The 72,089-nt window shown below is 44.9% G+C and overlaps 1 long non-coding RNA gene across 1 annotated transcript; it reads right to left on the minus strand.

Moving 5' to 3' along the window:
• Positions 1 to 32,339: 32,339 nt before the first annotated feature.
• Positions 32,340 to 57,415, minus strand: LOC115471605. The gene is made up of 3 exons (XR_003942375.1): positions 57,404 to 57,415; positions 42,176 to 42,181; positions 32,340 to 32,443 (listed from the first exon to the last, which is right to left on the minus strand). It is a non-coding gene; the product is annotated as an uncharacterized LOC115471605 (long non-coding RNA).
• Positions 57,416 to 72,089: the final 14,674 nt, after the last annotated feature.

The raw sequence follows: 72,089 nt of genomic DNA on the forward strand, positions 1-72,089 counted from the left end.
TTTCCTTTAACGTTTCTGCATCCATCTGTTCATTCTGGCCAAGCGGACAGTAGTACACTTCTATCACTATCCTTTTCCCATTTACACAAGGAATTTCAATCCACAATGATTCCAAAAAGTGTTTTGTTTCCTGCAGAATTTTCTATCTATTTGGTTCAAGGCTCTCTTTAATATATAGTGCTACCACTCCACCAATTCGATCCACTCTATCACTACAATATAATTCGTACCCCGGTATGACAGTGTCCCACTGGTTATCCAGGTCTCAGAGATGCCTATTATATCTAATTTTTCATTTAGTGCAATATATTCTAACTCTCCCATCTTATTTCTTTGGCTCCTGGCATTCGCATGTAGACATTTCAAACTATGTTTGTTGTTCCTATTACATCATGCATAGTACTTGACAGTATTAATGTGTATTAACTTGTCTGATTTTTATTTTTATTTAAGGGCACCTGATCTACTACGGTCTCTTTTGCAACCTCACTATCAGGATACCCTATCTTCCCTGTTTTGGTGATATCTTTGAAAGATACCTTATCCCGAACTAAACTAGATCCTGCAGTGCCTGCTAGATTCTATCTGTTATTGCTGTGGTTCAAAGTTTTTAAAACTAAGTGGAAAAGACTATGGAGATTAGTTGATAAAATTTGCTTTTTATATTTTTATTTTGCCTAACACAAACCTACAATTCCTCCTTTAAACCCCAATCTTTAAGTTTCCAAAGCAAAATAGTGTTCACTTACCAGAGAAATGTTCTCTTCTCTCGGAACTTCTCAGAAAGGTCTATGGCACTCTGTGCATTTTCAGTTCTGACATTTTATATTTATTTTTTTATGTTTGAGAATTTGCTAGACTACCATTCGAAGTCCATCATGGCGGTGAACAAACAAATAAAGTTTGGTAACATGGAGGGGAATAATCGAACGGCGCCGAAGAAATACATGGCTGGCGATGTATTTTGTTGGTGCCGCAAACAGCTGGCCAGACCCGTATTTTCGAAAAAGATGGCCGGCCATCTTTTGTTTCGATAATGCGGTTCCAGCCAGCCAAATGCATTGGATTTGGCCGGGGTTTGAGATGGCCGGCTTCATTTTTTAGCGATAATGGAAAGTTATGACGGCCATCTCAAACCCCGGCCAAATTCAAGGCATTTGGCCATGGGAGGTGCCAGAATTTTTAATGCACTGGCCCCCCTGACATGCCAGGACACCAACCGAGCTCACTAGGGGTCACTGCGGTGGACTTCAGAAAAGCTCCCACGTGCATAGCTCCCTTACTTTTGGAGCTGAGCCCCCCAACCCCCCCCCCCCCAAACCCACTACCCACAAATGTACTGCACCCACTAAAACTGCTCCAGGGACCTGCATACAGCCTCTAGGACTTATTGCTGCTGTATAACTTTGGCACACCAGTTGACACCTGAAGACTAATCTCTCTGGAAACGTCCTTTCTTGAAATAACCACCTTTACTCACACTTAACTGCAGATCAGAGGTTGTGCCCCACTGGCAAAGAGTCCCCTGGTACTAAGATTAGCAGTAGGTCAGAGCTGGCACAATGGTGTACAATGCCCTCTTTCAGCACCATTCAAGGTAAGAACTACGTTCTCTGACGTGGGTAACACAGGAAAGTGATCTAACACTGTCTTACAAAAATGGCCACTACCGCATGGACTACAACAGGAAACAAAACAGGGCACACTCTGACCCAGTAAGCAGGGGGAAAAGCAGAGCCTACCAACTACTACTACTACTATTTGGACATTTCTAAAGCGCTACTAGGGTTACGCTGCGCTGTACAATATAACATAGAAGGACAGTCCCTGCTCTGAGAGCTTACAATCTAATGGACAAATGTACAGACAATCAAGTAGTGGCAGTCAAATTGGGGCAGTCTAGGTTCCTTGAGAGGTATCAGGTTAGGTGCCGAAGGCAACATTGAAGAGGTGGGCTTTGAGCAAGGATTTGAAGATGGGTAGGGAGGGGGCTTGGCGTAGGGCCTCAGGAAGTTGATTCCACGCGTAGGGTGAGGCGAGGCAGAATGGGCGGAGCCTGGAGTTGGCGGTGGTGGAGAAGGGTACTGAGAGGAGGGATTTGTCCTGTGAGCAGAGGTTTCGGGCAGGAACGTAAGGGGAGATGAGGGTGGAGAGGTAATGAGGGGCTGCAGACTGAGTGCATTTGTAGGTGAGAAGGAGAAGCTTGAACTGTATGCGGTATCTGCCAATACCTATACCCACCACAATGCATTGCTGATGTGACTCTGCAGTGCAAATAACAGAAAAGGTGTCACACTCACCCCAGAGCCACATCACAAGCAGGCAAAGGCTGTCGGAGGACAGAACACATTCTGCTGTCACGGAGGTGGGTACGGCATTTGAGGCTGGCATAGATGCTGGCAAAAAAGTATTTGTAACCTGTTTTTCATGCTGGGAGGGGGTTGATGACCACTGGGAGAGTATGGGGAGTTCATCCCCGATTCCTTCCGGTAGTCATGTGGTCAATTTGGCCGCCTTTTTGAAGCTTGGACCTGAAAAAAAAGGGACCAAGTAAAAGCGGCCAAATGCTCTTCATCGCCGGGTTTTTTTTCCATTATGGGCTAAAGCCGGCCATTTCGTAACCCCGCCCATGTCTCACCTTCGCGTTGCTGCCAACGCCCCCTTGAACTTTTGCCGGCTCTGCGACAGGAAAGCGGCGATGGTGTCAAAATATACCGATTATACCGATTTGGCCGCTTTTGTGAAATCGCCGGCCATCTCCCAATTTGTGTTGGAAGATGGCTGGTGATCACTTTCAAAAACGAGCTGGATAGTAACATAGTAGATGACGGCAGAAAAAGACCTGCACGGTCCATCCAGTCTGCCCAACAAGATAAACTCATATGTGCTACTTTTTGTGTATACCTTACCTTGATTTGTACTTTTTGTGTATACATTACCTTGATTTGTATCTGTCATTTTCAGGGCACAGACCGTATAAGTCTGCCCAGCACTATACCTCCTCATACGTCTTGTAACGCAAATCCCATACCATTCTCGTAGCTTTTTTTTGCACTGCTTCAATTCTTTTTACATCCTTAACAAGATACGGCCTACAAAACTGAACACAATACTCTAGGTGGGGCCTCACCAACGACTTATACAGGGGCATCAACTCCCTTTCTTCTGCTGGTCACACCTCTCTCTATACAGCCTAACAACCTTCTAGCTACGGCCACCGCCTTGTCACACTGTTTCGTCGCCTTCAAATCCTCAGATACTATCACCCCAAGATTCCTCTCTCCGCCCGTACCTATCAGACTCTCCCCGCCTAACACATACGTCTCCCGTGAATTTCTATTCCCTAAGTGCATCACTTTGCATTTCTTCGCATTGAATTTTAATTGCCAAACCTTAGACCATTCTTCTAGCTTCCTCAAATCCTTTTTCATGTTTTCCACTCCCTCCTGGGTGTCCACTCTGTTACAGATCTTAGTATCATCCGCAAATAGGCAAAATTTACCTTCTAACCCTTCGGCAATGTCACTCCCAAATATATTGAACAGAATCGGTCCCAGCACCGATCCCTGAGGCACTCCACTACTCACCTTTCCCTCCTCCGAGCGAATTCCATTCACCACCACCCTCTGGCGTCTGTCCGTCAACCAGTTTCTAATCCAGTTCACCACTTCAGGTCCTATCTTCAGCCCATCCAGTTTATTTAAGAGCCTCCTGTGGGGAACCGTGTCAAAAGCTTTGCTGAAATCTAAGTAGATTACGTCCATAGCTCGTCCCTGATTCATTTCTCCTGTCACCCAATCAAAGAACTCAATGAGATTCATTTGGCATGATTTCCCTTTGGTAAAACCATGTTGTCTCGGATCTTGCAACTTATTTGCTTCCAGGAAATTCACTATCTTTTCCTTCAGCATCGCTTCCATTACTTTTCCAATAACTGAAGTGAGGCTTACCGGCCTGTAGTTTCCAGCTTCTTCCCCCTAGACCCAACTCTCCTCTTCCCCCATTTTCTATTTCTGTGGATTACACTCTCATCCTCCCTGTCTCATCAGCTCGTAATCTAGGGGTCATCTTTGACTCCTCTCTCTCTTTCGCTCTACATATCCAACATTCTGAGTTTCTATGTTCCTCACATAAAACCTGTTATTTTATTTATTTATATATATATATATATACCATGTGCATACATAGATGGTAAAGAAGAATACATTATGGTATTGCAAGAAGGTTCCTGAGTAATAAATTGGGTTGTAACATACATTAGGTCATCGACTATAGAGAGACCCTATTCGACATAAGGTTTAAAGTGGTAGTGCTTGATCATTAATAGCAAAGAGGTTAAGCAGTCATGCAATAAAAGTTCAGTTTTGTATAGGTCGTGTATAATGTTATTATTTAGTATTTAAGATGGATGTTTATGGTATGCCTTCTTGAAAAGATCTGTTTTCAGTAGCCTTCGGAAGATGGTTAGGTCTTGCGTTGTTTTTATGGCCTTCAGTAGTGCATTCCATAGCTGCATGCAGATGTATGAGAAACTGGTCGCATATGTGGATTTGTATTTTAGCCCTTTACAGTTAGGATAGTGAAGATTGAGGAATGTGCGTGATGATCTTTTTGCGTTCCTAATAGGCAAGTCTATAAGGTCTGACATGTAGGTCGGGGCTTCCCCGTACACGATTTTGTGGACCAAGGTGCAAACTTTGAATGTAATTCGTTCTTTTAGTGGGAGCCAGTGTAGTTTTTCTCTTAGGGGTTTGGTGCTTTCGTATTTCGCTTTCCCAAATATGAGCCTGGCTGCTGTGTTTTGAGCGGTTTGACGATTCTTGATGATTTGTTCTTTGCATCCGGCATAAATGGCATTGCAGTAGTCTAGATGACTTAGCACCATTGATTGTACTAGGCTGCGGAATGCTTCCCTTGGGAAGAAAGGTTTGATTCTTTTAAGTTTCCACATTGAGTGGAACATTTTCTTTGCTGTATTTTTTGCATGATCTTCGAGTGTGAGATTTCTGTCAATTGTGACTCCCAGAATTTTCAGGCTGTCTGATACCGGACGTGTGTAGTCTGGAGTGTTTATGGTATTGGGTTTGTTTGTGTTGTATTGTGAGGACAGGATGAGACATTGTGTTTTTTCTGCGTTTAGCTTTAGTTGGAATGCGTCCACCCATGAATTCATTATTTGGAGGCTGTGTGTGATTTCATTTGTGATTTTGGTTATGTCTTGTTTGAACGGGATGTATATCGTGACATCGTCAGCATAGATTAAGCATAGGGTTAAGTCCTTGGTTGGATAGCGATTTGGCTAAAGGTGTCATCATTAAGTTGAAAAGGGTTGGTGAGAGCGGTGATCCTTGTGGTACACCACATTCAGGTTTCCATGGTGTTGACGTTTTTGAGTTTGAGATCACTTGATAAGATCTTGCTGTTAAGCCTTTAAACCATCTTAGTACGTTTCCTCCAATTCCGAAGTAGTCTAGGATGTTCGGGAGTATTTGGTGGCTGACCATGTCGAACGCGCTGGACATATCAAATTGTAGGAGCAGCACATTGTCTCCAGTTGCAATTAGTTGTTTAAATTTGGTTATGAGAGTGGTTAGCACTGTTTCAGTACTATGGTTGGATCGAATTCCTGACTGTGATTCATGTAGTATTATGAATTTGTTTAGGTAATTGGTGAGTTGTTTGGTTATCATACTTTCTATTAGTTTGACTATCAGGGGGATAGATGCTACTGGTCGATAGTTGGTTGTGTCATTTAATTTTTTCTTTAATTCTCCAAAGACAAGCAGGCTGATATTCTCACAAGTGGGTGACGCCACGTTGGCCCCGGAGGATTTTAAAGCAAAATCTCTTTACGGCATTCCGTCGCGCGAGCGATCGTACTGTGCATGTGCGCACACCTCTTCCCGCTCGCTGTGCGGACACGCCCCTCAGTTTTTCTTTTTCCGCGTCTGAGGAGACACGGAGTTCGTTAGTGCTTCGTGTTTTCTTCAGGTCCTCGGAGTAAAATCTCTTTTTTTTATTTTACCCTTTTGGGTGTTCTTTATTTTTTCATTTGTAACTCTTTCATGGCAGGCTCATTGTAGCTTATATATACAGGTACTTTTTGTACCTGGGGCAAGGAAAAGTTAAGTAATTGCCAGAGTCACAAGGGGCTGTGCCTGAAAGGAAGACAAAGCATATAAGCTTCTCTTTTTTCTTATAAAAGTGCTGGTATATTGTTATCTGTGGGCTCTCTCTCGCCAGCAAACTAAACAAGCCCACATTTTTAGGATCCATTTATTAAAACTTTACAAATGGCTCTCCAGAGCTGTGAGAGCCTGCTTCAGCACACCACTGTCCTTAAGTCCCACAAATGGTGAAGGTGTATGTCACAGGAAAAACACTATAAAAAAAAAAAAATGTCCGTACCGGCCAATCTGCATTCTCAATCTGGAATCAAACCCTCCACATTGTTCATTGGGAGCTTAATCCTTTAGCTTCCATCAACAGTGAGTACTTGCAGAGGAACTCTCTGCCTTTCTCAGTGCCAATGCAGTCGAGCCCGTTCCACCAGGGCAAGGAGGGTTGAGTTTCTATTCCAGGTCCTTCCTTGTGGGTTGCGTCCCTTCATAGACATAAGAGGCCTAAACAGATTTTCGTTCAGGATGTTTTCCCTGGGCATCCTTCTTCCCATACTTCAGGAAAACGATTGGTTATGCTCTCTGGACTTACAGGATACTTATACTCACTTTGCGTCCAGAGTATGTTTTTCCTAGTGCCTGGCTGTTCTGCAGCGTATCTTCATGGACTGGGAGTGCATGTGTTCCCTTAACACCCATGGCACTTTTGCACATGACATCCGCTCGGTGCATCCTAGCTTCCCAGTGGTATCAACTTTAGGGTATCTAGAGGATGTGACCCAACTGTTTGACAGTCTTCGGAATTCCCCTCAGAGGTGGTTACTTCTCTCCATTTTGATTCTGAGGCTTCCCGTCCACCTTACTCAGTCAAAAGCTGCTCACGAAGGTTGCATCCCTCCTGGCTATCCAACCAAATTATTTTAATTCAACCAAACAATCGGGTTGTGATGTACTCGATAACAAAGGAGTACTGGATCTTGTCCTCTGAGTCAGGATGCCATGCGGATGTAGCGGTGGGCCCGCCAACGCGGCATGTTTTCTCCAAGCCATTTATCTAATTGGCGTAAACAGCAGTCTGGCCGACAGGCTGAGCAGGAAAATGCTACAGTCATGGTTGTTGAGCATGGCTGTAGCTCGAAAGATCTTCTGGGAGTGAGATACCCCCTCAGTGGATCTTTTTACTACTTAGTCCAATCACAAAGTCCCTCAGTTCTGTTCCAGGCTGCAGGTTCACGGCAGACTACCATCGAATGCCTTTCTCCTTCTTTGGGGGACAGGTTTTCTGTATGCGTATCCTCCCATACATCTGGTGGAAAAGACTTTGCTGATTCTCAAGCAAGATTGTGGAGCCATGATTCTGATTGCTCCTTTCTAGCTACGTCAGATACGATTCCGTCTTCTTCTGGAATTGGAATGTTTTCCAGCTCTCATTACGCAGAACGAGGGGGCACTTCTACATCCCAACCTCCAATCTCTGGTTCACACGGTCTGGATGTTGAATGTGTAGGTTTCGTTGAGTTTTCCAGAAGAGTGTCTCCCGATTCTTGCCTGCTTCCAGAAAAGATTTCACAAAGAGGTGTTATTCTTTTCATGGAAGAGGTTTGCCGTCTGGTGTGACAGCAAGGCCCTAGATCCTGCCTCTTGTCTTATACAGACCTTGCTTGAGTTCTTTCTACACCTGTCTGAGTCTGGTCTCAAGACCAACTCTGTCAGTATTCATCTTCGTGCAATAAGAGCTTATCATCAACGTGTAAAAGGTCAGCCTTTAGCTGTCCACTTCATGAGAGGTTTATTTCTCCCCCAATATTGAGAAAATTCCTTGTATGTGTCTAGGGGGGATTATTTCTGTTGGGCTTAGCACAATAATTTTCACAGTTGGCTGTTATGCTTCGGTCAGAGCCCCTATCACTCCTTATTCAGTATCTTGGGGTCTCAATGTCGTTTTCATCCAGCTGCTGCAAGCTCAATTCGGGCCACTGGATTCCTGTCATCTGAAGTATTGGACCTGGAAGGTTGTTTTCCTTAGTGGCTGTTCCTTCAACTCGTAAGGTCGGTGAGCTTCAGACTCTAGTAGCTCAAGCGCCTTACCTTACTTCTCATCTTAACAGAGTAGTTCTCCGCATGCAGACAAAGTTCTTACTGGCGCTGCTATCAGAGTACCAGCTGATCCAGTCAATTGTCTTGCCAACATTCTTTCTCCCTCATCTTACAAGCCCTGGCGAAAGCAAGCTGCGCACTTTTTGCGTGGAGCAGACGAGCTCCCTCGGACGGTCCGCCCAGTTGTTTATTTCTTTTAATGCCAGTTGCTGTCGGAAACCGCATAATTTCTTCTTAGCTAGCAGATTGCATCTCCTTCATTTTTGTCCAAGCTGGACTGACTCTAGAGGGCCATGTCACGGCTCACAAAATTAGAGCCATGGCTGAGTCGGTGGCTCATCTAAGATCAGTCACTATTGAAGAGATCTGCAAAGCTGCGGCGTGGTCATCAGTCCACACATTCACATCTCACTACTGCCTTCAGCAGAATAGCCGACGCGTCAGTCGGTTTGGGCAGTCGGGGCTGCAGAACTTCTTTGGGCTTTAGAATCCAACTCCAACCCTCCTAAGCCCATGTTTGTTCTGTTCCAGGCTACACTCATTTAGATGTTTCTTCTTTTCAGGTCAATTTTTATTCTGGCCTCGCCGTTGCGAGACTCAATTGACCACTGTTTGTTGTGTAAGCCTGGAAGCTAGGGATACCCCACTTGTGAGAATATCAGCCTGCTTGTCTTTGGAGAAAGAGTAGTTACTTACCTGTAACAGGTGTTCTCCGAAGACAGCAGGCTGCATATTCTCACAAACCCTCCCACCTCCCCTTTTGGAGTTGTCTCCTCCATCTTTTAGATTTAACTGAGGGGCGTGTCCACACAGCGAGCGGGAAGAGGTGTGCGCACATGTGCAGTACGATCGCTCGCGCGACGGAACGCCGTAAAGAGATTTTGAGATTTTGCTTTAAAATCCTCCGGGGCCGACGTGGCGTCACCCACTTGTGAGAATATGCAGCCTGCTGTCTTCGGAGAACACCTGTTACAGGTAAGTAACTACTCTGTCTTTGGGTATGGGTGTAAGTAATATATTTCCTTTGTCCTTGGGGAAAAGTCCGTATTGTAGCATGTAGTTCAGGTGTGACGTAAGGTCTGTTATGAAGCATTTGGGGGCGAACCTTATTAGACTACTGGGGCAAATATCCAGTTTGGAATGGGTTTTGGAGAATTTGTTGTGTGCTTGAGTGATGGTTTCTTTGGTTAATAGATCGAAGTCATTCCAGGTTCGGTCTGCTGGGTATTCACCGGGAGTAGGGTCCAGGCAATCCATAAATTTTTCGTGATCAGTGGTATTGAGTGGTAGTGTGGATCGAAGTTTTATAATTTTCTCATTGAAGTATTTGGCAAGTTGGTCTGCCGATGGGGTGTCTGTGCTGGCTGTGGTAACCGGTGTGGTGTCTATTAGTTTATTCACGAGTTGGTAGAGTTTATGTGCGTCTTTGTAGTCTGGTCCTATTTTGGTGAGACAGCCTCATTGACAGACTTGGATAAAAGTGGATGAGAAGAGAAATGAAAGAGTGGTGGAGAGAGTGCAAGGATCAATAGTTTGTGGATTCCTAAATGTATTGGTGGGGATTGGATGAGACTGGGTGGTAGGGTAATTAGGTATGAAAGTTATGGAGGTGGTAGCAGGCTTCTTTTCATGTAGATTTCAACCTCTTCTTCCACCTCAGTGTCACTGCTTTTCTTCCTTTGAATTCCACTCCATCCTATTCACTCCACTACCTCCACTACCTTTCCAGTTAGCAGTCCCTTTCTTCCTTTTTCACTGACTCCAGACTTTCCTTCTTTCTCGAACGTTCATCTCCTTCCCTTATTCATAGGGATTTTAACATTCATGCTAATGACCCCTCTGATGCTTATGCCTCTAAATTTCTCATTTTAACATCCTCATTGAAGCTGTGCTGCACTACCCTTACTCACCAGAATGCTGCCTTGATCTTGTCTTTTCTCAAACTGCTCACGCCAATTTCTCTACCTCAGAACCTCCCCTCTGTGACCATCATCTGATAAATTTCACACTTAATCACCTTCTCCACCAGTCGTCCAATCTCCAGCAATACACGTAAAGTATGAATAGTATAATTTGAACTCCAAACAGAAATTTTATTTAAAAAGAGGAAGCATTTGATTACAATAAAAGATGCAAAGCACATTTAAAAGAAAATGTCATAAATCCTTCTAAAGTATTAAAGAAATGACTTTCCAATATGTTTTACCACCTCTTCTGACTACACCTCCCCCTCTTCAAAAAAAAGGTTAAACCAAGCTAGTCTGCAAGGTAGGGATTTGGGAGGGGTGTTATTCTTTTAAGATTTTTATGTTTTGTTTTGTTTAACGACATTGTATTGCTTCTGAATTGACCTTTCACAAAAGGGGTTTAGTGAATGGGGCCTGTGAGCTAACAAGGCAGGCTGGATTCCATGGGAAGCTGTTGCTGAGACCCAGAAGAATGCAGCATTCTTTCCCCGGGAGGGCAAGGTGTTAGGCAGGCTCCTTCTAACCCTGGGGTCACACTACAGACAGTCTTTGACCCAGAGAAGATTTTCCTTTTCTTGTGCTAACTTCCCTGTCAGCCCTGTATGGCTCTTGATCTCTGTGTGCAGTGGAAGGCGGGACAGAAAGGGCTGTACTATTAGCCAGAGAAATGCCCCCATGCCCTGCCTCTCAGGTTCTTGGCATTACGTCACTGAAGTGCATGTGAACCAGAGCCACAGCAAGGGATTGACTTAGTCATTGATTGGAAAAGGTCGTGACCTAGTGCTCATAGCACTCAGGACTATTACTGGTGTACAAAATACTGAGACCAAATGTTTTCTCTCTAATATCAAATTTGTAACAGGGAAGTAGCAATTTATACAATTCATATTTCCAAAGACATTGTCTTTTCATACAGCTAGTTTGTGATGACCCTAGAAAACCTATTTTAATTCTCCTTGTGTAGTGGGATCATCAAAAATGATTGGGGAGAATAATCATGTGCCCAAGGCCTCCCAGTGCTTGTTGGTCCCATCCTGAGCTGTATCTATCAGAGGTTGTGGCTTGAGTGAAGAGTGCACTGCCTCCCCTTTAGTAAAGAACCCCTGGTTAAGTTTTCTAGGTAAAGGACCTGATTTTGGGGCCCTTTTACAAAGGTGCAGGGAAAAGTGAGAAATCCATAAAGGCAGCTATTTTATAAAGGAACATAGGAACCAAGAATCAGCACCTATAGTACTTCAATGACGATGTGCTCTGAAGCAGGTGTATCTGTGTGCACTTGTGTATTTATAGAAGGCAGGGGTACACTGCAAGTTCACTCCTTCTCCTCTGCTCAACCCAAACTATGGCCTTATTCTGGCCTTCAGATTCCTCTGACACCAAAAATGAAGCCAGAGATTACCTGTCTTTCTGCCTTTTCTTAATTAGGATCTACATTTTGGAGTGACCTCCTGAATGGGTTATGAGCTGAAAATTCATAATTACATAAGCTCTGCCATTCTGGGACAGATCAAACATTCATGAAGCCCAATATCCTGCTTCCAGGAGTGGCCAATCCAGGTCCCCAAAGAGTATGATTTCATATGTAGATTATCAAATTGTAAAATAAATTTAATTACACTTCACTTAAAGTTAACAGCTGTGCAAATCTGGGACACCTGGGTGCAGCAGGGCAGGGTCTCCCTTGGGTGACTTTCTATCATAAAAATAATGTTACAATTATTTAGTTCTTTACAGCTTGAAATACGTTATTTAAAGTGTTTAGAATAATATACTAGAAGATTAAGGCTACTTGGTATGTAGAAGTGAATTAATTGTACATTAATCCAAAATCCAAATCAGCAGACATGACGAAATCCAATATGTAAACAATATGTGAGATATGTAAAGGTTCTGAAACTCGGAACTGGATCCCAAAGGCCAAGATATTTACCCCCTTATTCTATAACAGGTTGCCTAAATTTAAGCACCCTTTGCACACTTAAATTTATAACCCCCAATATTCAGCCAGCAGCAGTCAGCGTTTTTTTAAAATGCTGATCGTTGCCGGCTAAATTATGCCCCAATATTTAGTGCTGGGCCATATCCAGGGAGGCTGCTGGAGCTTATAAGGGCCCAGTCAATATTTAGCTGAGCCCACATAAGAAAGATGTGGACCCCAACTGAATATAGGGCTGGGACCCACATTTTAAGAAGTGTATTTTCTCCCTCCTGTGGTGGCATGGCACCTGACAACATTGCCCCCCCCCAGACAGCAATGCTGCATACCGCTGCCCCCCCCCCCCCGGGTAGGTCTGCCCGTCCACCCCACCCCCAATGAAAGCCCCATCCCACCCCCACCTCCCGGTCAGGATAGGCCCTCCCCCGGGGCCTACCTGACCTGCCTGGTGGTTCAGCGGGGCGTTGGGAGCAGAAGCTAAACCCCCTTGCTCCTAGCCCTAGTGGCAGGTTCCTGAAAATGGATGCCAAGATCTCTTGTGGCAGCTCTTGTGGCAGTCATTTTCAGGAAGCTGCCGCTAGGGGCAGGAATGAGGGGGTTTCGCAGGAAGCAATGATAGCAGGAGGCTTGAAGTATCAGGCGTCTGCAGTGTTTTGGGCAGTTTGTAATTTCTTTAAGCTTAAGTCTCTGCATCCAATGTATATTCCATTACAGTAGTCAATCTGGGATAGGATCAGTGATTGAACCAGGAGGCGAAATGTCATGATGGAGAAGCTTCTGATTCTTCTCAATTTCCACAGTGTTCTGAAAACATTGGATGCTACCTCAGATATTTATTGATCAAATGTGAGGTTATTTTATTTTATTTATACATTCTTGTATCCCACTATTATCCAAAAACAAATTTTGGTTCAAAATGGTCTATTATGATTCCTAATACCATAAAGCTTTTTTCTAGAGGATAGCTGGTTTAACCAATTGTGAAGTTGTTACTTGAGATTACTTGGTATGGGTCTGATATTATCAAAATTTTATTTTTTATTTTTTTTAGTTTCAATCTGAAGGTGAAGGCCCATGCTTCTGTTGCGTCTAGCCCAGACTAAATATTGGCAGTTATTCCACTGTTGTCTCCTGTGAAAGTGATATATATCATTACATCATCTGCATATATGTATGTTTTTAATCCTCCTTCCTAGAGGTGCCATCAGGGTGTTAAATAGTATGGGCGATAGTGGGGATCCTTGGTGTACTCCACATTCTGTGGCTCAGGGGGTTGATATGATGTTTGACATTTTAACTTGATATGATCCTGATCTGAGGAATCATCAGAACCAACTTATCACAGGTCTTCCTATCTTGATATTGTCCATCATAATCCACGACGTCAAATACGCCGAACATGTGAAACTGGAGAACTAGGACATTCCGTCTTACGATTATCTCTTCTTACATCGCTTAGGAATGATATTAGTACTGATTCTGTGCTGTGGTCTGAATCCTGATTGGGATTGGTGTAGGACAGAATGGTGAGACAGGTAGTCCATGAATTTTTGTGATGCAACCCCTTCCATGATCTTGAATAAGTAAAGGGATAGATGCCACCAGTCTGTAATTTTTTACATCATTTTTCTTGATCATGGCATTCTTTGTGATCAGTGTTAATATTATACTGCCTTTGTTTTCGGGGAAATGGCCTTCTTGCAAAAGGAGAGATATGTGTTCTGTTAATAGCACTATAAACCAATTTGGTGCTTCTCTCATTATGGAGTTGGGGCATTCGTCCAGTGTGCAATGTGATTTTGCATATTTTCATAACAGAGTTTGGATTTCTAGAGTTGATAGTAGAGTAAAAGAAGTCCAAGATCTAACTGCACATATTGGGTTGTTTTGCCTTTCCCCTGATTCTAGAAAGTATTCGATTTGTGTTCCTGGTTTTGGCAGGCTTGACCTAATGATGACTACTTTCTGTTCAAAATATGTAGCCAACTGCATTGCAGAGGGTAATTCCTCATTCATAGATACTACCAATTGGGTATCAAGCAGATTATTTACTAGTCCACATAATATTCGAATGGCTTGACCCTATGTAGGATTCATAGAATTTCATTTTCGCTTGTTTTGTGATATTTTTATAGGCCCTTGCCACTTTTTTTCCATAAGGGCTTATTTTCAGCTGTTTCTTTCTTACTCCATCTTCTCTCTGACTTTCTACATATCCTTTTTTCTGTTAAAACTTCTTGAGTTAGCTAAGGAGCTGATTTTTTGGACTTAATTATAAATTCCTTGGGTACTAAATTGTCAGTTTACTATGGTCTGACTAAGGTGTGAAAGTCCAGCTATTATCCAATATATAAAAATAACTTTGATCTATAATATTCAAAAAGATGCCCGCCGACTAAAGGTCATGAGAGTGACCAGCTCCAGGAACAAAAAATTCCCGGGGACCAATAAACAGGGATTCGATCCTTCGAGCCGACCGCTGGAATCAGAAGAGAACGAGGAGGCTAAACGGACCGCCAATGGACAGTTCCAACCAGAGGGAGAAGTGGAGAGCACCGGACCACCTCCCGAACATCCTGCCCAGACCAGGGATGGTGAGTCAACAACCGACTCCCCCCCCCCCCCAACAGCCTCCCTTCCAAACAGCTGCGCTACCCCGATCCGACTAAAGATCAGGGAAGCTATCGGCCCCGAGAACCCTGATCGCTCAACAAGACCGGCAAACCCAAGCGCTGCGTAGTTCAAGCCTCTGTAATAGATCTTCGGCCTCCCACGTGGGAACAAGAGCACCCACCAGTGCCCAGCTGCTGTGTTGACACGAGCCCGGCACCTTACCTCCGTCCGACCATGAGTGAACAGGAGCATCCACCATCCGTCCAGTGATCATTGCGAACTGCTAGGGTTGGCTAAACCCGGAATCGCCACGTTGTGACCTGCACTCTGCCAACAGTCTGGCGGCCCACTAACTCCTCAACGCTACCAAGGAGCGCAGGCTCTCACGTCCAACAATTCGGGCAGGATGGGAGGAGATGGAGACCGACCAGCGAGCCCACCAGTGCCCTTCCCAAAGGACAGACCAAGGCTGCCGTGAGCCGAGAGAGGCTCCCCTCCATCGCGGTGACAAAGTTGGCCTGCAGACATCGATAACCCGGCTGCACCTCTAGCTGAGCCGGCCGCCCGAACACCCAACCGGGGAGAGAGAGTGAACAGCAGAGAGGAGCCCGTAACTGCTGCACGAGCCGAACAGAGATAAAGGAGAAGTGATTCCCGGCTTACACACGGGAGATCCACGACGCGGAGACCAGCCCACACAGATCTGGACTATAAAAAGATGGTAGAGAGCCTCCTCACCAGGATCTGTAGACAGGACCTCATTACCCAACGCAGAGTGTTTATTTAAGCAAGGGACCGGAGTCTTTCCCACACAACCTTGCAGATAGATTTGATCAAGGGAGCCTGAGACCAGTAACGACTTGATTCAGAGGGACTTCCTAAATTCCTGACACAGAATCCTTGATAAATAAAGTCTACTAAGGGCCCTAGACTTACCCAACCAATAACCCGATGCCCAGCACTATAGACCCTTAGCGCCTTGGACATCACCCCTAGTCCCCTAACTATGAGTATTTACCTACCTCCAAACTGACACCAAAACGACAATATGAACACCGCCAAAATCCTCTTAATAATCTACTCTCTATTCTTAATTCACCACACACTAACCACCCCTTTCACGGATACTAACATTACACCCACAATACACATATTCTGCAGACTAAGCAGACACAATACACTTCACCAAAAGATTAACAACCAAAACAATGGAAAACTCACCACACGAGGACAAAACCAACACAATGGAAAGAAAGGACACAACAAACCCAGACCCCAAGAGAATAGACAACTAGTAAAAATTCACACAACTTCGAACCGAACCGATCCTTACCAAACAATTCAAGTGGGATATATAAATGCCAGATCAGTAGTCAACAAAACAACAACTATAGCAGACTGGATTACAACAGACAACCTCGACCTATTCATTAGCGAAATCTGGATACACGATCTCAAGGACCCCATCATTTTAGATCTGTGCCCCCCAGGATACAAAATCACTCATTGGACAAGGAAAGAAAAAAAGAGGAGGAGGCATAGCCTTAATCCACAGACCCTACTTCACCATAATGACAACAGCTGAATCCATAACCCCCCAACTTGAAATCGCCTCAGTTAGAATCAACCACACAAATTTGATCGACTACCTGAACGCTGTCCTGTTTTACAGACCACCAGGTAACTGGCATGAATGCCAACCACACTTCATGGATTTCATATCGAACACATGTGTATCTAACTCCAATCTACTAATAATAGGGGTCATAAACCTACACCTAGAAGACCCTAACTCAACTAATGCACGGGAATGTAAGGATTTCCTCCAACTATGGGACCTTAACTGGTCAAATATGCAAACAACCCATGTCAAAGGACACACACGACCTCATCACATACAAACTATCCTCAGACTACAAATTAAACCTATCCCTACAGTGGCGTAAAAAAGCCCCACACCATAATCAAGAATACTCAACCTATACCACAAGAGACCAAATTGGTGACCCTGTAATATTTTGGCAACAAATCTATAAGAACGAATGGTCAGCACACACAGACTCGATACACTACCTCCTAGATTGGGACAATAGTTGCAGAAGCATACTAGACAACATAGCACCACTACAAACTAGAAACTCATGAAGACATAACTCAATACCATGGTTCAACAAAGAACTAAAAAAAACTAAAAACACAAGTTAGGAGGCTTGAACGAGCATGGAATAAAACAAAAGACGATTCTACACTCAACGAATGGAAACAAATGCAAAGAAAATTCAAATATGCAATCAGATAAACCAAAAGATCTTACTACAAAACCAAAATAGGGCCAGACTACAAAGACACACACAAACGTTTCCAACTCATCAACAAATTAATAGATACCACACCGGTTACTACAACTAACACAGACACTCCATCAGCAGACAACCTTGCCAAATACTTTAATGAGAAAATTATAAAGTTACGACTCACGATATCACTCGATACCACTGATCATGAACAATTCATTGATTGGACCCAACCCCCGATGAATATCCAGCAGACCGAACCTGGACAAACTTCGCCACACTTACTGATGACACCATTTCCCAAGTGATCAACAGGTTCGCCAAATCCCACTGCAAACTGGACATATACCCCAATAACCTAATAAAATCCGCTCCTCAACGATTCATAACAGACCTCACGACGCACCTGAACTATATGTTACAACACGGACTCTTCCTAAAGGACAAAGGAAACATTCTACTTACCCCAATACCTAAAGACTCAAAGAAGAAAACGTGACATAACCAACTACCGCCCGATAGCATCTATCCCTCTGACAACCAAACTAACGGAAAGCATGGTAACTAAACAACTTACCGATTACATAAACAAATTCTCAATACTACACGAATCTCAATCAGGATTTCGATCCAACCACAGCACCGAAACAGTACTGATCACTCTTTTAACCAAATTCAAACAAGTAATTGCAACCGGCAACAGCGTACTTCTCCTACAATTCGACATGTCCAGCGCGTTCGACATGGTAAGCCATAAAATATTATTAAACATCCTAGAATACTTCAGAATTGGAGGAAGCGTTCACAACTGGTTCAAAGGCTTCCTAACCGCAAGAACATACCAAGTGATAACTAATTCGAATACATCAGCACCATGGATACCAGAATGTGGAGTACCCCAAGGATCACCGCTCTCACCGACCCTCTTCAACCTAATGATGATACCTCTGGCCAAATCATTATCCAATCAAGGCCTCAATCCATACATCTACGCAGATGATGTCACGATCTACATCCCGTTTAAAAAAGATCTAAAAGAAATCACCAATGAAATTAATCACAGCCTCCAAATCATGAACAATTGGTCAGATGCATTTCAATTAAAACTTAACGCAGAAAAAACACAATGCCTTAACCTCTCATCTCATCACAGCACTACACAAGCAAACCCACCACCATAAACACCCCAAAATACACCCTTCCTATTTCAGATAGCCTGAAAATACTCGGAGTTACAATTGACTGAAATCTCACATTAGAAAGCCATGCTAAAAATACAACAAAGAAAATGTTCCAAGCAATGTGGAAACTCAAAAGAGTAAAACCTTTCTTCCCAAGAGAAATATTTCACAGCTTGGTGCAAAGTCACCTAGATTCCTGCAACTCACTGTATGCCGGATGCAAAGAACAAATCATCAAGAAGCTCCAAACAGCCCAAAACACAGCAGCCAGACTCATATTTGGAAAAACAAAATATGAAAGTGTCAAACCCCTAAGAGAAAAATTACACTGGCTCCCACTAAAAGAACGTATTACGTTCAAAATCTGCACTCTGGTTCATAAAATCATCTATGGAGAGGCCCCGGTCTACATGTCAAACCTCATAGACCTACCACCCAGGAACACTAAAAGATCAGCACGCACATTCCTAAATTTCCACTACCCTAACTGCAAAGGTCTAAAATATAAATTAACATATGCATCCAGCTTCTCCTACATAAGCACACAACTATGGAATGCATTACCATTCTCCGTGAGAAAACTCTGAGACCTAACTAACTTCCAGAAATCACTGAAGACCAGCCTGTTCAAACATGCATACCACAACGATACATCCTAACTACTAGACAACAAAACTCAAGCTTGAACCAGATTAAACCTAACTCCCTATACTCGAATACCAAAGACTACCACGAATGAACTTTAACGCAATTACCACTCTATCTTTAATTCTGAATATGAACTCTTTATATCTGACTGTTTAACCTAAAATGTCTTTTATTCTGACTATAAACTCCTTGCATCTGATTGCTTAACCTAGAATTCAATCATAATCTCTAATGCAATACCACTTGTATCTTTCACTCCAGAAATGGCGATCGCCATGACGGAACAATGTAAGCTATATTGAGCCTGCAAATAGGTGGGAAAATGTGGGATACAAATACAACAAATAAATAAATTCTGTGTGCAAAAAGATCTAATAGGTGACCATTACAGTGGGATGATGTGTAAGGTCTTTCAAAATTCCAGGATGCCAAAAGATTTGATACGTCCTTGGAATTTTGATGATCTTGGTTATCTAGATGAATATTAATATTGCCCAATATGATCACATTGGAATGTAATGTACATATGTTGGAAATAAAGTCCATGAAGTCAGCCTCAGCTCTGTGCCAGCTCCCAGGAGGACAACAGAACAATACACAGCATAGGTGCTCCTGAAGTGTTGTGTTATGAATAGTATACGCAAAAATATTTAATGTTGGTGATACGTGCTGAAAGAGGTTACCGAGTAGATGGCCTCAAGGAAAGCGAGAGCAGCCCTGGAGGGAGATAAAGAGGCATTCACAAATCTCTTATAGAGGAGGAGTACGCCTTCCGATGGCCAAGACATTTATTGGAATAAAGAATAAGCCCAGGGACCACCAGGCCCACAATGCACCTGACCCAATACAGGACTCACAGGAAGTGAAGGGGGAGGGGCAGGATTGGGAGATGGCTTCTAATCAGGGAGATGAGGAGCAGCTGGGGGAACCCTGGGAGGAGGAAGAAGAAATGGAATGGGATAAAAAAGGAGGCTATAGAGGAGAGTATGGAGGTGGCTGCATTCACTCAGACTGCTGGTACCAAGGTGAGAGGTTTCCTGGCTGTATTTCCTAAACTGTCTACAATTGGAAAGACAGAATTGATGCAGCCGGGAAGAAACCTGTGGCAGCAAGTAACTCAAAAGGTTAAGAATATGGAGAACAGGTGTTGACCGGTGTCTAAAGAGATAGAAGCTGGCATTGAAGCATATCTGCTAAGCATGGTCGACCCAGGCTGAAGAGTGGAAGGGAGACCTGCTGACAGTGCTCTGATATTAGTTTCAGGTTGAAAAAAGACCTGTGTAATACCGCTATTCCTCCCCCCTTTTTTGTGCTCCATACCATTTATACTATCTTATATCCTGGTGGACATAGGTCATTGGTAACTGGATCCTCTTTGCTGTGCAGACAGGTCTCAGTTATAAAAAATCAACTTCAGCTGATCCTCTTCTACCCATGCTCTTAAAAGTTCTGGTTTGTTAACCACTGATCAAGCATTTATGTAGCCCAACAGTATCAGTACAAATGAGTCTGTTCTTTCATCCTCACATTTAAACCTGATTAATTGTCTCCTAGTATTGCAGTAGCTTTTGTTGTCACTTGGGGATCTTTCCCTTGTTAGATTAATTAAATTCTCCAACCGAAGGGATGGTCACAATACTTTCCACATTCGAGTTGTCACCAGTCATATCAAGTTTAGATCCTCTCAGGCAATGACCAGATGATATCAATACATGTATCCTAAACTGCAAGCCTTGGGACTAGGCTTGTACATGTAATATCCAAGATAGTAATAATAAATAAATCAAATAACTCTGTATGATCGTCATTCTGACAGTCAGTTCTAGGGAGACGTTTTAGAAAGATCGATGGATTTAGGTGTTGTTAGGTGATGAGTTCTCTTCCTCACTGCTTCTGAAGCTGTGCAAAAAGGGGCAAAACATGCCCCTTTGGCACACCCCTTCAGCGCGACACCTTAGAAATCTGTACCAATTATCTGGAGGCACGTGACATTGTCCACTTGTGACGGCTCCTCCCAAGAAGCCCAGTTCAGCCTCCCCAATTGCAGCTTTAAGTAGGATGTTTCCAAGAGGGAGCTGTGCTCTTGATATTGCACCATCCATCTCCCGTCCCACAAGGTGTACTAATCCCCAGCCTTGGCTGACCCCTTGCACCCGACACCTCCGCTCCTGCGCCCGATTGGTTGAACGCCTCTGGAGGAAATCCCGCACCCATACTGATTTCATTCACTACAAATTCATGCTATCCTCCTTCCAGTCCTCCCTATTCCTCGCCAAACAGGACTATTACACCCAATTAACTAATTCCCTCAGCTCAAACCCTCATCGTCTCTTCGCCACCCTTAACTCCCTCCTCAAAGTGCCCTCCGCTCCCACCCCCCCCCCCTCACTCTCTCCTCAATCACTGGCTGACTACTTCCGCGACAAGGTGCCGAAGATCAATCTCGAATTCACCACCAAACCATCTCCTCCTCTTCACCCTATAACCCACTCCCTCAACCAACCAACCCAGGCCTCCTCCTCCTCTTTTCCTGATATCACTGAAGAGGAAACCACCCATCTTCTTTCCTCCTCGAAATGTACTACCTGTTCCTCAGACCCCATCCCCACCAACTTACTTAACACCATCTCTCCTACTGTCACCCCCCCCCCCCATCTGTCATACCCTCAACCTCTCTCTCTCCACTGCAACTGTCCCTGACACCTTCAAGCATGCTGTAGTCACACCTCTCCTCAAAAAACCATCACTTGACCCTACCTGTCCCTCCAACTACCGCCCCATTTCCCTCCTACCCTTCCTCTCCAAGATACTTGAACGCGCCGTTCACAGCCGTTGCCTTGATTTTCTCTCCTCTCATGCCATCCTCGATCCGCTTCAATCCGGCTTTCGCCCCCTACACTCGACAGAAACAGCACTATCTAAAGCAGTGATGGGCAACCTTTTGAGCTTGGTGTGTCAAAATTCGCCAAAAAAACGAGCATAACTCGGGTGGTGTGTCACTTCGAGAAAAAAACCATAATTTCGCGATATTTATAGTTTAAATAACAAAAATGTATAATTGTAATATATAACTGTATTTAATAAACCAAAAACTAATTATTTAACTTACCTGCTTAGTGACTTCTTTGTTCATCTGTCAGTCGGTTTCTTTTGTTGGTCTTGATATTATTTAACTTGTGTGGGGTGCCGTGAACTAAGATAAGTGAGGGGGAGGGGGAATTCTTTAACTAATCTGCCTATTAGTGACTTTTTTGTTGCTGAATTTCATTGGCTAAATCTTCAATTGATATTTCTACTGAGTGGTAACTCAGATATTCTCTTAATAATTGCATCTTTATTCTGCATATCGTGAAATAGAACTGGTGCACATCTTAGGAGAGTTTCTTTAATAAATTCTCCCTCACTGAGTGCTTTTCCATGCTGAGCTATGGAGTGAGCAATGCTCAAACTTGCAGATGTTAAATTTGTAGAACCTTTTACAAATTTAAGGATGGAATTAGATTGGCTCTTATAAAAGTGTAGCTGCCTGGAAATGTATTCCTTCCTTTCATCCTCACTTTTTTTCAAGAGCTGGGAATGATTAGTTTCAAAATGTCTATTTATATTCCACGTTCTGCTTACTACCGTTTCAGTACATAGAACGCAAAATGATCTGCCATTTTTTTCTATAATGCCATACATCTCGGTCCATGTCTCTTGAAAGGGTCGGCTACTGCTACTACCACTTCCTTTACTTAACCTTGTTTTTTTATTTTTTGGGTTCTCCATCAGGGGGGCAGTGACAGAAGATAGAATTATAGATAGCCTGTTAGCCCTGCAGGCAATTAGGGGTTAACTAGCCTAACTGACCACCTTATGTAAATTAAGATGGCTGCCGCTATTTCTAATGGCGGGAAACGGCACCCATAGCACATGCCCTCGCCTCTCCCAGCCTCCCCCTCACCTATCTCAGTAATGATGGTCAATTAGAAATCCACGACACCCCAGAACAGTAGATTGGATGATGGTTGCTGTGGTTATGTGGTAATGGCGATCACAGGGCCCCCAGAGATGCGTCCCCCACGGCATTCCGCTGCTCTCTGCTCCGCCGGCCGGAAGTGAGGTCAAAGATCCCTTAACGGCCGTGCAGGAGCCGGGGCAGAGGGAGCAGCAGGGAGGGAACAAGCGGAGGACTCGGAGGGAGCCAATAGGAGCGCACACGGCACCCCCCCAGCGGGTAAACATGCACCGGGGGGGGGGGTGATTTCGCCGGGGGGGGGGGAGGTCGCGCTGTACCTGGGGGGGGGGGCGCATCGGCGATCCGCCCCGGGGAACGCCGCTGCTTCTCTGTATGCGGCCACATGCGGCCGCGTGTCACCGAAAATGGCTACGCGTGTCAGTACTGACACGCGTGTCATAGGTTCGCCATCAGGGATCTAAAGTCTGCAATGACCTGTTCCTTGCCAAATCCAAAGGTCACTACTCCATCCTCATCCTCCTCGACCTATCCGCCGCTTTGACACTGTCAATCACAATTTACTTCTTGCCACACTGTCCTCATTTGGGTTCCAGGGCTCTGTCCTCTCCTGGTTCTCCTCTTATCTCTCCCACCGTACCTTCAGAGTATATTCTCATGGCTCTTCCTCCACCCCCATCCCACTCTGTTGGAGTTCCTCAAGGATCTGTCCTTGGACCCCTTCTTTTTTTCAATCTACACCTCTTCCCTGGGCTCCCTGATCTCATCTCATCGTTTCCAATATCACCCTTATGCCGATGACACCCAGCTTTATGTCTCCACACCAGACATCACTGCTGAAACCCAGGCCAAAGTATCAGCCTGCTTATCCGACATTGCTGCCTGGATGTCCAACCGCCACCTGAAACTGAACATGGCCAAGACCGAGCTTATCGTCTTCCCACCCAAACCCACTTCTCCTCTCCCTCCACTCTCTATCTCAGTTGATAACACCCTCATCGTCCCCATTTCATCTGCCCGCAACCTCGGAGTCATCTTCAACTCCTCCCTCTCCTTCTCTGCGCATATCCAGCAGATAGCCAAGACCTGTCGCTTCTTCCTCTACAACATTAGCAAAATTCGCCCTTTCCTCTCTGAGCACACCACCCGAACTCTCATCCACTCTCTCATTACCTCTCGCCTTGACTACTGCAACCTACTCCTCACTGGCCTCCCACTTTGCCATCTATCCCCCCTTCAGTCCATCCAGAACTCTGCTGCACGTCTTATCTTCCGCCTGGACCGATATACTCACATCACCCCTCTCCTCAAGTCACTTCACTGGCTTCCGATCAAGTACCGCATACAGTTCAAGCTTCTCCTCCTAACCTACAAAAGCACTCGATCTGCAGCCCCTCCTTACCTCTCTACCCTCATCTCCCCTTACATTCCTACCCGTAACCTCCGCTCTCAAGACAAATCCCTCCTTTCACCACCACCGCCAATTCCAGGCTCCGCCCTTTCTGCCTCGCCTCACCCCATGCTTGGAATAAACTCCCTGAACCCATACGCCAGGCCCCCTCCCTGCCCATCTTCAAATCCTTGCTTAAAGCCCATCTCTTCAATGTCACCTTTGGCACCTAACCACTATGCCTCTATTCATGAAATCTAGACTGCCCCAACTTGACATTTCGTCCTTTAGATTGTAAGCTCCTTTGAGCAGGGACTGTCCTTTTGTGTTAAACTGTACAGCGCTGCGTAACCCTAGTAGCGCTCTAGAAATGTTAAGTAGTAGTATGTTGCAAAATGGTTGTAGTGCTTTCTGGAAGCTTGTTGATGATGGGTACTGGCTTGTGCCTCAGGAACTGGTACTGCTTATCTGGAGGCGTGTGACATCATCTGCTTGTGTCAGCTCCTCCCTCGAGGCCTGGTTCAGCTTCCCCAATTGCATTTTTAAGTAGGATATTTCCAAGAGGAAACTGTGTTCTCAATGTTGTAAGATGGTTGTAATGCTGTCTTTTGAGACCATAGTGTGGACTGTACTGGGGCCTCTCCTGGGCTCTACCAAGTAGCTTCTGTTGCCCTCCTATCTCTCTCCCATGGCCTGCAAAGGTCATCGCTTGATAATTTCTTTTTCCCCTCCTGCGGGCCTGACTTCTGATGTAAAATAATAATAATTGTTTTGCTTGCAGTAAAAATGTTTCTTCTCCTCCTCCCTTTCTCCCAAAAGCGGCCGGGTTTTCTCCCATTTCTTCTTGGACTGGTGAGGTTGAACTGGAGAGGGGGAAGAGGAGCTTTTGTTGTTGTTGTTAGTTGTGAGATTTTATTTTCTTGGCTCATCCTTTAAGCCTCCTCACCGCCTAAGACGTTTTACTTAATCTCCTCCTCTAGCAGCACTTATCCAATCTTTTAGGATCTCAGCTTGCCTCCCTCCCCCCCCCCCCCCCCCCCCCCCCCAAAGGCCCTCTTTTCCTCAGTCTAGGCTTGGGTCTATGGGGAAACATAAGATGAAACCTTCTAATGAGCAGTAGAACATTGAAGTGGATCGCTGGCTACCAGGAATTCTCTTCAGGACCATAGCACATACTGAAGTCTGCCTTCCACCTTCTGGGAATCAAGGATGTCTTGGACCTTGTACTCATTATCCAGATCTGTGGCCATGGTAGATGGTATAGGAGGTTTCCTTTTTTCCCATTTCAGCACCAGAGGCTTTAGGAGGGACACATGGAATGTGTTGTGTATCCGCAAAGTGGGTGGGTGGTAACTTCTGTGGGTAAGAGGTGGATCTAACTTGGCAAATAACTGGGTATGGTCCTATCAGTCAAGGAGCAAACTTAGTAGATGTGAGCTTAAGTCGAAGGTTCTGGGTGGATAACCAGATCAGATCCCTAGGTTGTAGATGGGGAGCAGGACATCCACAATTAATATGTATGAGATTGATAGTATCTATTCTTAAGTAATCACTGTATGCCACGGTGTTGCAACAAACTCTTATTCACTACAAGTTACTCTGTATCCCTCCATTTGTAGTTTAATTTTGTACTCCACTGGTATCAAAATCCTCTATCAATACTCATTAAATCCAGACTAGAGCTTTACATTTAAATTCAAGTTTCTTTAAACCCTCATTTTCATATTTTGGCATTCTATTTACCATCTTACTAGCATCCAAACATGCATCAAGCAGTATCGACTGTGGCACTACATTACCGCACTCATTACTTAGCAACTATATTTATACACGCAATGCATTCCAAATAATTATTCTTACGTTATTTCCTTTCAGCCTTTTTAAATGGTGCTACCTTCAAACCATTGGTTTACACCACTGACGTCATTGACGAGTTTTTGCCGCCACAGCGTTTTACCGTTGAGCACTTTGTTTTTCTATTTAAAGGGTGAGTAATATCTTTTATCCACAAAAATAGAGCAAATCATCCTTCCTTGTCATCAAGCAGATGCAGCCATTACAGATGGGTTGTGTCCATCAACCAGCAGAGGGAGATAGAGAGCACACTTTTTTCAGTGCCTCATACCAGCTTGCTCCACTGCCTCTCCTTCAGTAATCTCTATCTCCCCTAGCAGAGTGGTTGTAGCATCTTCGAGCTCCATCAAAAATCTGCCTGGAGGTGGCTCCTGGCTTGCCAGTTGTTAGCCGGGGTGTTGGAGGCTATAGCAGTTTCACTTTAAAGGCACATAGGTTCGCCCTTTCCCTGCCTTACCCATACCTCAATGGATGTGGATACATTGCTTAGCTTTCCCTGTCCTTCCCCACCAACAGTGGATGCAGGCACATAGGTTCGCCCTTTCCCTGCCTTTCCCACTCACCTGAGCCTCCGGAGTTCTATTTACCTCTGCTTTCCTCACAGCGTTAAAAAAAAAAAAAAAAAAAAAAAGGAACAGAGGTTTTTCCTTGCCTTTTTCTGTGGGGACCGGAGCTGTGATACTTGGTCCAGTGAGGTAAGAGTGTTTTCTGACTCCTCCGGGCTGGGCCCGCGATCGGGGCGATTTTGGCGCAAACCGCCATTTTGAATTTTACCGCCGTTTTCGGCGATGGCTGCAGAGAATGTAAAGCGCTGTTCCAAGTGTGGCAAGCGCAGATCAGCAGCGGGGCTCTGTAAATCGTGCTGTACAGACGTTAGAGCCGGCCCGAGCATGGCGAGCGACGATTCTTCGCGCTCTGAGCTGGCAGCGGACGCCATTTTGAATTTACCACATGGCGCGACCTCCACTGAGACGGAGAGTCCTGAGCCCGGGGGGAGGCCTCGGAGTGAGGCTGATATGAGAGCTACTAGCCTCGGCAGAGATCCGGGTGCCCAGGGTGAGTTTTTCTCCCCTGATTTTGTCTTATTAATGCATAAAGCATACATGCTTAAAAGAGCTGTCCCACAAAGCCCTGCAGGGGCCTCTTCTGATGCCCCCCTGGTGGATTCTAGCCTGGGTATGCCCTCTGAGGCGTTATTCCCTGATAATTGGCAGAATATGAAGCGCAGAAGGGCTCATTCCCCTTCAGAGAGTGCTGCACCTCCATTCCCCCCCCCCCCCCCCCCCCCCCGTGGTCGGACTGTGAGGATTCGGAGGACTCTGGCAGGCCTTCATGGTCTGAGGAGCCAGAGTCTGGTGCAGAAGTGACTCAGGATCTAGACGATCCCTCCGCGGTGAGGATTTTCCACCGTGATGAGCTGCCAGCGCTTATTTCTGATACCCTGCAGGCTCTCTCTATTGAGGACCCTGACAGTGGCTCAGCCTCCTCTGTGAATCCTAGGATGGCTAGTACCAAAAAGTCTGCTCGAGCCTTTTCTTTGCATGACTCCATCCAAGAGCTTATTTCGGCTCAATGGGCTGACCCCGAGGGACCGTTGAAAGTTTCCAGGGCTATGGGGCAATTATACCCTCTGAGTGAGGAGCATATGGCTCGCTTTGCTATGCCTAAAGTGGATGCCCTAGTCACAGCTGTGACAAAGAGAACTACCCTCCCTGTTGAAGGAGGTGTTGCCCTGAAGGATATTCAAGACCGTAGACTGGAATCAGCACTTAAACGGTCATTTAAACTTGCAGGTCTCACTATTCGGGCATCTGCATGCAGTTATTATGCTGCTAGAGCCTGCCTGGCTTGGTTGCAACAGGCAGTTGAACAGCCCGGTGATGGAGTGGAGCCCTTTTCAGATGTGGCTCCGCGGATGGAGTCGGCCTTGTCCTTTCTTGCTGACGCCCTTTATGATATTGTCAGAGCTTCGGCTAAACACATGGCAGTAGCAGTGGCGGCTCGCCGTCTTCTTTGGCTACGGCATTGGGCGGCGGACATGGCCTCTAAGCAAAGGTTGGTGAAGTTGCCCTTTCAAGGCCTTCTCCTGTTTGATGAGGAGATGGAGAAAATTGTGAAGGGCATGGGTGAGGCTAAACCCCAGCGCTTGCCCGAAGATAGGCCTCGGCCTTCCTCTAAGGGTGCGGCGGTCCACTCCACTTACAGACCTCGCTTCCGTGAAGCTCGAAGTTACCGCCCGGGGCGTTCTGCTGGGTTCACTTCTCGTGTCCGTTTTCAGCAGAGGAACTCCTTTCGCTCGGACAAACATTCCGCAGCCGCTGGCTCAAGGCCTGGAGTTCAGGGGCGACCCTCTCAATGATGGTGCACCGACCCTCTCCTCGAGTCCTGTCATCGGAGGTCGTCTTTCCCTCTTTGCCGAGGAGTGGGCCAACATTTCCTCAGATCAGTGGGTCTTGGACCTGATCAGAGACGGTTACAGAATAGAATTCCACGCCCCTGTAAGAGACGCGTTTGTGGAGTCCCGATGCGGTTCTGCCGCCAAATGGGCGGCGGTAGAGGAGACTTTGCAAGGTCTGATTCAGATAGGGGCCGTGTCCCCGGTACCTCCCGCCGAACACGGCTGCGGCCGCTACTCTATCTACTTTGTGGTGCCGTGAAAAGGAGGGTCTTTTCGCCCTATTCTGGACTTAAAAGAATTAAACAAGTCCCTGAGAGTGCGGCATTTTCACATGGAAACCCTGCGCTCCGTCATTGCGGCGGTACAGCCAGGAGAGTTTCTCACGTCTCTGGACCTGAAAGAAGCTTACTTGCACATTCCAATTTGGCCCCCGCACCAGAAGTTTCTGAGGTTTGCAGTGATGGGAAAGCATTTCCAGTACCGGGACTTGCCTTTTGGCCTCGCCACAGCTCCCCGCACCTTTTCGAAGGTTATGGTGGTAGTAGCTGCCTTTCTAAGGCAAGAGGGTATTCGGGTTCACCCGTATCTGGACGACTGGCTCATTCGAGCAAACTCTGCTGCAGAGAGAGTCAGTATGTCCCAGCCAGAGTGGTCTCAGTACTTCATTCTCTGGGCTGGGTCGTCAATTTGGCCAAAAGTCACCTGACCCCCTCGCAGTCTCTAGAATATTTGGGGGCCAGGTTCGACACAGCCTCGGGGTATGTGTACCTACCCGAGCAAAGGCGGTGCAAGCTTCAGAATCAGGTCCGTCTGCTCCTGAGGATGCCCCGCCCGTGAGCTTGGGACATTGTCCAGCTGCTTGGATCGATGACGGCCACCATGGAACTGGTGCCCTGAGCGAGAGCGCACCTGAGGCCTCTACAGTATGCTTTACTGCAAAGATGGTCTCCAATATCTCAGGATTATCAATGCAGACTCTCTTGGCTCCCTTCGGCCCGACTCAGCATGGAGTGGTGGCTCTCAGACAGCATGCTGCGGCGAGGAATGCCGCTGGTGCTCCCCGATTGGTGCCTAGTGGTGACAGATGCCAGCCTGAAAGGCTGGGGCGCACATTGCAAGGGGAAGCATGGCCAGGGTCTATGGACACCCGAGGAGTCGGAGTGGTCCATCAACCGCCTAGAGTTGAAAGCGGTGTTTCAGGCGCTTCTGGCCTTTCAAGTGACCCTGGAAGGATTGGCTGTCAGAGTGATGTCGGACAACACGACAGCAGTGGCCTACATAAATCGACAAGGCGGCACTCAGTGCAGAGCTCTAGCCGCACAGGCCGAACAAATTTGCCACTGGGCCGAGCTGCATCTACAGTTTCTGTCGGCAGCTCACATTGCAGGTCAGAACAACGTGCAAGCCGATTATCTAAGCAGGCATCAGATCGATCCAGCGGAGTGGGAACTTGCAGACGTATTCCTGCAGATATGTGCCAAGTAGGGCAAGCCCGTGATGGATCTAATGGCGACAAGCACCAATGCCAAAGTCCCGTGCTTCTTCAGCAGACGGAGAGATCCTCGTGAGGCGGGGTTGGATGCCTTGGCTCAACCCTGGCCTCCGGGCCTACTGTATGTGTTCCCTCCGTGGCCCTTGATAGGGCGAGTGCTCCTGCGGATTCGGCTGCATCCAGGAGAAGTGGTTCTCATCGCCCTGGATTGGCCCAGGAGCCCTTGGTATGCGGACCTCCGACAGATGCTCTTAGAGGATTCCCTTCAGTTACCTCTGGTTCCCAACCTGTTGTCACAGGGTCCGGTGACCATGGAAGACACCGGCTGATTTGGTCTTATGGCCTGGCGATTGAGAGGGCGCAATTGAGAGACAAAGGCTATTCCAATAAAGTAATTACCACTCTCCTGCAAGCCCGCAAGCGTTCCACTTCCATGGCTTATGCCAGGATTTGGCGCCAGTTTGAAGTCTGGTGTGCTTCTAAAGAAATCACACCCCTGCGGGCTCCTGTCTCGCCGATTCTGGACTTTTTGCAGGATGGTGTACAAAAAGGCTTGGCCTATAGTTCCCTGCGGGTGCAAGTGGCAGCGTTGGCCTCCCTGCGCGGCAAGGTTGAAGGCGTGTCTTTAGCTGCTCATCCAGATATGTCACAGTTTCTTAGAGGGGTGCTTCGGCTCCGTCCTAACGTGCGTGCACCTTGTCCAGCGTGGAACCTGGGGCTAGTGCTGAAAGCCCTTCAGGGTGCTCCCTTTGAACCGCTTCGGTGTGCTTCAGAGAAAGATTTGACACTGAAGGCCGTCTTGTTAGTGGCCATTACTTCAGCGAGACGGGTGTCAGAGCTCCAGGCGCTGTCCTGTAGAGACCCTTTTCTGCAGTTTTCGGAGTCCGGGGTCACGGTTCGGACCGTGCTTTTCTTCTTGCCTAAGGTGGTTTCAGCGTTTCACCTAAACCAACCTATTTTCTTGCCCTCCTTTGTAGAGGAGGAGTTTCCAGACTCTTTTGGGCAATTGCACCTGTTGGAAGTGCGCAGGACTCTGCTGCAGTATCTGCGAGTTACTAACTCTTTCAGGACCTCTGATCATCTGTTTGTTTTGCTATCAGGGCCTCGCAGAGGGTCTCCAGCATCTAAAGCCACTATTGCTCGCTGGCTTAAAGGATCTATCTTTTCAGCTTATTTGCTTGCTGGCCGGCCTCCGCCTGATGCCTTTAAGGCGCATTCCACTAGAGGAATTTCCTCTTCTTGAGGTGAAACTGGAGCACTCTCTCTTCAAGAGATTTGTAGTGCAGCAACATAGGCTTCTAAGCTCTCTTTTGCCCGACATTACAGGCTGGATGTGGCTGCCAGGAGGGACGCACATTTTGGAGCACAAGTGCTGGCGCGTGGTGTGGCTTGTTCCCGCCCTATCTAGGGATTGCTTTGATACATCCCATCTGTAATGGCTGCATCTGCTTGATGACAAGGAAGGGAAAATTAGGTTCTTACCGTGATAATTTTCTTTCCTTTAGTCATAGCAGATGCAGCCATGATCCCTCCCTGTCTGATTGCTATCTGCTGTAAATCTATTTCAGGTTCTGTTCATGTTTCCTGGAGATTCCGTCCTTGGGAGAAAGTCGGAAAACAGTCTTCAGGATTCTTGTTCAATTCAAGGAGGATGACTTAATTCCCTCCAGTTTCATGTTTTGGAGGATGAGTTTATTCCCTCTGGGAGGATGAGTTTATTCCCTCCAGTTATGTCTCAGTGGAGGATGAGTTTATACCCTCCGGGAGGATGTTTCATTCCCTCCATTCTGAGTTAATGCCCTTTGTTGTAGGGCCATCGTTCGCTGTGAGGAAAGCTCATGTTATTCCCATTGCGGTTTGCCATACTGCTTTGGAAGCTTCAATTACTGAAGGAGAGGCAGTGGAGCAAGCTGGTATGAGGCACTGAAAAAAGTGTGCTCTCTATCTCCCTCTGCTGGTTGATGGACACAACCCATCTGTAATGGCTGCATCTGCTATGACTAAAGGAAAGAAAATTATCTCGGTAAGAACCTAATTTTCCCATTTGCAAAAAGATAACTCTTACATATCTATGTTTTGTTCGCAGTTCTTATCATGTGCAGCCCTCAATCTCAATTTGTGACATTCACTTTGGCACCTTTTTTTCTAAAACACATTGGCAGCACTTTTTTCTCTTCATGGTTTTTAGACACATTGGCTATGGGATTCATCCTATCATTTTTAAGCAAAAGCTCTGCAACGTCGGCAGACACAACAGACTATTCATGTAGTTTTTGCCATCGGTTTGTGTTTACGATTTTGGTAGTCTTCTATTTATCTTCAAACAGTAGAGAGGCTATATTCTTTAAATGTATATATAATTTTCCAAATATATTTTCTCAAATGAATATAACGATGTGTATCAATCACCACTATAAGTTGGTTTCTTTGGTATTGCACCCTTCACTTTTTGATTCATTACTGCACGCTTTTTCTTAAGTTGCTTTAAAAGCGTATCTCCTCAAATGCACTGGTTGTACGCATATTTATCAACCATTCAAGAGTACGGTAAACGCTGGACACACAGCATTATACTATTATATATATTTTTTATTGTTATCTGTCAAATAAAAATCACTGAGAGAGAGTAATCCACCTAAGTGGATGAACACAAACTCCCACGTAAAAATAACAGTACAAAAAAAGAGTGGGAAATGGACCAATGACTCCAGGAAAACGGGAAATAAAATACCAAGGAACCACTTTATTCAATGACTCATTGAATAAAGTGGTTCCTTGGTATTTTATTTCCCGTTTTCCTGGAGTCATTGGTCCATTTCCCACTCTTTTTTTGTACAAATAAAAATCACTCACACTGCAGTCCCCATAGTTTTGTTGGTTATTTAAATCATTTTCTTTTCTTTTGTTTCTATTTGTTTAACATTCATCTTTACAAAAGAGAAAGCAACAACAAGTAACAATGCTAATCTAATACTTAGTGTAGTAAAGTACAAGTCTTCAGGTACTGCATTTTAAGGTGTCTTGAGTTTTTGAAGCGTAGATTTTGGTAAGGACGCATTTAGAGTCATTTCAAGTTGATGGATTTCTTCTTCAAGCTTAGCAGCTTTGGCATTGTTGGTTTTGCGAAGATGAGATGTGTAGCTAATTACTTCACCTTGCAGCCAAGATTTGTACGCTTCCCATATTGTTACGTATGATGGCACAGAGTTGTTATTACATTCATCTTTTAACGGAAATTTGACTTTCTGTTTTTTCCTTGTAGAAGCCATAGGGCTTCTCTTGGTTCATTCCTCACCGACAACATAAGGGGTACATTTACTTTGCTTATATATAGCCATTATTTGAAAATATTATGGTATTTTTTCAGAACAGACATCAATACATATACACAGCTTTTATTTATTTTTCAATTCCTTTTTATTTTTTTATTTCTCATTGACATCATTTATCATTTTATCATTACTTTTTAAATAATTTTAACTTCCACTCAATATTACTAAGTTAAGTTGATAAACCGCAATTCACATACATGCTTCTCTCATATACATCATTTTATAAATTTTAATATTTCATACATACACACATATACATATCTTTCTATTTGATCTTTTATTATATATTTAGTTTATGTAATCATCCATACCACCCCTTTTTTTAAAATTTTCTTTAAAAACGTTTCTATATATGATTTTATATTTTACTTCAATTTTTATATCTGTAATAAATTTTGATTTCTATGTAGATTTGTTTGACCCCTGATGCAGGCTTTGATGCTGAAACACAGCCGTGTCAGGTTGTTATTTAGCTATCAATAAAGACTTCCTGATTTCCTCTTCAACTCGTCCTCACTGTTTTTGTCCATTGCTTTTGCTGTACGTGAGGATTCTCCTCCACGCTTTGTGTTTTTCATGAGATTGATTTGAATACACTGCCTCCACTATATGCAAAATGATTTACCTATAATTGATACAAGGAAGTAGGTTGCTGTCTTTCTTTCCTACAAAGAAGAAACCGGACAGATGAAGCCTCTCTGCAGATTTTCTGCAATATAACTTGACATAGCCTGGGTCTTAGACACCAAAAGTTGGTAAACTCTTCCCCAGGGTGGCATTTTACCTGGTAAGAGATCAGTGGGACATTCATACTTCCAGTGAGGAGGAAGTGTCTCTGCTTCCTTCTTAGAGAATACATTGGAAAAGGCTACATAGACCTGGGGCAAGCCATCAAGAATACGTATGTCTACAGCGGCTAGGGTAACGACTGTTGTTACGGAGTCTAAACAACAATGGTGGCAGGTGTTACTTCAGGCGGTGATTTGCTGTTATCCCAGTCTGTTTCCGGATTATGCTTCTGTAACCAAGGTAGGCCCAAGATGATTGGATTTACGGATGTCTGGAGTGCAAAAAGACGATTGCTTCCCTGTGGAGGGCCTCTATTCTTAGGCATAGGGGTACAGTTCTGGCCTTAAGGTGGCCTTGAATGCTTCCATACACAGAGGAGACTGGGATGGTATTGGTTAAGTCCTTGGTGGAAAGTTTATAATGTTGGATGAGGGCTTCATTGATAAACTTCCCTCCTGCTTCGGAGTCAGTGAAGGCCTTAATGAAAATGAGAATGGAAAACAAAAATGAGAATGTCATAATGTCTTTGCATTGCTCCATGGTGTGACTACAGCTCGAATACTGTGTGTAATTCTAGTCACCATATCTCAAAAAAGATATAGCAGAATTAGGAAAGGTGTAGAGAAGGGCAACGAAAATGATTAAGGGGATGGAATGAGTTCCCTATGAGGAAAGGCTAAAGCATCTAGGGCTCTTCAGCTTAGCGAAGAGATGGCTGAGGGGAGCTATGATAGAGGTCTATAAAATCCTGAGTGGAGTGGAATGGGTAGGCGTATTACTACTACTACTACTACTTGTCATTTCTATAGCGCTACTCTTTCCAAACTTACTAGCACTAGGGGGCATGCAACGAAGCTACTAAGTAGTAAATTTAAAACAAATTGGAGAAAATATTTCTGCTTAATGTGTAATTAAACTCTGAAGTTCATTGCCAGAGACTGTGGTAAAAGCAGTTAGCTTAGCAGGGTTTGAAAAAGGTTTAGATTATTTCCTAAAAGAAAAGTCCATAAGCTGTTATTGGGATGGACTTCGAAAAATCCACTGCTTATTCCTAGCATATGCAGCATAAAATCTGTTTTATTTATTTTATTTTTGTTACATTTGTACCCTGCGCTTTCCCACTCATGGCAGGCTCAATGCGGCTTACATATTGTATACAGGTACTTATTTGTACCTGGGGCAATGGAGGGTTAAGTGACTTGCCCAGAGTCACAAGGAGCTGCCTGTGCCTGAAGTAGGACTCGAACTCAGCTCCTCAGTTCCCCAGGACCAAAGTCCACCACCCTAACCACTAGGCCACTCCTCCATTCCTTTTACTGTTCTGAGATCTTGCCAGGCTGGAGAGATGGACTGGATCAAGGGTAGGCAGGCTGGAGAGGCGGACTGGAAGAAGGGTAGACAGACAGCAACTCACATCAGGCAAAGCTAGGAGACCTGTTGCAATGGAAATGCAGAAGAATTCCAAGATCTTTTATAATGACCTCAGCTCATGATGTGATCAGTGGGCGTCCTGTCACTCTTCCGCCACTGGCCCTTTAAAACTGGGTTCCCAGTGCATGCCTAAGGAAGTAGGCATCAGCTGCTGTTGGAGGTCTTAGGGAGGAGCAACCCATATGAGCAGCAGTTGTGCCAGAGGCCTTACATAAGGAAAAAGAGTCAGGGTGTTTATTTTTACAGCAAAGACATTCAGCACGGTGGAGTTGGCACCTTATGAAGTGAAGATCACTGTTGTACCAGCTCCAGCCCTTCCACTATACTCCTCTCCTCTGAGCCATACCACTTTCTCCTCAAATCTGTGCTTACTTGATCTAACTGACCCTCCACAACACAAATTCTACAGCAGCAGTGGTGATAGTAATAAAATGTGGCAAAGAGAGCAGGCACAAGTTTGAGCATGGGAAGGAGTACAATTGACCTGGTGCTGGAGCAGTGTGCTTGGTGGCAGCCATGGCAGTTGGTTAGATTGGGACATTGTGTCTGGAATCTGTGTCCAGACTGGGCACAGACCCGGCTGCTCTGTTGTAAGGGGCTGTGCTGGTCAGTATTTTGTAGCAGTGTAATGAAGTGACAAGCCAGACCATGGTGCTGTCAATTGCAGGCCTGTGGGGCAGGGTTGGGGGAATGGATGGTCTGATCAAAAAGAGAAAGAGAGAGGTGTTAAGACAGAGCCAGAGGTGAGGTCAGACCTTTTGCAGCATGCCACAGTAGGGGACGTAGTGAACTGGGTGCAAGGCTGCAAGCCATCTGCTGGCAGGATAGAAAGAAGTAGCACATGTCAATGTGGTAAGAAGCTTGTGGCAGAAGTATGACACTTGACATTTCGCATTTTAGATTGTAAGCTCTTTTGAGCAGGGACTGTCCTTTGTTAAACTGTACAGCGCTGCGTAACCCTAGTAGCGCTCTAGAAATGTTAAGTAGTAGTAGTAGTAGTGTTTGCTTTTGCAGCTGCTGTGAGGAAGGAGTAGAGTCAGGTTGTGTTGCAAGCAAATTCTAATTGTGTGCTTATTAGCTATTTCATTAGTATTATGCTTACTTCTTATTATATCTTTGTTATTTGAATTTCAGTGCTGTTAATGTATATTTTTGATCCTCTTTCATGGTAGTCCTATTATTAGGTTTCAGTTTGCGGTATGTATTGTATTTATATTTGTACTTGTACATTTTACTATTGTTATGCTGCTAACAAAATTGTAAGTTTGATGTTAAACTGTATCTACTATACACCACCTTGGGTGAATCTCTTCATAAATGGGTTAATAAATCTAAATAAATAAATAAATACGCATGTGTAGGTTATCTTTCTTTAAATTTTAAGACAATTGCTGCTAATTCTATACCAATTAGTGACAAGAATTCAAATCCGGAGACAATCTGAGAAAATTGGGGATGTCTGGTAATCTTAGGCCTTTGTGTAAATGTGTGCCCTTATTTTAAAGATATCTTTATTAATGTTTTGCAACTTAAGAAACTAGCAATGAAACACAATAACAGAACAAGAGATGTCATTAGCAAAATTGTGCAAAAACACAAGGAAGTCCCCAATCCAACACCCATCTCCCCACCCCCCACCCCTCCAAAACCAACCCTGGGTAAAACAGATATAGAACTCACAGCAAAAGGTTCAGATTGCTAGGAGCAATTAAACATCCAAATTAATCAGCACAACAGACCAAACCTACGCAGTTAGAGTATCTAAAAAATGTGACCAAAGCCTAAGAATGTACCACTGAACCAGGCGTCTGCATATGTCTATCGAGAGTCTCTTCATCTGCAATAACTCATGCATATAATTCTGCCACTGGGGCAAAGTAGGAGCTTCAGGAGAAATCCACTGGATCATAATGCAGTGCTTAGCTATTAAGGAAGCTTTATGTAGAACAAGATCGAAAAATCATGTCTCTTTGTGAATCATGGTGACGTTGTCCCAACGAGCAGATCTGAGGCGTGTCCTACCAGAAAGAGTGATACATCCCACTCAAATGGTTCCAAACCTCTGCCACAGTACAAAAAGAAAAAATCCACAGACAGAATCCCGCTTGTAGTGACATACAATCCAGAGCTGGAAAAACTGAGGAAAATCATAAGAGATCTACAACCTATACTCCAGGAGGATGAATTACTGAAAGAGATATTCCCATCCCCACCAGTACTGGCCTTCCGACAGCCACCCAATTTAAAACACAAGCTAATCAGAAGTAAACTTCCTTCACAGACTGAAAAGGAACAGAAGGGCACACTTCCCTGTAATTTATCCAGTTGCAAACTATGCCAAAATATTTCACAGGACCCCACAGTCACCCACAAAGGAAAGACATTCAACATAAAGGGATCTTTCACTTGCTCATCTTCCAATGTGGTATATATCATTCAGTGTAAAAAATGTAATGAAGGATGCTATATTGGAGAAACAGGCCAGATGCTTAAGACAAGATTCAATTTACATAGACATCATATAAACAATGCTGGTGCCAGCAGGGTTCCCACGCCTGTTGGGCAACATTTCACAGGACCAGGACACTGCACCAGTGACTTCACAGTGAGAATCCTCAAAGGTAACTTTAAAACCATACAAGAACGTAAGACCTTTGAAGTCAGAATGATTGAATATTTTAACACCCAACAGAAAGGACTTAACAAGGACCTGGGGTTCCTAGCCCATTATAAACCATAAAGCTGTATGTCTCTGTTGATCACCCTCCCCTCACCTGTCCACACCTACCCTGTTAGAATACCAATGATATACTTTGATGTCCCCATGCATACTTCCTACCCACCCCCATCCTCCCACCCTGTCAGACTGTCATAGCAATGCTTGAATGTTTTTCACTTATATACACTGTCAGCTAGCACATTTGCTTATTTCTGATCTGACGAAGAAGGGCAACCTTCGAAAGCTAATCAAGAAATGTATTAAGTTATGTCCAATAAAAAAGGTATCATCTTATTTTCTTTTCCATGTTTTATTTTGTTTGATTTCTATTGATAACCTTAAGAGTGGACTAACACGGCTACCACACTCCACAAACCTCTGCCAGAAATGAATAGGAATGCAATCCGAAATGCAATGCTTATAAGAAGTATTATGGTGAGGTGACCATACTTGAGGCAGGAACAACCATTCGTCGGAAATCCCACCTTCCTGGCTCGGGAAGGATGAATATACATCCATAAAAGAAACTTGCAATGCAACTCTTCAAGTTGAATGCTCTCTGCAGATTGTAAACTGTGAAGAAATGTGTTGACATCTTGATAGTCAAAATCAGTAATCCAAAGTGCCACCACTTTATAGAGAGGATGCAAGCCCCAAGGTTTTAACAGATAATGATGGCACAAGAGCCCTGGTCCAGGGATGCTTATGTGTCATTGACACAGGACTGTGAACCCTTGGACTGCATCTGAAGCTGTGGCAGACAAGTCTTCTGTGCTGGCATAAGGCAGGAGTCTTGGCAATGTGAACCAAGGGAACAAAGGCAGACAGGACAAGGCAGGACTAGACAAGGCTAGACTAGGCAAGGCACAAGGGATAAGGCAAGACGGATGAAACAAGGACCGGATCCACACAAGGCAAGGGAAAGCAAGGAAACAGGGCTAGAACTGGAACCCAGACAGGACAAAGCAAGACAAGGAACTAGGAAAACTGGGTCCAGACAGGCAGCACAAGGGCAAGGGAAGAGCTGGATCCGGATGGGACTGGACAAGACAACGAGTAAGACAGACAACCTAGGGCCAGACACTAAATTCAAAGCAGGGCATGAAGAAAGGCAAAGTTTAGACAAGACCAGGCTAGACAGGGCAAGAACAAAAGTCCTAGTGTCACACTCCTTAGCTGGAAGCGCTGCGGCAGCAGGTGGGCAGGGCAAGCGGCAGCAATTGGGAGCCCGATTTACCTCCACTGTAGGGGGGCGTCGCATGGTCTCTGTAGCGCAGATCCAAGGCAGTAGGATGCGTGCTTGAGCAACTGACGAAATCTGCTTCCCTCCGGCAGCGTTCGCTTGGTCATGCCCTTGACGCCGGGCCGGCCTATCCATTTAAATTCTTGTGGCTCAGGGCATTCGGGGCTTCAGCAACGGCTTTCTTTCCCTGTTTGTTGGAGGGTTTTCTGAAGCTCTTGTGAGCATCCACTCAAGTTACAGAACTTTCTTGCTGTGAGTGTTTGCCTGAAAACTCCAGAGCCTTTCTTCTGTGAGCATCTGCCTGAAGGTACAGAACATTCTTATTGTGAACATCAGCCTGAAGTTGCAGAACATTTTAGCTGTGAGTGTCTGCCTGAAGGCTACAGAGCTTTCTACTGTGTGCATCTGTCTGAGCTACAGAATGTTCCTGCTGTGAGCGACTGCCTGAAGTTACTGACCTCCTTTACTGTGAATGTCTGAAATCTACAGAGCCTTTCTACTGTGAGCATCTGTCTGAAGGCTTCAGAGCCTTTTTATTGTGAGCACCTGCCTGAGCTACAGAATGTTCCTACTGTGAGCATCTGTCTGAAGTTACCGACCTCCTTTGCTGTAAATGTCTGTCTGATATCTGCAGAGCCTTTCAACTGTGAGCGACTGTCTGAACATTCGTCCAAAGTTACTAAGTCCTTCAGCACTGAGCTTCTACCTGTGTTCCCTAAGCATAACTGTGGTGAGCTTCTGCCTGAGTCCTTCTGCCCTGAACTTCTACTGTATTCTCTGAGCATAGCTGTGATAGTTTCAACCTATAGCTCTTCCACTGTGGGCCTCCGTCTGTATTTCCAGAGTCTTGACTCTGATCCCATCTTCTAGTCTTGGCCGGGCATCTACCTCTGGTTGGTGTTCTTCTGATGGTGATAAGTCCTACTGGCTGCCTGCACCTGGGGGCTCAACTCCCGGGGAACTACGGTTGGTCAAGTGAAGTAGTTAGGGGTTCGTCGGCCATTCTTAGTCCTTTCAAGCTAGGACTCTAGAACTCACTTCCCTGCAGTTCCTGCCCACATATTGCAGACCAGACTGTGTCACCTAGGCAAGGCAAGACTGGCCAGGTCCAGGACAGGGTAAAGTCAGGAAGCAGGGCAGGGCAGAAGATTGGCAGGATCTCTGAGACAAGGCAGGACTGAAATTGGGCAGGAGCTTGGAGACAAGGCAGGGCTGGAGCTTGGCAGGAACTTGGAGACAAGGCAGGGTTGGAGCTTGGCAGGAACTCTGAGATAAGGCAGAGCAAGACTAGGTCTGGGGAAAAGCTGGGTTTGAGGCAAGGCTGGGTCTAAGGCTAGGCAAGGTCCAGGGTCCAAGGCAAAGACGGAACAGGAATATGGCAGGAGCTGGAACACAGCAGGAACACATGGCCCAAGCAGACCTGTTGTGAAGGCATCTCAGAAGAGTACGGGATGCCCCTATCAAGGCGGCCGCTGTCAGAGGGAGGCATCACTGATGACTCCTGCCACTGGAGACACAAAAGAAGATGTCCAGTGCATGCCCTAGTGGGACTGGCACTCCAGAGTGGACTGCTGCCTGAAAGGCTCCAAGGGACGCTGCCCTGAGGAGCTTGGAGAGCCAGCATGGGACCAACCCCGATGCCCCCACGGCTTTGAGAGGTGAGTCGCAGCACAAGTCATGGCAAGAGCTGTGACATTATGATTCCACAAAAACCTGCGAAGGTGGTCAGTCCAGTGAAGCAAATTCTTCCATTGTGAAATCAGTGGCCAATGCTGGAGGACATACAGCCATTTTGGCAATAAAATCATTTTTAATAAATGAATTCTACCCCTCAAAGAAAGCAGTAAAGAACACCAGCGTGCACAGAGTTTCCTGGTCTCCTCCAAAAAAGGTGAAATATTACTGTGATATAAATTAGCCAAATTCCTGGGTATAATAAAGCCCAGATATCATAAGGAGGCATGGGCCAACATAAGGGAAAAGAGCCCTGCCAGTAGGTCTGTAATCCTTCAGATAAACTGAGGGACTCTGATTTATCCATGTTAATCCACAGCCCCAATACCTGGCAAAAATCTAGCATTGAATCAAGAGCATGCTGGAGGGAGAGCTAGGGCTCTATGAATGCTGCCAATAAATCATCAGAATATAAAGCTAAAGTAAAAGTCTGGGAGTCCACGGGCATACCCTTAATGGTGCGCTCCCGAAGAAGGCTGCAGGCCAAAGGTTCTATGCAAAGGACAGGTAATATAGGTGATGGGACAACCCTGGTGGGTGCCCCTCTGTATCTCAAAAGGTGCAGAGAGGATCCCATTTAAAAGAACCCATGCCCAGAGGTCACAATAGCGGAGATGCACCATTGACATAATAGTTCCTTCAAAACCAAATCTGCCAATACCTCCCATAAGTTAGGCCAAAAAACATGATCAAATGCTTTTTCTGTACCAAAGTTCACCAGGATAGTATCCTTCCCCTCTGCCTAGATAGAAGAAATGGCACCCAGCAGCCTGCAGACATTACACACTGCATTTCGGCCTTTTACAAAGCCAGCCTGATCAGGCAGAGTAAAATACCAGATACACGAAGTGCCAAAATTTTGGCATAGAATTTAAGATCTCCATTAAGGAGAGAGATAGCTCTAAATGAGCTCATAAGCACTTGGTCCCGACCAGATTTTAAAATGGGAATAACCATAGCACCTCTCATTGTTACAGGAAAACGCCCCACTTGAAGGGCTTCATTATAAACTGCCAGGAAAACTGGCAAAACATGAGGGCACAAAATCTTAAACAATTTGAGAGGAAAGCCATCAGGGCTTGGGGTCTTGAGAGGCGTGGAGGTCTGAATCGCATACTGAACTTCTCCCAAATGGAGAACGAATGCCCAAATATTTCTGTGTTAATTGAGGAGGAGGTAATTCTGTTAAAACGCTGAAATCTGGGGGATCTGGCTGTGATTGCACAGTAATAATGTTTTATAAAAATTACAGAACAATTTGTTGATATATTGATTATTCAAGGTCTGCTTCCTAGTGGGGTTCCACAGAACAGGAACAAAACAAGGACCCGTTACCATACAAACCAAATGGGCCAAACAAGTGCCCATCCAATTGCCATAGCGAAAAAATGCATACACCATTTATATATCCCTACACTATACGCTCTCTGTCAAATAATCTATTTTTGGTAGGACCATCAGAAGGGGAAACAACAATTTATTATAACGTAGCAGTGAATCAGTCCCATTTCTTCATTGGCCCAATTTTATAATTTTCATTCAATGTTCTGTTTAGTATAAACTAGTAAAAAAGGCCCGTTTCTGACACAAATGAAACGGGTGCTAGCAAGGTTTTCCTTGGAGTGTGTATGTTTGAGAGAGTGTATGTGAGAGTGACTGTGTGTGAGAGAGAGAGTGAATGTGCAAGTGTGTGTATGTGACAGAGAGAGAGTGAGTCTGGGTGCGAGTGTGTCTGTGAGAGGGAGAGTGTGTGTGTGTGAGAATGAGAGTATGTGCAAGTGCTTATGTGAGACACAGTGTGAGAGAGAGAGAGAGAGTGTGTTTCACACAGATACAGTGTGCGCGAGAGAGAGAGAGTGTGTGTGAGACACAGACTCTCTGTGAGACTGAGTGTATGAGACCAAGAGAGTGTGTGAGTGACTGTGTGACACATAGAGAGTAAATGTGATACAGTGTGAGACATAGAGTGTGTGAGAGACAGTGTGCGAGAGTGAGAAAGACATTGACTGTGAGAGAAAGAGAGTGTATCAGAGAGTGTGTGTGTGACAGAGATACCTCCCCCCCCCCTCTCTGGTGTCAGGCCCCCCTCCCTCCCTCTCTCTGGTGTCAGCCCCCCCCCCCCCCCCCCTCTCTCTGGTGTCTGAGCGTTACTGTGCAGAACGCTGAGCTCTGGCTGTGCTTCAAGGAACTGACCAATCCTATTTAATAGAATGCACCTCCAACATTCTGAAGCCGAGAAACCTCGTGTGGTTGGTCACTTCTGCTTGTGACAAACCTGGAAGTACGTGATGTCAATTCAGGAGATGGATACAGAGAGCAGGAATGCCTCAGCCATGCAGTCAGCTTCAGAATGTTGGAGGTGCGTTTTATTATATAGGATATAGATGTGCACTTAAGTCAATATTCAGGAGAAAATAAACAATATATACTGCAACACAACTTTATAAAGAGACTTTTTTTGCATGTAAAATGGGATTTACACATAGAAAATGTTTATAAAATTACTCTTCATAAAATACATCATGGCCATGGGTAATTGAGACTAGGGGAAGCTCTGAAGCAGAGTCAATGCTTAGGGCTACTTTTACTGATTAGGGGCATGCTAAATGCAAAAAAGCCCATTCAGTTCCCATGGGCTTCTTTGCATTCAGCGCATGCTAATCGGTAGCGCCACAGATCCCAGGTTGATCTGGTTCTTTCGACAGTTGGGAGGGATTTCTTGAAACAGGAGTTGTTGTGGGGAAAGATGTAGCTGTTTGCTGAACTGTTCACTTCATAAGTCTGCTGTTTTTGTAGTTGTAATGAAAGGATTCTTTAACAATACTGGGAACGGTGTGGGGGTTCTGGGAGAAACAGATATATTACTCGCCATTATGTCCTATGTTCACTTCTGTTGCTCTGATATGGTTTTACTTGTAATGACTTTATATTCAGTAAACAGATTCTTTAACAAAAACAAAATAAAAAAAAGGAGCCCTTGAAGGAATAAACATTTAAAAATGTGCTCAAGAGGATTTAGGTAGGATATTTGTTGTAAGAAAAATGGCCTAGAAAGGTGCAATGGAAAGTGAAAAACATGTTTTCTGTTGCAGGGCAGATACAATATAGTTTAGATTTTGAACCCATTAGGGTCAGTGCAAAGTACCTGTAATAGAAACTGTAAACTGCATAGTCGCCTCAGGGATCATTTGTGGTATATCAATGCTGAAAATAAATAAATAAACTGTGTGTGGCATAAGGCTACAGCAAATATTTTTTTCTGATCTTGAATACATATATATGGAGTCAATTTTCAAATGGCGCTTAGATGTCTAGCATTGTGCCAGATGTCTAAGTGCCACTTGACTTTCATTTCATCGGAGCTACTCATTTAAAACTAGGTGCAGATGTTGGCGTACGCCTAAATTTATATACACAGAAAAATGGGGCCCATAATGCACCTACTGTAGATGTAAAGACGCAGATGTTGAGTGCCTGTGTGCCTTGTTATAGATATTTGGGCTGGATGTGCCAAAACCATATAACCTGGCACTTTCAGGCCAAACACATATGCTAGAGATATAAGCACCCAATATCTGTGCCTATACGTCTAGAGTTGGTGCATAAGTGTATGTGTAGATTAGGCACATATTTTCAGTAGTGCACACTATGGGGGCAATTCTGTAACTGGGTGCCACAGATTAGGTGCCTAGATGCAGCAAGGGTAGAGTCCATGGTGTTGGTCTATAATGGCATCTGGGCACCAAGATTTTATTATAGAATACTAGTATAAGTTACCATTTATGTGCCTGCATTTAGGTATGCCTGCTTATACCATGTTAATAGCAGACATAAATGCGTGCATGTCAATAAGGCACTTCAGTATGTACTTTAAGGTGTTCTTTAATTTATGCATGTAAATGTTGGTCCTGTCCAAGCTCTGCCCATGTTCCTCCCCTGGGAATGCCACCTTGTATTTATGTGCTAAGCGAGTTGTGCATGTAATTTATAGAATAGCACTGAGCTCACACCTAGCTCTTAAACACATAAGTGTACATTTACCTGTGTAAGTGCTAGTATTCTGTCATTATATAATTTATGCATGCAAATGGCACTTAAATTTAGGCACCAAGTTATTCAGTGAGGGGGTATATGTGTAACAGTGCTAAAAATGCACCTTACTCTTCCTCCCCTATTGCTTCACACCCTACTTTCAAATTAGGACTCTTGAATGCACGCTCTGTCTGTTGTAAGTCCCCTCTTATTCAAGACCTATTTCCATTGCCTTCTATCACTGAAACTTGTCTCAGAGAAGGTGAAGAGTCCTACCTGTATCAAGTTCTCCCTCCTAACTTGTAGCTTTTCATACTGTTTGCTCCTCGTGAAAAGGAGGTGGAGTAGCGCATCATCTCCCCTCCTCTTTTCTTTGTCGAGAACTCCCTCCTCTTACCTGGAACTTCTTGTTCTCTCACTCACTGCTCCCTATTCACTCACTGTTCTTGTTTGTTATTGCCCTCCCTCTCTTCCTAGTCATCTTTGGGGTTCCCTCCTCATAGGCAGAAAAATCTCCCAAAAATAAAGCTTATTGATGTTGTAAACATCTCCTTGTATTTCTTTTTGTATTACTTTTAATCTTTTTACTATATTGTGACTCTTGACAAAGTCAAAAATGTACTTCAGCAGTAGCAATAACCATTTCTAGTTGGTAGCAATGCTTATTAAGGAAGCAATGTGAAGAGGGTCCCACTGACAGTGGCCAGCGTTTTGCTAAGAAAGCTGCTTCAGGGTTTAAGGGACCAACGTTACTGTTATATCTGCAAATCAGCTCATGTTCTTCTGCTCCAAAATTGAAAATAAATTGCCTTAAAGCTGGTACAGAGATACTCATACAGGGGTCACAGGCAGATCCAGTCCATTAGGAATAGGTTGAGCTCATATTGGTCTTGTCCTATTGCCTGTGCTTGACTATTAGGGGGAGGGGATGCACTAAAGTCGTCGTTAGAGCCGTTCCATACCGAATTCCATAGCGAATCGGTAGGGAACGGCTATGCATCAAGGAAAGGGAATGCAAATGAGCTACTCATTGTAGCTCACTTGCATTCTCTATTCCATTGTAAAACTGTCGGACAATCTGCCGGTCAAGCATGCGCAGAGCAGCAAAGCATTATGCTGGCTGCTCTGCGCATGCCAAATACGCCTCAAGTGCCAAGTGCTCGTCAGGAGCGTCCTTTATGGACGTTCTGTATTATAAAAAATGCGCTGTGATTGACTCAGAGACTTCCTGTTCTCTCAGCTGAGTGAAGCACGGCTAAAAAAGACGTTTTTATTATTGCGGAGGTGAATGAAGGCGAAAACGGACGGCTGTTTTCGATGGCCGGCCTCAACTGCACTTTTGTTTTTATTATTGCAGGGGGGGGGGGGGGGCGAATGACTTTTATAGCAGTTTTTCATCAGTTTTCAATCCCGCGCAGCCGCAACGAGAGGTACAGACCTCTTGTTAGAATTTCCAGCAAAGGCAATCGGAAAAGCTTAGTGTATCTCATTACAATACGGTTTCTACGCAGTTTGCTCATCTGCATTTCGTTTTCGTTAGCTGCTATCGTCGTCATAAAATAGCTTTTAGTGCATGCCAGGGTTTACTACTTGCTCGTTAATGGCTCATTATTGGCTCGTTAGGTTTAGTGCATCTGATTTTTACTTGTCCCCTATAGTTTGGAGTTTGAATGGGTTTTGTGTGTTTGATAAGATAGTCTAGTGGAGTAGCCTTGTTAGTCTGTAGTAGCAAAATGTACATGGCAGTTTGTGGCACCTTTACAAACTAGTTTATTAAGGCAGGAACCTTTGAGGACCAGGTTAGGACATACATTTGTTGATGTGAATTCCTATCCGTGAAAGCTCATGCCTCAGTAAATCAATTACCGCTAGTATCAGTGTAGTGTGTTTGATAGTTACATAGTAGGTCAATCCTTTGTCTTCTTTCAACCTAAACTAAGTCCAACCATCTCCCAATTTCCTATTGATTCCCTCTATATTAGAGGGTAGAAAAAAGAATGTTTTGCTTACATAAGAATAGCCATACTGGGTCTAGCCCAGTATCCTTCTTCCAAGAGCTCTGGCAACTTCTCTTCCCTGGCACTTCCCTCAAGAACTGTAGCCTCAGTCGCCACTCCCTTGGAGACTTCTTGAATTGGGGTCTCTCTGATCTGTTCTACCTCAGGGCATTTAACCCCCTCCCTGCATGAGCCCCACCCCTCTGACCTCAGTAGGTTTAACTCCACCTACCCCATGGGCGTAGTTTGGGGGGACGAGGGAGCATTGCCCCCCAAATGCAGGGCCGGCACAACGCTGCAGGCAGCTCTCCATCCTGCTCTCAGCTCCCTGACCGACAACCCTCTCCGTTCCTTCCCCCCCCCCCCCCGCACGTTTAACCCTTTTATTTCCAGTGGCAGCGACGGCAGTGAAGAAGAAAGCACTGTGGGCTCGCCTCCAGCTTCTCCCTTCTCTCACACAGTGTCCCTCCCTCGCGGAAACAGGAAATACATCATCGCAGAAGGCGGGACACTGTGTGAGGGAAGGGTAAAGCTGGAGGTGAGCCCGCAGTGCTTTCTTCCTCACTGCCATCACTGCCACTGAAATTAAATGGGTTAAATGCACAGGGGGGGGGGCAGGAAGGAATGGAGAGGAAGGCTGTCGGGGAGCTGAGGGAGGGCAGGGAGAATCGCTGGACATGGATGGGAGGGGAGGGCAGGGGGAGAGAACAGATTGCTGGACATGGAGAGGAGAGCAGGGGAAGGCAGGGGGAGAGAAGAGATCACTGGACAGGAGGGGAGGGCAGGGGAGAGAGGAGAATTGCTGGACATGGATGGATTTAGGGGGCAGGGGAAGAGAGAAAATTTGCTGGATATGGATGGATGGAGGAGAGGGCAGGGGAGAATGGAGAGTTGCTGGACATGGATGGATGAATGGGGGCAGGGGAGAGAGGAATTTTGCTGGATATGGGTGGATGGAGGAGAAGGCAGGGGAGAATGGAGAGTTGCTGGACATAGATGGATGAATGGAGGGGGCAGGGGAGAGGAAATTTGCTGGATATGGATGGATGGAGGAGAGGGAAGGGGAGAATGGAGAGTTGCTGGACATGGATGGATGGATGGAGGAGAGGGAAGTCAGGAAGAAGATGCACATGGATGGAGGGGAGGAAAGAGGAGAAATGCTGGGCATGGATGGAGTAGAGGGCAGTTAAGAGAGGAGAAATGTTGGACAAGGATGGAGGGAAGGAAAGACAAAGGAAGAAGATGCACATGGATGGAGGGGAAGGGAGAGAGGATGGATGGATGGAGGGGAAAGCAGGGGAGAGAGGAGAATTGCTGGACATGGATGAATGAATGGGGGCAGGGGAGAGAGGAATTTTGCTGGATATGGGTGAGTGGATGGAGGAGAGGGCAGGGGAGAATGGAGAGTTGCTGGACATGGATGGATGGAGGGGAGAGAGGAGAATTGCTGGACATTGATGGATGGAGGGGGCAGGGGAGAGAGCAAATTTGCTGGATATGAATGGATGGAGGAGAGGGCAGGGGAGAATGGAGAGTTGCTGGACATGGATGGTTGAATGGGGGCAGGGGAGAGAGGAATTTTGCTGGATATGGGTGGATGGAGGAGAAGGCAGGGGAGAATGGAGAGTTGCTGGACATAGATGGATGAATGGAGGGGGCAGGGGAGAGGAAATTTGCTGGATATGGATGGATGGAGGAGAGGGAAGGGGAGAATGGAGAGTTGCTGGACATGGATGGATGGATGGAGGAGAGGGAAGTCAGGAAGAAGATGCACATGGATGGAGGGGAGGAAAGAGGAGAAATGCTGGGCATGGATGGAGTAGAGGGCAGTTAAGAGAGGAGAAATGTTGGACAAGGATGGAGGGAAGGAAAGACAAAGGAAGAAGATGCACATGGATGGAGGGGGAGGGAGAGAGGAGAAATGCTGGACATGGATGGAGGGGAGTGAAGACAGAGGAAGTAGATGCACATAGATTGAGGGAGGGGAGTGAGGAGAAATGCTGGATATGAATGGAGGGGAAGCTGCTGAATTTAAGGGCTGGATCGGAACACTTTGAGGGCAGATACTGAAGGAAGGATAGGGAGAGGGCTACAGATGGTAGACAGGACGTATAAGGACACAGGAGGATGGTGGACATGGTGAGTGAAAAAATATCAAATGGAAAGATGACACTGCATAAAACAGAAGACACTGGGACCAAAGCGAATAGAAAAACTAAATGATCAGACAACAAAGGTAGAAAAAAGTATTTTATTCAGAATTTATTAACTGGAATATGTCAGCTTTTGGAAATGTGCATCTGTGATAATTTGCATGTAAGTTTCAATTTTTCTAGTATTGCTACATGCCGATTCTAACTTATTGAGGTAACTTTCCAATTCAGTATTTTGCCTTCATATTTTTTTCTTTCTAGTTCCTTGTGTCATATCTGTTGTCATGTGTTTTTCATGTGTGATCAAGGTGCAGTATTCTGCTAGTGTGTAGTATCTGCAGCCCTTTTTGTTTTGTTTTTTCATTAGGTAGTGTACTGGTGTTTTAGAGCCCGGTGTAATTACAGTGCTGCCTTTCCACACATAAGGTTGTAGCTCATCCTGTCCTTGGAATTAGTGCTGTTATGGTTTGGTAGTGTTAGGAGTGTGTTTTTGCACAAGTTTGTGTATAGTGTTTTGCAGTGGAGAGATTGTGTGTTGGCCTTACTGAGGTGGCACCAAAACATCAGAAAGGGTTTTAGAGTTTAAATCATAACACACTACCTCTTAAAGGATCTACATATAGAACTTATGCATTTCTAAGGTCTACACTGGCATGGTATGGGAAAGGGGGTGAGGAAATACAAATGGAGAGAAAGAGGGAGTGCTGGGTAAGGAGGAAAGAAGGGAATACATATTCATTATGGTTATTCCCAAAAAAGTCAGCTCTTTCTCCCTTTCTTCCATCCTCCATATTAGCATATTCATTTGCATATATATATATATATACACACACAAATTAATATGCTAATATGCCCCACCCCATCCTTTGCCCCCCCCCCCCCAAATGAAACAGTCAAACTACGCCCATGACCTACCCTAAGGTAGCTTACTCTCAGTCTTAGGCCCAGATGCACTAAACCTAATGAGCCAGCAACGTGGTTTTTAAACTAGTTCTAGCCGGTTTAGCGAGCAAGTAGTAAAACGAGACATACACAAAGAGGTTCTCTGAGCCATTTTCCTGTCACAGTAGCAGATAACAAAAAAGGAATGCAAAGCTATTATAAAGAGCTAATTATTATTATAATGTGCATGCAAGGCGATGCACAGCCGTTTTCTGACCCCATGCACAAAAGCAGTTCCTACCTTTACCATGGAAAATCTAACGGGAGGTCTGCAGCTCTTGAATCCCTGGCTGGGCTGTGGTGCAAGGAAGCTGATCTCTCTCACCCTTCACAGCGTGTTTAACTGACACCAGTATCAGCTAAACGCGATGTGATTGGTGGGTAGGCAGGCAAATGCTATAGACAGCTATTATACATGCAGCTTGCTCGGTGCCCATTGGAAATCTCCCTTGTGCCCGTCTCTTCAAGAAGTGATTTCTCATTTTTTTAAAGGTCTGGTTTGAAATAGATTTGAACTCCAACAGAAAACTTTTTTTTTTAATTTCATGACCCATTTATACAGTCCTGGTCTTTCTCACCAATCACAGTGCGTTTAGCTGACACCAGTGTCAGAAAAATGCACTGTGACTGGTAGGCAGTCAGGCACGTCAAGGCAGGCAGGCAAGTTCTGTAGATGGCTATTATATACGCAGCTTAACGCTTGGTTGCTCTGCGCATGCTCAGTTGACCGACTGGGTGGAAGGAGATCGCATGCAAATGTGCTAACAGTGAACAGCTCATTTGTATACGATTTCCTTCATGGATGCCCATTGTTTACAAAATCGGTAAGCAGCAACCGGGGATCAGTAAGGGAAGGGCTTTTAGTGTAGCCTTAGTGCATCTGAGCCTTAGTGAGGGACTGAGCCTTTGGGAATCAGGCCATCTACCACAGGAACCTAGGCACCTGGGTTCTGTCAGTGGCAGAAGAATATTTTTTGTTTGGGTGGGCCAAACAAACCTAGTTCTGTCCAAGACACCTATTTTCCTAGCTGCTAATTGGTATGGCCAAAGCCCCTGTTGCCCGTGCCATTCTACTGCCTATGGATTCAGTTATAGAATAGGGTCACACTGCCTGGTATCCAGGCAAAGTGTTCGTGGAAACGTATTTTGTGCTTTGAATGATTGTATTTGTTTGTATAGGTATTTCATAGTGTGAAATGTTGGGGAAACAGTTTTGTAAATTGTTTATAATAAATGATGTGATATGAAATTTTTTCTATTATTATAACTATTTTGGGGAAATGATATGAGTATGTTAATAACTATATTGAAATTATTGTTACCCTTTATTATATAATTTGTATTTGCAGGCACCTAAATAGAGGCATCCAGTTATGGAATTACCCCCTAAATCTTTTCCAAGGTTCTGGAATTAATTGCCAGAAAAGGTGGTAAAAGCAGTTAGTCTAGGTTTTATAAAAGGTGTGGACACATTCCTGGAGGAAATCCCTATAAACTGTTCTTATCTAGGTAGATGTGGGGAAAGCTACTGCTTGCTCTGAAGGGCCAATTCTATTCGATATCTTTGTAAGCAATACTGCCAAAGGGTTAGAAGGAGACATTTGCCTTTTTGCAGATGACATGAAAATCTGCAACTGAGTGGATACCCTGAGGGAAGTAGGCAAAATGAGAAGTGATCTAAAAAAACTTGAAGATTGGTTGAACACTTGGCAATTAACCTTTAATGCAAAGAAGTGGAGAGTGATGCATTTGGGATGCAAAAACTCAAGGGAGCTGTATGCAATAAGAAGAGAGAGGCTGATGTGCACAGTCCAGGAAAGAGACTTTGGGATGTTAGTGTCTTAGGATCTCAAGGTGGCAAAACAATGTGACAAGGTGGTGGCCACAGCCAGAACAGTGCTGGGTTACTTAGAAATGGGCATAACCAACAGGAAGGAGGAAGTGATAATGCCTCTGTAGAAGACGCTGATCAGGCCTTATTTGGAGATATGGAGTATCATGTTCTCCTTTGGAAGCCATATCTTGCTAAGGACTTAATGAGGCTGGAGTTGGTACAGAGGAAAGTGACCAAAATGGTGTGAGAAGAGACTGGAGGTCCCAAATATGTGTACTCTATAGGACAGGAGGGATAGAGGGGATATGATGCAGACTTTTAAATACTTGAAAGATATTACAGAATAAACAAACCCCTTTTCAAATGGAGGGAAGGTGTAGAACTAGAGGACATGGTATGAGGCTGCAAAGAGGTAGAATCAGAAGCAACCTCAGGATATATTTTTTCATGGAAAAAGTGGATGCCTGAAATGCCCTTCTGAAGGAGGTGGTGGGATTCAAAAAGGAGTGGGATATACACAGTGGAGCGCTAAAGAGAAAAAGTCAGCACTCAAGAAAAAGACCTAGGTGCCATTCAGGCTCATTTCCAAAAGAGAAGGACGCCCATCTTTCGACACAAATTGGAAGATGAGTGTCCTTCTCCCAGGATCGTCCAAATTGGTATAATCGAAAGCCGATTTTGGACGTCCCCAACATCTTTCTGTCGCAGGGACGTCCAAAGTTCAAGGGGGCGTATCAGAGGCGTAGCGAAGGCGGGACTTGGGCGTGCCTAACACTAGGACGTCTTCGACCCATAATGGAAAAAAAAAGGGCGTCCCTGACAAGCACTTGGACTACTTTACCTGGTCCTGTCTTTCTTATGACCAAGGCACAAAAAGGTGCCCGAAATGACCAGATGACCACCAGAAAGAATTGGGGATGACCTTCCCTTACTCTCCCAGTGGTCACTAACCCCCTCCCACCCTTAAAAAATATCTTTAAAAATATTTTTTGCCAGCCTCTTTGTCAGCCTCAGATATCATACTCTGGTCCATCACAACAGTATGCAGGTACCTGGAGCAGTTTTAGTGGGTGCAGTGCACTTCAGGCAGGCAGACCCAGGCCCACCCCCTCCCTACCTGTTAGGTTTGTGGAGGAAATAGTGAGCCCTCCAAAACTCACCAGAAACCCACTGTACCCACATCTAAGTGCCCCCCTTCACCCGTAAGTCTATGGTAGTGGTGTACAGTTGTGGGTAGTAGGTTTTAGGGGGGGGGTTGGGGGGCTCAGCACACAAGGTAAGGGAGCTATGTTCCTGGGAGCATTTTATGAAGTCCACTGCAGTACCCCCTAGGGTGCCCGGTTGGTGTCCTGGCATGTGAGGGGGACCAGTGCACTACAAATGCTGGCTCCTCCCACGACCAAAGGGCTTGCATTTGGTCGTTTCTGAGATGGGCGTCTTTGGTTTCTATTATCGCCGAAAATCAGAAACGACCAAGTCTAGGGATGACCATCTCTAAGGACGACCAAAATGTCAAGATTTCGGCATCCCCGACCGTATTATCGAAACGAAAGATGGACGTCCATCTTGTTTCGATAATATGGGTTTCCCCGCCCCTCCATCGGGACGTTTTGTGAGGACGTCCCTTTCGATTATGCCCCTCGTAGACAATACACTGAAATCTTTTGCCCAGTGTGTGGTGGCGGCCAATAAAGCAAACAGGATGTTAGGAATTATTAGGAGAGGGATGCAAAATAAGACCAAAAATATTATAATGCCTCTGTATCACTCCATGGTGCGACCTCATCTTAAGTATTGTGTTCAGTTCTGATCACCACCGTATCTCAAAAAAGATACAGTGGAATTAGAAAAGGTTCAAAGAAGAGTGACCAAAATGATAAAGGGGATAGAACTGCTCCCATATGAGGAAAAGCTAAAGAGGTTAGAGCTGTTCAGCATGGATAAGAGACGGCTGAGGGGGGATATGATTGAGGTCTACAAAATCCCGAATGGTGTGGAGAGGCTGGAGGTAAATCAGTTTTTCACTCATTCAAAAAGTACAAAGACCAGGGGACACTCAATGAAATTGCATGGAAATACTTTTAAAACAAATAGGAGGAAATATTTTTTCACTCAAAGAATAGTAAAGCTCTGAAACTCGTTGCCAGAGGATGTGGTAATGGTGGTTAGCATATCTGGTTTTAAAAAAGGTTTAGACAAGTTTCTGGAGGAAAAGTCCATAGTCTGTTAATGAAATGGACATGGGGGAAGCCACTGCATGCCCTGGGATTGGTAGCATGGAATGGTGCTGCTAATTGGGTTTCTGCCAAGTACTGGTGGCCTGGATTGGCCACTGTTGGAAGCAGAATACTGGACTAGATGGACCACTGGTCTGACCCAGTATGGATACAAAGTATGGGGAAAACCTGCACTGTACAAAAAGTATAACCCTAAAAATAAGACATGGAGAAAATAACCTGCACTGTGCAGTATGTGATCACCGCCCCCCCCTCAAAAAAAAACAACAACACTAAAGCACGGGGAAAGTGGTGCCCTAAGTCAACTTGCTTTGGAGATCCTCTGCCACCCACCCCCACATTGCTTCCATCCCTGGTGCCCCTCACGGATCCAAAATTGTTCTCCACCCCCCTGGTTCAGTCTCTCTTTCTCCCATCCTCTTCCACCGCAATCCTGTACACTTTATACTTGGTTGCCAGCACCCGCAGCATGAACAGACATCTTTTGGCCCACCTTTGTGTGCTCCCTCTACCGCATCCTGCTTCCTCTGTTGTAGTTTCCTATGGGTAGGATACAGCAGAGGGAAGATGCAGGTGCAGACAAAAAGCTGCCTATCATTCATGCTGCTGCCCCTGATGCTAGCAACCAAGAAAGTGTACAGGACCATGGTGGAAAAGGGAAGGTGAGGCACTGAAAGTGACATCAGAGACTGAGGATTTTGGCACCCTTTATCACCTGGCGATGTGAGCCAGTGCCTCACCTGGTCCCATAGTTAAGTTAAGCCGGCCCTGACCCCCAAAAACAAATGTATGTGGAAAGTAACCTGCATTGTATGGCAGGAATAACCCTCAAAAACAAAGTCATGGGGAAATTCATCTTTACTGCATGGCAGCAGTGGTCCCTCTAAGCTGCATGCCCTTGCACCTATTTTCAAAGTGCTGCCCAATTTTGGACTGCCATGCAGCATGGCACTGTTGTCCTCCCTCTTCCCCCGGCAGTCACGTACCCAGCTCTACTCCTGTCCCTGTACTTACTTCCCCTCGTAGCTTTTAAACTAGAAACTGGGGGAAGGCCGACAGTCGCTCAAAAGCGCATGGTTCAGGATAAGGTATCTTTCAAAGATATCACCAAAACAGGAAAGATAGGGTATCCTGATAGTGAGGTTGCAAAAGAGACCATAGTACTTCAGGTGTCCTTAAATAAAAATAAAAATCGGACAAAAGACTGCAAATTAATACTGTCAAGTACTGAGCATGATGTAAATAGGAACAACAAACATAGTTTGAAATGTCTATATGCGAATGCCAGAAGCCTAAGAAATAAGATGGGAGAATAAGAATATATTGAACTAAATGAAAAATTAGATATAATAGGCATCTCTGCGACCTGGTAGAAGGAGGATAACCAGTGGGACACTGTCATACTGGGGTACAAATTATATCGTAGTGATAGGGTGGATCAAATTGTGGAGGGGTAGCATTGTATATTAAGGAAAGCCTTGAATCAAATAGTTTGAAAATTCTGCAGGAAACAAAACACATCTTGGAATCCCTATGGATTGAAATTCCATGTATATAGGGGAAAAGGATAGTGATAGGAGTGTACTACTGTCCGCCTGGCCAGGATGAGCAAACGGTGCAGAAAAGTTAAAGGAGATTAGGGACGCAAACAAACTGGGCAACACAATAATAATGGGTGATTTCAATTACTCCGATATTGACGGGTAAATGTACCATCAGTGCACACTAGAGAGGTAAAATTCCTTGATGAAATCAAGGACTGCTTTATGGAGCAGCTGGTACAGGAGCCGACGAGAGAAGGAAAAATTCTAGACCTAGTCTTTAGTGGATTGCATGATCTGGTGTGGGAGGTAATGGTGCTGGGGCCACTTGATAACAGTGATCATAATATGATCGGATTTGATATTAGCTTTCAAGTAGGTATACATAACAAATCCAATACGTTAGCGTTTAACTTTTAAAAAGGAGACTATGATAAAATGAGAAGAACGGTGAAAAAAAATTAGAGGAGTGGATGCGGTGGTCAAAAATTTGCATCAGGCGTGGATGCTGTCCAAAAACACCATTCTGGAAGCCCAGGCCAAATATATTCCGCGTTTTAAAAAAGGAGGACAGAAGACCAAACGACAGCTGGCATGGCCAGCATAAGGAATGTCAAGTCAAATGCAAAGTGCTGATAAGGAAGGCTAAGAGGGACTTCCAAAAAAAGATTGCGTTGGAGGAAAAAAATAGTAAAAATATTTTTAACATATATGGAGGGGCATAATCAAATGGCGCCGGCCATCTCCATGGCTGGCTCTGCAAACGGGCGGAGCCAACCGTATTTTCAAAAAAGATGGCCTGCCATCTTTTTTTTTGATAATATGGTTGGGGCCGGCCAAATCTAGACATAAATTTTGAGATCGCCGGGTTTGAGATAGCCAGGATCAGTTTTTGCCGATAATGGAAACCGAGGCCGGCCATCTCAAAACTGGCCAGATCCAAGGCTTTTGGTTGTGGGAGGAGGCAGCATTTGTAGTGCACTGGTCCCACTAACTGAATGTAAAAAGCCCTTCCCTTACCAATCTGGAAAGGAATGGGCTTTCATGAAGGAAATTGCATGCAAATGAGCTGCTTGCTATTAGCTCATTTGCACACGATTTCCTTCCTAAGGAGGGGAAGCGACGGCGCAGTTGAGGACGTCCTTCCCTGCAATGGCAGTTGAGGATATCCTTCTCCGTCCTTCCCTGCAATGGCAGTTGAGGATATCCTTCTGTGTGATGGCAGTTGAGGACGTCCAAAATATTTCTGTGAGAAGGACAGCCATGCCTTTGCTATGCCTCTGATCACAAGTAGCAGCAGTGGGATTTGAACCGGCCACCTGTAGATTGCAAGACCAGTGCTCTAACCACTAGGCCACTCTGCCATTACTCCATTCCACTCCCTTGAAATTTGGCATGGGGGGAGCATTTGAGGACGTCCAAAATGTTTGAAAGAAGGACGTCCACAGCTTTGTTATGCCTCTGCTGACACATACATACCTCCCCCCCAGCGACCTGCATACTGCCCCCCCCCCCCACAAGGATGGCCAAATTTCAAGGGAGTGGAGAAGTGGCAGAGTGGCCTAGTGGTTAGAGCACTGGTCATGCAATCTAGAGATGGCCGGTTCAAATGCCACTCCTGCTACTTGTAATCCAAATAAATAAATAAAAAGGGTGTCAGAGGCATAGCAAAGGCATGGCTGTCCTTCTCACAGAAACATTTTGGACGTCCTCAACTGCCGTTGCAGGGACGGAGGCATAGCAAAAGACATATTCTAAAAAAAAATTTTTGAAGTTGTTTTTTTCAGGGTGGGAGGTGGTTAGTGACCACTGGAGAAGTCAGGGGAGGTCATCCCTGATTCCCTCCAGTGGTCATCTGGTCAGTTTGGGCACCTGTTTGATGCTTGGTCGTGAAAAAAATGGACCAAGTAAGTCAGCCAAATGCTCATCAGGGCCGCCCTTCTTTTTTCCATTATTGGCCAAGGGTGGCTATCTCTTAACTACGCCCCCGTCCCGCCTTCGCTACCATGCCGACACGCCCCCTTGAACTTTCTCCGTCCCCACGACGGAAAGCAGTTGAAGCCGGGCAAAATCAGCTTTCGATTATGCCATTTGGCCAGCATTGGGAGAAGGGCGGCCATCTCCCGATTTGTGGCAGAAGATGGCTGCCCTTCTCTTTCGAAAATAAGCAGGATAGTAGCATAGTAAATGACGGCAGATAAAGACCTGTACGGTCCATCCAGTCTGCCCAACAAGATAAACTCATTTTGATTTGTCCTTGCCTTTCTCAGGGCACAGACCGTAGAAGTCTGCCCAGTACTGTTCTTGAACTAAGTTCTGAAGCTAACATGGAAGCCCCTTAAAATTTACACTCCAGCCCATCCCTATCCAGTCACGATCAGGGGTGGGAGGTGGTTAGTGACCACTGGAGAAGTCAGGGGAGGTCATCCCTGATTCCCTCCAGTGGTCATCTGGTCAGTTTGGGCACCTGTTTGATGCTCAGTCCGTACCCATTCCAACCATTATATCCCCCAAAGGAATATGTGGCAGTGTCACAGATGGAACCATCATAGCACATTAGATGTTCCACCTCCTTAAGTCATGTATGTACATACAACAAAACCGGCCACGGCTCCTCTGATAGTAATCAATTCTAATTAGTTATATTCAACCCTATGTGCACATATATATATATAGATATATATTGAAATCAAGTATATATATATATATATATATATATATATATTCATTTATACCAGTACTCTACAGTATTCAGTATACATGGCACTTTACATATTGAATTGCTCAAGAATCAAAAGGAGATTGGGTGGCGACGCTGGTAATTGGGAATAACTTACCTGGACCCCTCTGTACTGAAGCCTTCTTCACTAAATTTAAACTTCTTTAACCCATTTCTTTTAAGTCACATTTGCCTGATTTCTGTGTTTTGGCTGTGGGTGGGCTCCTGGTGGGCAGCACGCTTCTTTTTTTTTCTCTCTCTCTGCTGTTGATTGGTTTTGTATGCATGTTGGTCCTCTGTCCTTTTAACTATGATGTTCCTTTCTGATTTTAGATTTTATGTTTTGCTGTTTTATTGTAAACTGTTTAGACCTTCTTTTGTTGGAATTGGTAGCATATCAAGTTTTTAATAAATATAAACATACATACCTCTCCTTCTCCCAGTCCATTCCTTCAACCCTTCCACTGCACATTTTCTTTCCTCCTTCAAACTTACCACCTGTTCCTCTGATCCTATTCTCACCCATCTACGCAGCACTCTCTCTCCTACTGCCATCCCTTCTATCTGTCATATCCTCAATCTTTCACTTTCCACTGCAACTGTTCCTGATGCCTTCAAACATGCCATAGTGTTACACTCCTACCTTGCTACTCCTGGCGGCGGCCATCTTGAGAGGTTCATCTGAGGGGCAGCCATCTTGAGAAGTTCATCTATATCTGTTCCTGAGAGGCAGCCATCTTGAGAAGCTTATCCTTATGGGTGTGCCCAATGAGAGTCCTCGCCTAGCAGCTGTGGCAGGGATCCTCTGATGGGAGGCCTATTTAAGATCAGAACACTGTCAGCATTTTGCTTCGGCTTCAACTTCGGTGGAGTTCGTGGTGTTCCTGTGTCTGGTGAATTGGACTATTGCCTGAATCCTGACTATCTCTTTGTTTGCTGCCTGCCTTGACCATTGCCTGAATCCTGACCATCTCTTTGTTTGCTGCCTGCCTTGACCATTGCCTGAATCCTGACCATCTCTTTGTTTGCTGCCTGCCTTGACCATTGCCTGAATCCTGACCATCTCTGTGTTTTCTGCCTGCCTGGACCTCTGCCTGACTTCCAACCGTGCTCTTGGCGTGCCTCTTCTCTCGGCTGGTGTCTCGAAGTCCTGTCGACCCTGGGGCCTGGGGGCTCAACCCCCGGAGGAAGAGGTCGCTCCAGGTGAAGTCTCGGAATTGTTCGGCTGCCTTGCGGAGCTCAGGTCCGCGTTGTCTCACCTGTGCTTCGCTGGGCATAGGAGCTCACAAGTGCAACACATAGTTACACCACTCCTAAAAAAAAAAAACCTTCATTGGACGCTACATGCCCTTCCAACTGTTGCTCCCATCTCCCTCCTCCTTTTCTTAACCAAGCTACTTGAACACAGAGTTCACTGCCATTTTCTTGACTTTGTTTCATCTAAAGCTATTCTTGATCCACTTCAATCTGGCTTTTGCCCTCTACATTCAACTGAAACAGCCATTGCTGAAGTTTCCAATGACTTGTTCCTGGCCAGATCCAAAGGTCTATCCTCATCCTTCTCGATCTATCTGCTGCATTTGACATTGTTGATCACCACCTATACCTTGATACACTGTCCTCACTTGGATTGCGGGGCTCTGTTCATTCTTGGTTTTCTTCTTATCTCTCCCTTCAACTTTTAGTGTATGCTCTGGTGGATCCTCCTCCAGGGCCCTGTCTTGGGACCTCTTCTTCTCTCCATCTATACTTATTCCCTTAGTGCTTTTATCTCCTCCTGCCATTTTCACTATTCATACAATACAATACATACAATCAATTTTTATATGCAGTTAACAAAACAAAGAGTAATGGAAACATCATTCCATGAACTACATTATTATCAACTATAGAATTAACATCTTTACTTATGTAAAAACTGGTTGAAAAGCCATGTTTTGAGGGATTTCCTGACCAGCAAATAACTAGATTGATGGCAAACACTAGAAGGAAGAATGTTTCACCATCTAGTTGATTGGTAAGGGTAGGCCATTTTCAATTCAGTTTTATAAATCACTTTATAAAGGAAAGGAAATTGAAGCATAAGTTTATGCCGGGAGTCCATCACATCATTTTTACCAGAGAGAGCAATTAGTGAAAGCATATATTGAGGAGCCCTTCCATGAAGCATTAAGTAAACTGGAGAACATAGTTTAAAAATAGGGTGGGCTTCCATTGGTAACCAATGAAGAGAACGCAACAACGGAGTAACGCTCTCATACCTAGATGTTCTACAAATTAACCTTGCTGCTGTGTTTTGCAGTGTTTGCAGTTTGTGATGCATAGCTACACTTTAACCTACATATATGACATTACAGTAGTCAGTAGAGCCTGAACAATCAGCCTGAATGTCTTAGAATCAAAACAAGATCTTATTTGTCTTTGTTTCCATAATAGGCCAAAACATTTTGTCGATAATAATTGAATATGAGAATCAAAAGTAAGAGAGGTATCTAAAATCACACCAAGGATCTTCAATTGAGGTTCTAAATGATAGGTAGTACCATCGATAGAAAAGCCATTAATAAGGCTTCTCCGCCGAGGGTGACTTACTAATAGAAATTTTGCTTTGTCTGTATTCTATTTTAATTTAGCAGATTGTGCAGAGGATTCTAAGCAGTTTAGCCCCTGCCTGATGGTAGATATTATCTCACTGATTTCACCCATAAATAGTATTCAGATTGTAATGTCTTCTGCATAAATCTTTATGGTGATGACTCCCAGATCTACCTCTCCACACCAGAAATTTCATTAGGTATCCAGGTCCAAGTTTCAGCCTGCCTGTCTGAGATTGCTGCCTGGATGTCTCACTGCCATTTGAAACTAAGCATGGCCAAGACTGAGCTTCATATCTTTCCCCCTAAACTCACCTCTTCTCTTCCTCTATTATCTATCTTTGTGGATAACTCTCTTATCCTCCTTGTCTCATCAGCTCATAGCTTTGGGGGTCATCTTTGACTCCTCTCTCTCTCTCTCTCTCTCTCTCTCTGCACATATCCAACAGATTGGTAAAACTTGTAGTTTTCTTTCTCTATAATATTACCAAAATTAATCCCTTCCTTTCTGAGCACACTACCAAAACCCTTACCCACGCTCTTTATCACCTCACACCATGGGCGTAGTTTGGGGGGGGTGAGGGGGGCAGTGCCCCCCCAAACGAGACGCTCCTACCTGACAGCCTGGAGGAGCTCTTCCCTTTCCTTCTCTGCCTCTCGCTCGCTCACTCCCTCCCTCCCGCTCCCTGGTAAAGCATAATGCAAACATGTGCGGGGCCGTACTCCTGCTGCTGTGCACCGCTGCCGGCCTCCCTCCTTCTCCTTCACTCATCTCATAATATAAGTTCCTTCCTGTTTCTGGAGAAAGGAGGGAAGCCGGCAGCGGCACGCGCAGCAAGGAGCATGACCCCGTGCACATTTGCATTATGCTTTGCCAGGGAGGGGGAGTGAGTGAGTGAGCGAGCGAGCAAGAGGCAGGGAAGGAAAGGGAAGAGCTTGTAAGTTCGCGGTTCCTCCTGGCTGCCATAGCAGCAGCCGGGAGGAGTAGCTAGTAGTTTGGCGCAATGGTGCCTATGTCCCTAACCTTGCTGGGGTGGGGGTAGAGAGAGTGAGTGAGAGGATAGGTGAGGCAAGGAAGGGGAGTGAGGGAGTACATCGATGGAGGGATGAGGCAGAGATGTTCGATGGAGGGATGAAGGGGAAACATTGGATGGAAAGGAATGAGAGAGATGGAAAATCCTGCAAAGGGGAGAGAGAGAGGGGGAGATGCTGAATGGAAGGGGGAAGAGAATACGATGGAAAGGAATGAGAGAGAGAGAAAGAGAGGGAGATGGGAGATGCGAAGGGGGAGAGAGAGGGGAAGACACTGGATAGAAGGGGGACGGGGATGGAAAGAAGCAGGATGGGCAGGGGAGAGAGGAGAATTGCTGGACAACAGGGATTGATGGAGGGGACCGGGGAGAGAGGAAATTTGCTGGAGATGGATGGAGGAGAGGGCAGGGGAGAATGGAGAGTTGCTGGACATGGATGGATGGATGGAGGGGAGGGCAGGGGAGAGAATAGAAATCGCTGGACATGGAGAGGAGGGCAGGGGAGAGAGGAGAATTGCTGGACATGGATAGATGGAGGGGAAAGGGGAGAGAGGAAATTTACTGGATATGGATGGATGGAGGAGAGGGCAGGGGAGAATGGAGAGTTGCTGGACATGGATGGATGGATGGAGGGGAGGGCAGGGGAGAGAGGAGATTTGCTGGACATGGATGGAGGAGAGGAAAGACAGGAAGTAGATGCACATGGATGGAGGGGAGGGGAGTAAGGAGAAATGCTAGATATGGAGGGGAAACTGCTGAATTTAAGGGCTAGATTGGAACACTTTGAGGGCAGATGCTGAAACTAGAGAAAGGATAGGGACAGGGCTACAGATGGTAGAAAGGACGCATAAGGACACAGGAGGATGGTGGACATGGTGACAGAAAAAATATGAAGTGGAAAGAAGACACTGCATAAAACAGAAGACACTGGGACCAAAGCGAATAGAAAAACTAAATGATCAGACAACAAAGGTAGAAAAAAGTATTTTATTCAGAATTTATTAATTGGATTATGTCAGCTTTTGGAAATGTGCATCTGTGATATTTTGCATTTAAGTTTCAATTTCTCTAGTATTGCTGCATGCCGAGTCTGACTTCTTAAGGTAACTTTCCAGTTCAGTATTTTGCCTTCGTGTTTTTTGATTTCTAGTTCCTTGTGTCATGTCTGTTGTGTCATGTGTTTTTCTTGTGTGATCAAGGTGCAGTATTCTGCTAACGTGTAGTATTTGCAGCACTTTTTGTTTTGTTTTTCATTAGGTGGTGTATTGGTGTTTTAGAGCCTGGAGTAATTACAATTCTGATATGAAACAAAAAAAGTGAGGAAAAACCAAGTGAGGATACCAAAGAACACTTTATTGTATTAAAAAACGACCCATGTTTCTTTTTTACATCAGTTGGTAAATGAATATATGATTCTAGAAGAGAGGAGGCCTTTTTTGGCATTGACGTTTCAAAATCAGTTGGTAACTGAATATATGATATTCTAGAAGAGAGGAGACCAAAGAAGTTTTCGTTTAAGTAACAGTACGTACGTTCATACACTAGATCATCCGAGATTGTTCAAGACCCCTGAGGCAGGCCTTAGGGCTGAAACACGGCCGTGTCGGGTCATTTTTTAATACAATAAAGTGTTTTTTGGTATCCTCACTTGGTTTTTCCTCACTTTTTTTGTTTCCGATCTCACGGTATCGTGAGGGTTTTTACCTCCTTTGTTTGTGTATGTAATTACAGTTCTGCCTTTTCACGCATAAGGTTGTAGCTTGTCCTGTCCTTGGAATTAGTGCTGTTATGGTTTGGTAAGGTTATGAGTGTGTTTTTGCACACGTTTGTGTATAGCGTTTTGCAGTGGAGAGATTGTGTGTTGGCCTTACTGAGGTGGCACCAAAACATCGGAGAGGGTTTTAGAGCCTAAATCATGACATACTACCTCTTGAAGGATCTACATAAGGAGCCTATGCATTTGTAAGGCCAACACTGGTATGGGAAAGGGGGTGGGGAAATACTACTGGAGAGGAAGAGGGAGTGCTGGGTAAGGAGGAAAGAAGGAAGGAAGGGAGAAAGAGCTGGCTTGATATCTCATACATATTCATTATGGTTATTCCGAAAAGCCAGCTCTTTCTCCCTTCCTTCCTCCATATTAGCATATTCATTTGTGTGTGTATATATATGTATATATATATATATATATATATATATATATATATATATATATATATATATATGCAAATGAATATGCTAATATGCCCCACCCCATCCTTTGACCCCCCCCCCCCCAAATGAAACAGTCAAACTACGCCCATGCCTCACGCTTAGACTACTGGACCTTGCTACACACAGGTCTCCCACTAAGCCATTTCTCTCCCCTTCAATCTGTTCAGAATTCTGCTGCACGACTTATATTCCACCAGTTTCGCTACGCTCATATTAGCCCTCTTCTACAGTCACTTCATTGGCTCCCTATCCACGTCCGCATACAGTTCAAACTCCTCTTATTGACTTACAAATGTATTCTTTTTGCAGCTCCTCAGTACCTTCCACTCTAATCTCTCCCTGCACTCCTCCCCCGGAACTCTGTTCATTGGGTAGATCTCTCTTATCTGCACCCTTCTCCTCCACTGCCAACTCCAGGCTCCTTTTCTTTTATCTTGCAGCATTGTAGGCCTAGCATAGACTTCCTGAGTCAGTGCATCAATCTCTTTCTCTGACTGTATTCAAATCTATGCCAAAAATCCACCTTTTTGAGGCTACTTTTAACTCCTAACTCCTATTCAGTTGTTCAATGCTTATGTCTGTTTTATCATTCCCACTATAAAGAATTCCCAATCCCTTATTTGTCTTGTTTATAAGCTCTGTCAAGCAGGGACTGTCTCTTACATGTTTAGTACACAGCACTGCATATGTATAACATCGCTATAGAAATGATAAGTAGGGCTAAAAGAAACGCCTTCAGAAAATGGAAGAAGGAACCGTCTGAAAATAACAAGAAGCAGCATAAGGAGTGTCAAAGCAAATGCAAGGCGCAGATAAAGAAGGCCAAGAGGGATTACGAAAAAAAAAGATAGCATTAGAGGCAAAAAAACATAGCAAAATTTTTTTTCGGTATATTAAAAGCAGGAAGCCGGCAAAAGAATCGGTTGGGCCGCTGGATGACCGAGGGGTAAAAGGGGCGGTCAAGGAAGATAAAGGTGTAGCGGAGAGATTGAATTAATTCTTTGCTTCGGTCTTCACCGAGGAAGATTTGGGTGGAATACTGGTGTCGGAAATGGTATTTCAAGCGGACGAGTCGGAGAACCTTTCTGACTTCATGGTAAACCTGGAGGACGTAATGGGGCAGTTCAGCAAACTGAAGAGTAGCAAATCTCCTGGACCGGATGGTATTCATCCTAGAGTACTGATAGAACTGAAAATTGAGCTTGCGGAGCTACTGTTAGTGATATGCAATTTATCCTTAAAATCGAGCGTGGTACCGGAAGATTGGAGGGTGACCAATGTAACGCCGATTTTTAAAAAAGGTTCCAGGGGAGACCTGGGAAATTATAGACCGGTGAGTCTGACGTTGGTGCCAGGGAAAATGGTAGAGGCTATTATAAAAAACAAAATTACAGAGCACATCCGAGGACATGGATTACTGAGACCAAGTCAGCACGGCTTTTGTGTGGGGAAATCTTGCCTGACCAATTTACTTCAATTCTTTGAAGGAGTAAACAAACATGTGGACAAAGGGGAGCCGGTTGATATCGTGTATCTGGATTTTCAAAAGGCGTTTGACAAGGTACCTCATGAAAGGCTACAGAGGAAATTGGAGGGTCATGGGATAGGAGGATATGTCCTATTGTGGATTTAAAACTGGTTGAAGGATAGGAAACAGAGAGTGGGGTTAAATGGGCAGTATTCACAATGGAGAAGGGTAGTTAGTGGGGTTCCTCAGGGGTCTGTGCTAGGACCGCTGCTTTTTAATATATTTATAAATGATTTAGAGATGGGAGTAACTAGCGAGGTAATTAAATTTGCTGATGACACAAAGTTATTCAAAGTCGTTAAATCGCGACAGGATTGTGAAAAATTACAAGAGGACCTTACGAGACTGGGAGACTGGGCGGCTAAATGGCAGATGACGTTTAATGTGAGCAAGTGCAAGGTGATGCATGTGGGAAAAAAGAACCCGAATTATAGCTACGTCATGCAAGGTTCCACGTTAGGAGTTACGGACCAAGTAAGGGATCTGGGTGTCGTCGTCGATAATACACTGAAACCTTCTGCTCAGTGTGCTGCTGCGGCTAGGAAAGCGAATAGAATGTTGGGTATTATTAGGAAATGTATGGAAAACAGGTGTGAGGATGTTATAATGCCGTTGTATTGCTCCATGGTGCGACCGCACCTTGAGTATTGTGTTCAATTCTGGTCGCCGCATCTCAAGAAAGATATAGTAGAATTGGAAAAGGTGCAGTGAAGGGCGACTAAAATGATAGCAGGGATGAGAAGACTTCCCTATGAAGAAAGACTAAGGAGGCTAGGGTTTTTCAGCTTGGAGAAGAGACGGCTGAGGGGAGACATGATAGAGGTATATAAAATAATGAGTGGAGTGGAACAGGTGGATGTGAAGCGTCTGTTCATGCTTTCCAAAAATACTAGGACTAGGGGGCATGCAATGAAACTACAGTGTAGTAAATTTAAAACAAATCGGAGAAAAACTTTCTTCACCCAACGCATAATTAAACAATGGAATTCGTTGCCGGAGAACGTGGTGAAGGCGGTTAGCTTAGCAGAGTTTAAAAAGGGGTTAGACGGTTTCCTAAAGGACAAGTCCTTAAACCAGTAGTAAATGGACTTGGAAAAAATCCACAATTCCAGGAATAACATGTATAGAATGTTTGTATGTTTGGGAAGCTCGCCAGGTGCCCTTGGTCTGGATTGGCCGCTGTCGTGGACAGGATGCTGGGCTCGATGGACCCTTGGTCTTTTCCCAGTGTGGCATTACTTATGTACTTATGTAGTAGTTGTTTTTAAAAAAAAAAATAATATTGCTTTAGAAATTTTATGGTGGAAAGTTGCCCTGGGCGCTCTCCCCCCACCCCCCAATCTCATCCCTTGCCCTATTCCGGTGCTTAATAGAGAGAAGTGCTCACAAAGTTATGTAACTGAAAATTTTTGCCCACAAAGAAAAATGTTTGTTCATGTCAACTCAGTCCTTAGAGGGAACATTGCATGGCAGGTAAAACCCCCAATATCAAAGGAATAGGTAAAGTAACCTGGACTGTGCATCAGGTATAATTCCTAAAAAACAAAGGAATTGGGAAAGAAACCCGCACCGTGAGGCAGGTACAACCCCAAAAAACATGAGCATGGCGAAATTAACCAGCACTGTGTGACAGGTGCTTTCCAACCCTTTTGGACAGACTGGATGGACCATATCGATCTTTATCTGCCGTCATCCACTCTGTTACTATGTTACTATGTCTGGATTTATGCAGCACTATTTTGTTTGAAAAAACGTATTCCACTTAATAAAACCAGTAATCCTCAAAATAACATCTGAAGCAACCAAGTTTCAAAACAAATTATTATTCTCCATCTCTTCTTGTCAGCTCTTTGTCCTCTCTCATAGATATACACAGCATGTCCCATGTTTGGCGCAGTCACATCAAGGAAAGAGTTTCTTGGCGATTTATAAGCTGTATGCCAGACATCCAGCAGTAATCTTAACAATTTGAGACTGAACTGAGATAGAGATGTGTGTGATCCTTTCCCAAGCATAAAAGACATGGTCTGGTTTTCGTATGTTTTCTGACACAGGTTAATGGGAAATGTTTTCATGTTCAGTAGTTCATTCTGGGCCTGATTTATCAAGGGTTGATAAATAACATCTTAGTGTATATAATAACAAAAGGAAGAATTTTATTTTCTCTTTCACCAATATCATGTTCCAACTGTGAATGAAAACCCTGCCTAACTCTTCACAGGATTTCTGTGTGAGAGGCCCTGCAGAGGTTTCTTGAAAAGTGTATGGACATTTCATCACCGACAAAGTTTATTACCTGACACTTCGTAAAGATGGTTAATAAATCCCAATAAATACAATAAAGTCACAGTAGACACTTCATCACATATTCAAGCTAAATGTATTCATATTATATGCAAGGAAAACTTGTAGCAAATAGTGAGGAGAGCATGTCAGCATACTTCCATCTAAATATCAGCCTCACTAAAACTTCTTATGCATAAAATTTTCACAAGGCTCATATTTAGGTGCAGAAAAGCAGAATTTTCATCATCTTAAACTGCAACTTCATCATGTAACACCTAACCACAACAGACCTTTCATCATTGGCACCTGTTCTTTTACGCCTAAATATAAACCTCACTAAACACATACTGAAGCCATGCACCGCTGATTTTCTTTCCTGTTTTATCTATACAGGTCTCCATGATTCTACCTCACTTCCTCCCCTCTCTTCGTTTCAATCCTCCCTATTCAAACTGTGATATGTGCTATGTAATTGCCTTCTGGTGATGAACTGTTGTGATTTGAACCTTTCATCGCTTTGTGTGCAAATTTTCTACACATTATGCGTTATGTGACATATGAGGCATATTTTCAAAGCACTAACACTCAGGGCTGCCGAGAGGGGGGGGGCAGAGGGGACAAAATTCCCCGGGCCCGGGCCTCCAAGGGGGGCCCGGCGCCAGCGCAGGGGTCTCTCTCCTCCTAAGCCCCGGGTGCGTGTGTTTGTTCCTCATGGGATGGCTGATCTTCTGGGAGAGAGATCGTCAAAGGGGAAGGGGAAGGACGGGGAGGATGGGGGAGGGGTTGGGGATATGTTGAAGCAGAGAGGATTGGGTTTGGAGCAGGGGAGGGGGAGGGGAAGGAGGCATGGGGAGGAGGGCGGGGGATGGTAGGGGAGAGTCCTTATTGGTGGGTACATGGAATGTAAACGGGCTTAATAATCCGGGGAAGCACAGTAGAGTATTTAAGGAGTTGAGTAGGTTAAAGTGGGATGTGACGTTCTTGCAGGAAACACATTTAAGACCGAGAGATACTCATATGTTGCGTCGTAGGCCTTTTTGGGAAGTAGTGGTTCATTAGGGAAAAGGGCCAAAGAGGATGGGGGGAGTGGCCATTTTGATACAACAAACTTTGGGTTTGCAATTCAAAAGGTATTTCAGGATACTAGTGGAAGGTGTGTGGCCCTTAGAGGGTGGTTGTAGGGGAAGAAGCTGACACTGTTCAATATTTATTCTCCGAACGTGGAGCAGAAGAAATTCTATCGCACATTAAAGAAAGAGCTTTTGGAATTTGTTGGAGGGCAGGTGGTGGTGGTGGTGGGGGGGGGGGGATTGTAATATTGCCGCTGATGCAAGATTGGACCATTTGACAGGAGGGGGCAGCAGAGTGGTCCTGGGCGGAAGGCAATGCTGCAATTTATGAAGGGGCTGGAAGTGATGGATTGTTGGATGTTGTTACATGGGGTGCAGCGGAACTATACATTTTACTCACATGCAGCGCAGACCTATTCCCGTATAGATGGGTTATGGGTGCACCGCAGTGGATGGCATATGGTGGAGGCGGCTGAGATAGAGACCATTTGTGTTGTGGATCATGCACCAGTGTGGATTAAATTAATGGGGCTGGGTCAATACAGGTGGCAGGGAGTCTGGAGACTTAATGAGTCACTGCTGGGAGATGAGAAAGTGTTGGAAGATATTAAGCTTAATATTCAAGAATTCCGTCGCTTTAATGATAATGGGGAAGTAACTGATGGGGTGCTATGGGATGCGTTGATGGTAGTGGTGAGGGGTGCCTTGATCAAATGGGGGGCGCGCAAGAAAAGGAAAAGAGGGTAGTACTCGCTGACTTTGCATATGAGGTTAGTGAGCTTAGAAAAGTTGCATAAAAGACACCCTACACTGCAGATATGAGAAGACCTTAAGCAAGTGAGAGGGGAAATAGAACAATTGTAGATGGCGGACGTGGATTTTATGAGAACTAAATTAAAACAGCAGTGGTTTGAGTTTGCCAATAAATCCAGTGCAATGTTGGCACGTTATTTACAGGCTAGGAGAGGGCGCTCCCTTATCCAAAAGATGAAAGATGATAGGGGAGGATGGCACTATACTGATTTAGATATTGGAAAATGGTTTGTGAAATATTATCAAGATTTATATAGTGCTTCAGCAGGTACATCGGCTGCAGATATAGCTTGCTATTTGGACCGGGTTCCATTACACCGATTGAAGGAGTCTGAAAGAGCTCAACTTTGGGAACCTATTAGAATAGGGGAGGTACAGGGGTAGAGTGGAGAGTTTTGAGATGCTGCGCTCCATTTTGTGGGGACATTAGGTTGGAGGGGGGGAGAACCCTCAAGAGATGGAAAACCTGTGGCTTTTATTGAGGAGGGTGCCCAGACCTATATCAGTGATATATAAATTTTTTTTTGGGGGGGGGGGGGGGGCGGGGGATGGAATCCTAGACCATTTAGCTTTCAGGGGGCTTGGGAAGCAGATTTAAATTGCAGTTTTTCCGATCAGGAGTGGGAAGCTATTTGTGGGGAGGTTCAGAAAGCTTCAGTGTGTGTTTTGGTGCAGGAAAATGCGTATAAAGTTCTCACTAGATGGCATTACACACCGGAGAGGCTGCAGCGGATGTACCCGGGTACATTGGGTCTGTGCTGGAGGTGTAACGCTCAATTGGGATCATTTTTACATATATGGTGGACATGCCCCAGGGTGGTGCCCTTTTGGCAGGCTGTTATGAAGGCGTTGGTAAAGTTGATTGGATCATCTTTGGTGTGCAGTCCTTTGGTGTGCCTCTTGGGCTTACATAATGAGAGGGATTCTTGGGAGGAGTGTAAATGGCTGTGCTGGGGGTTGGCAGCAGCTAAGTGCCTGATAGCACAGCATTGGAAGAGGGCGGACTCCCCAACATTGGGTGATTGGAAGTGCAAACTGGGTCAGTTAATACAAATGGAGCGCCTAACGGCATACCACAGAGAGGGGGTACTGCGACATAAAGGCAGATGGGCTCGATTACAACAGCGATTGACATGCATTTAGGATGGTGGAGTATTATAGGAGGTGGGTGGGTTTGGGGGGAGTGGGAGGGGGGAGGGTAGGGAGAGAGAGAGCGTGTCCCAAAGAATCAGGGGGCATTCTCAAGTTGAGCAGGGGTTGGATGTGGTTGATGGGGCGGGAGAGGTGATGGTGTATACTATGGGCGCATGGTCTGTCTGGGCAGCGGACACTGTTTATGGGACTATTTTGATAACGTGTTGTGGAGAAGTGTATATAGTTGATAAGCGTGGGCAAATGTGAGCAGGATGTGCTCTTTATAAAAATGACTGTTACAGAATTATTACATTAAAAAATTTAAAGTGGAAAAAAAATTCCACACATCTTTGGCAAGTAGGGAATTTTCAGTTTATATGGACAAATATTTGACTCCCTCAGCCGCGATGGCATGTAAGTCAGCTAAGAAAGGACCGGAATGTAACAGACACATTGAAGAAAAGATGGCAGAGCCAATGCAGGCCCCACATTTCGCATGCACAGAGGCGGTGATTGCAGAGCTCACCGCATCCGTGGTACAGGCTTTGGACTCACGTTTCCAACAATTGTCTGAACAAATAGTGGGCATCTCACAACTTACCTCAGATTTGGCTCATAGAATTGGAGAACTTGAGTGTAGAGTATCAGACCTGGAGAATGGTGCGCAGGCCCACAGTGCAGAACTCTCGTGGCTGGCAGATTTAGTCAGTTCTCAGCAGACCAAGCTCGAGGACATGGAGAACCGCACACGCAGGGATAATCTGCAGTTTGTGGG

Source organism: Microcaecilia unicolor, chromosome 6 (assembly GCF_901765095.1).
Source record: "Microcaecilia unicolor chromosome 6, aMicUni1.1, whole genome shotgun sequence".
Lineage (NCBI taxonomy): Eukaryota > Metazoa > Chordata > Amphibia > Gymnophiona > Siphonopidae > Microcaecilia > Microcaecilia unicolor.